The sequence below is a fragment of the Magnolia sinica genome, chromosome 6 (genome assembly GCF_029962835.1).
Source record: "Magnolia sinica isolate HGM2019 chromosome 6, MsV1, whole genome shotgun sequence".
NCBI lineage: Eukaryota > Viridiplantae > Streptophyta > Magnoliopsida > Magnoliales > Magnoliaceae > Magnolia > Magnolia sinica.
The window spans coordinates 39,008,693-39,080,781 of NC_080578.1; the positions used below are offsets into that span (position 1 = coordinate 39,008,693).

At 40.0% G+C, this 72,089-nt stretch overlaps 1 protein-coding gene and 1 pseudogene across 3 annotated transcripts; both read right to left on the reverse strand.

Moving 5' to 3' along the window:
* Positions 1-7,381: 7,381 nt before the first annotated feature.
* On the reverse strand, positions 7,382-40,174 carry LOC131248680 (metal tolerance protein 1-like). Of its 3 annotated transcripts, none has more exons than XM_058249066.1 (2): positions 40,016-40,174; positions 7,382-9,164 (listed from the first exon to the last, which is right to left on the reverse strand). In XM_058249066.1, exon 2 carries the CDS (start codon positions 9,162-9,164, stop codon positions 7,932-7,934), a length of 1,233 nt encoding a protein of 410 aa, XP_058105049.1. In that variant the 5' UTR covers positions 40,016-40,174; the 3' UTR covers positions 7,382-7,931. The 3 variants fall into 3 exon arrangements, with proteins under 3 accessions (XP_058105049.1, XP_058105048.1, XP_058105050.1); XM_058249065.1 differs by lacking the exon at positions 40,016-40,174 and adding an exon at positions 39,786-39,906; XM_058249067.1 differs by lacking the exon at positions 40,016-40,174 and adding an exon at positions 13,692-15,044.
* A 31,239-nt stretch (positions 40,175-71,413) lies between these two features.
* The window catches only part of LOC131248681 (uncharacterized), a 2,037-nt pseudogene continuing 1,361 nt past the window's right edge, over positions 71,414-72,089 (reverse strand).

The window sequence follows — 72,089 nt, forward strand, 5'->3', positions numbered from 1 at the left end:
CGAAACTTTTAGATCTCTGTTTAATTCACATCTCAGAACCTGATCTTCTAGTAGAATTTAGTATTTAAGATAATCTATGTAACGTTGACGCCAATCTTCAATAGTAATTTCTAAACAAGATATTGTTAGTGATTCAACGACTTCGTTTAAGAGCTCTACTGACAGTAGAAATCTTCATTCCTCAATTGTTATTTGGAGAGGACTCCTATCGTAATAAGAAAGAGCTGCGGGTAAACTAGCCAATGCATTTGCTCTTGCATTTTTATGTCGTGGTATGTGCATGATCTCAGCATCATGAAAACCTTCTAATAATTGTTATGCTCATCGACAATAGGGTATTAATTTTGACTTTCTTATGTTGAAATTTGTCGTCAATTGGTTTATTGCTAACTTAGAATCTCCGTAGATTCGTAAAAATTGTATTTTCATCTCGTGAGATATTTCCAATCCTATGATGAGAGCATTGTACTCAACTTCATTATTAGTACATGTCAGACTCAATGTAAAAGAATATAGCAGTAAATTACCCTGATGACTGATAAATATTACTCCAGCTCCCATTCTTGATATTCGAGAAGCACCATCAAAGTACACTTTCCATGAGTCAAGTGGTTCAACTAACAGTACCTATTCGTTTGGTAATTCATTAGAAATTTCTTCATTGTCTGGAATTGGATGTGCTACCAAAAAATATGCAACTGCTTATCCTTTTACTTCTTTCGGTGGTCCATAAGTGATCGTATATTTAAAGAGAAGCAGCATCCATTTAGCTAATCTCCCAGACAGTATTGTCTTGTCATTGAATATTTTATTGGATCTGTTCGTGAGATCAAAGTAATGTCATGGGAAATATAATAATGTTGCAATTTTGATACGGCGAATACCAAGGCTAAGCATATTTTCTCAATAGGTGAATAGGTACATTGCTCCTATCAGAGTCCTATTCAGGTAATGGAGGGTGTTTCTTTTCCCTGTTCATTACACTAAGCCAGGAGAGCTCCTAATGAGTTTTCGCATGCAGCGATATATAAAATCAAAGGTTTGCCCTTTACAGGTGTTGTCAACACCGGAAGCTGTTTCAACAGCTCTTTGATAGAATCGAATACATTTTGACATGCTTGATCCTATACGAATTCTACCCCCTTTTTCATGAGATGAGAAAATGGTTGCCATCTTCTAGCTAAGTTTGAGATGAAATGTCGAAGATACACCAACTTTTCTTATAAACTTTTGAGTTCTCTTAACATTTTATAGGGTGGCATTTTCTAAATGGCTTTGATATTTCTTGGATCGACTTCGGTTCTTCGATGCCTGACGACGAGTCTAAAATACTTACCTGATAATACACCAAATGCGCATTTTACTAGATTCATTTTTAATTATTTTTTCCTGAGTCAGCGGAAAATGGAGAATAGGTGTTCTCGATGCTTTTCATGACCAGTCGATCAAACTACTAAATTGTCAAGATAGCGTTCAACATGTTTATGCATCATGTCTTGTAAAATATTCTGTATCACTCTCTGATATGTAGCTCCGACATTCTTGAGTCTGAATGGCATAACTTTATAACAATAAATTCCTAGAGATTTTTGAATATTGTAACATCTTCATCTTTAGGTGTCATGCGTATCTGATTATAACCAGCATATCCATTCATGAAGGACATGACCGCATATTTCGTTATGCTATCTATTAGCAACTCTGTTATAGGCAATGGAAAGTTGTCTTTCAGACATGCTTCATTTAAATCTTTGAAATTGACATATACCGTAATTTGTCCACTCTTTTTCTTCACGGGGATAATGTTAGAGATCCATTTGGGGTATTTAACTTCCCTTATAAATCTCACTTTAATCAACTTATTCACCTCTTCTTCTATTAGGGGTATTAAATTGTGATGGAATTGTCTTTGTGCATGTTTAACCGACCTTTTATTCTTAAAGATATTAAGTTGATGCATTACCACTGTTGGTTCCAAACCAAGCATTTCTACATATGTCCAGGCGAATACATCTCTATTTCTTTTTCACAATTCGATGTAATGGTCAATATCTTGTTCTGATAGATCGGCACTTATGTAAGTATTTCGGGGTTCTTCTTTTGTTCCCATGTTCACTTCTCATAATGCATCAACTGTCGGTTGCCCCCCGTCCTTTATCTGTTCAGGAGATGTCTCTAGATGTTTAACTTCTTCATTACTACCTTCTACTGCCTATAAACTCGTTTCTTGACTAGATAGTACAACATTAGTCATGTTCACTTGCGCATGTACACGGGGTGCCTTTTCTTTTCTTTTCTTTTCTTTTTTTCTTTTTGAGTCCAGCACAAAACCATAACCGGAAGAGCCGAGAAATTCTCTGCAGTGAATGAAGCAGCTTTTGCTTGTCTTAGAGATAGTGAAGGTGGAGCTAATGCGGTGTTCTTTCTCGCAATAGTATGAATAACAGGCCCTTTGATCACCCATGATGGAATTAGACTTCTAGTCGGAAGAGATCGAGATTTCGCTCTCCTGGATGACACTAGTGTCCACTCTTTTTCAGTATTTTGTACAATTGGTAGCACAAAAATCACTCTAGTCGTTACTTTCATCATGTTGTTCATGGTTAGGGTGGGTTGAATTTTCTCAGAAAATGTCTCAGATGACATCTGTACATATTCAATAACAAATCCATTAGGCGTAAAGTAGAAGATCGTATCACTTAAAGAAGAAGTCATTGTAATCAGAAAAGGTCGAAGATCTTGAAAGAATGACAATGCATTAGTAATACGAATTGAGCAAAATATACTTTGTATTGGAGATGAAGGGGAGGATGTTCCTGTAGAGAGTTGCTATTTTGGCGCCATAGCAGCGCCCTTCGATGGTGATAGTTCTTTTGATAATCCTTAAATTATTAATGAATAAGGTCCTCAATGGAGTTGCCATTTTGTTTCAACAAGAAATGAATGTATTGCGATTGGGATATCTTATTCAATAATAACAAATGAATATAAGAGAACAATCATCATCAAATATTTTATTGATTCTAAGGTTCATTTGCATCTTTATATTTTCCTTGATTCCAATACAAAGTATATTTAGCAAATGTAACAACGATGTGTGTGGAAATAATTCTGATGATAATTTCAGCAGCATTCTGACCTACATTGCACCCGTCTTAATGAAGGAGTTGTGAGGATTTAGGAATCCTTTAAAAACCCTCTACTTCTCTTCTGATTCATCTAAGATGATAATCTCGAAAAGAATAATAAATTTTCATTATAAAGCACCTTTTTTACGAAGAAATGACGAAGCATATAGGCATGATAATTCTATGGCACGCGCACAAGGCCCATTGTGTGGAGCGTAGTGGGTCCCTATTACACGCCTCTGCGCAATAGGGTTTCTCCCCTGTTTCCTTCTTCTTCTTTTATATGATACCTGAAATGCTTTAGATGAATCCCAAAATATTCTTCAAAATCCTATAGAACTTTGCACTTACGAATGAATCAAATGAAGGAGGGAGGGGGTATTTATAGGCATTCACACGTGTGGACCTCGATTTCCTCACCATCATTCTCCATTGTGCGGCCATGTGGCAAGCCCTACTATGCGCCGCACTATGGGCCTCTACCTACCCCACGCAATACATGTGTTGCGTGCGCGCAATGCCTCCACACTGCATTGCATAAAGATCTCTATCTCTTTCGCACTTTCTCTTTTCTTCCTACCTTGATTTCTTTATTTCTATCACTTCTTTTTTTCTAATTTTTTGTGCTCCAACAATCTATACAAGAAATAGGGGTTCAATCGAAAGCACCTCGAATTACACAAATTGGTCTTTGAACAGCTTTGGACAATCTCGATCGATCGACAATATTTGAAAATACTTGTACACTCTCTGGACACTTTTAAGCAATTTCGAGCAATCGAACATGTGGTACTCTGAGGACTGCTTAATTGATGTCGATCAATCGACGCACGCAATTTTGCATAATTGCATGATTAGTTTCTTATTACAAGTGTTATGCTATATATATATATATATATATATATATGATTTGTATGTGAACCATTCCCTAAGATCAGCTGGAATAACTAATGCCCTTGGAAGTTTTATGATGGATGTTCAATGACGACTGTTTCTTATGATGTGGTCCACTTGAGATTTTTATTTGAATTGTTTTTTGGACCATGCCCTAACGTGAGCCGGAAAAAGTAATGTACAGCGTGGAGGGTGAGGGATTTGAGGCTAAAATGAGCGAGGGAAAGACTAAAATCCGTTGTAACTTGCGCACGTAAGGGGAAGCTAACCTCTGACACGCACCAAAGGATGGTTCAATGCTTTCAGGTCCCGTTCAAGCATGTGAACTTCCGGAAACACTTGTCAGAGGGAGACCCCACCAAAAATACCCTGTGAGGCCCGTCTCGATACCTGTGTGGCATTTAGTTGCACGTAGCAAATACATTTTGCATAGCCTACGTTACATTAGTTGTGCCAGCACATTAGATGACATAATTATAAAAATAGGCAAATTCAAAACTCAAGTGGACTGATCACATAAAGTAGTGGGAATCGGACGCCCACCAGGGAACTTTTCTAGGGCCGCCATGATGTTTATATGCAATCCAATCCATTCATAAGAGAGCCCACTAGGTGAAAACATAAATATCGTCCTGATACAAAACTCAAGTGACCACAAGAAGGTTTCAATGGCGGCCATCCCCGTCCCATCTCCTCTGTTTCTTGTGGTGTGGCCCACTTAAGTTTTTTGATCTGACAAGTTTTTAGTATCGGGTTTTAAGAAGAGTTGCCACAACTGTGTATTGAGTCGTTATCATAAGGACATCACGGTTGGCCTCACGGATTCTTGTTGCAGGGATTCCCTACAGGTGCTTGTAAGAAATTCGCGTCTCAGGTTAGCTTACGGCGCACACTTTGTTTACTTGTACCAAACGGTGCGCAAAAGGGATTTTAATCTTTTCTATTTTAACCGAAGAAGAAATGCAGATGCGGTGAAAAAGGTGGGAATATTTTTTTTATACTCAAACAAGAAGACACGCTTCATTAGTGAGCAGTGGTGTCTATCGTACGCCGCATGGCATGAAAACGAGAGGCCTTTTTGTTTTGTAACCATGTGTTTTATTAGGCATTGGACTGGTAAGCTAGGAATCGTTATCTTCTTGTGACAGCCTGTGCTGCTGTGATCCTCATCCTTTTATCTTCCCCACGTCCCTTCCTTTTCATGCATTAACGTGTTTCATTTTGTGGGGTCCACTGCCCAACGATTACAGATCTTTTGATACAATGGTGCTCAACCCATGTAAAAATATTGGGGAAAAAACAAAAACAAGACGGAAAAGATCCTAGCTACAGAGTATTTTGCCTTTATTGGTTATATGTGAACTTTGCAGGCATTTTGAGCGTTTGCGCTATGGCTGTCAATGGTACCCAGGCGACCATAACAGTTTGGTTTTTTTTTTCGACACCACGGTCCAATTTCTCAGACTCGGACAATAATTGTCAACTTGTTTTCAAAACAGGTTTAGTCCGGTTCGGGACAGGTTCATTATTTTGGACACTAAAGTCTAGCTCCCTTTTAACAGTACTAAATCCACTACAACCATTACATGTGCCATCTCATGTTAGGTACAGGGTTGAAACATCAAGCTCACTTGTGGTTCATGTGAGCCGTTAGGAGAAAGACGTGCACCATTGAATATTTACAAGGCTTGCTATGATGATCATGTAAAATCCACGTGAACCATTAGATGCCACACAAAAATATAAGCTTGAGGCCCAAAAATCAGGCCTATCCGTGACTTAGGTGGGCCACATGAAGGGAAACAGTTTGGAGAGTTGGGCATCATCCTGCACACTGTTTTCAGTCATGCGGTCCACCTGAATCATGGATAGGGCTAATTTTTTAGAACTACATCTAATATTGGGTCAAGCACCTAATGGTCGAAGTTGATTTTGGTGGGGCTACCATATACCAATCACCCCAAACAATTAACTAAGCCATTTATTTAAATTAAGAGGGACACAATTGCATCGTCACAGCCATGGTGCTCTATGGGTACCAACATGATAACCACACCACAGGAAAGTGGTTATCGAACGCCTGCCATTAAAAACTTATTATGGGCTGCAAAAGTTTTGGATCAAGTTAATATTTATGTTTTTCCTTCATTTAGTTCTGTGTGACCTAATCAACAGGATGGATGGCAAATAATATTACAGTGGCCTTTAGGAAGGTTTCAATGGTTGGTGTGATGATTTTTTAAACATGCACATTAGCTTCTTTTTTGAAAAAAAAAAAAATTCGTCTGTTAATGTGACATTCCATAATGTAAAAGCATTATCATTATGATTTTATCATACCCATCCAAACACGGAAATGATAGGTCAAATTACCTACTTTTCAAAAGACTAGTATTATATTTTGCAATCACTGCACCATTACCGATGCAGTTTGTAATCCAAGCAGCCTTTCCCTACTGCACCAAATTTCCCTAGTTATTCTACCAACGGAATGTGGTCGCTAAGCCATGCGCATGAAGGGCAGCCCAACACCTTCAGTTGCAACCCAGTAATATCAAACCATTTTACATGATCGCACTCACAATTAGGACTAAAAGATCCATCAAGTGGGCCCCACATTGCCACATCATCAGTTATCGATCGCGAGTACCCAAACAAACAAGCATCAACAGACGAGAACATATGGACCACACGTGGAGGAATGCACTGGAGATTCCAGTGTGCATACTTCTGTCACCATCCACATAAGCTAGATATGTTTTGGTATCCAATGCCTGAGAAATGCAAAACCCACCGTGCAATTGCCGTGGCCCATGAATCAGGCCAGTCTATTAGTAAAGCCACTCGATCCATGGCACATACATGGAGTGGCCCCTCTGATGAACAGCCCACACCCGGCAAATGTGAGTCATTGATTTAGATCAGGATTCCATATTTGCATCCACCCTCTTACTCATAGATACACCCATATTTCTACATTCGGTTATATGGTTGAAATATGGTTTGATATTTACACCCACCATGGTTGATAGATACACCCATGTTCCTATTTACCAAACTAGAAAGAGGAGTGTATTTGATACTCAGGCTGCGTATAATGGATGATGCTCAGGCACTCGCATTAGTACAAATGGCATATATGTTACTCACATTAAACCACCCAAATGATGGAGCCTGCTGATGATAAGTTACATACCTAAAATAATATTTATTGAATGATTTTACTATTTGATTTACAAAAAATTAAAATAATAATAATAATAATAAATAAATCGTTTATTGATCTTGAGTCATTGGTTATTTTTAAATTTGACTGCCCATCAGATATCAACTAATCCACAAGTAGATGAGTTAGAGAGTAGACCCGATATAATTTTTGTTTTCTAAAGCATCTAAAGTGGGGTCCACTATCTGGATAGTTTGATTTGAGTTACACATGCCAAGTGTGCAATTTCTAAGTGCCTGCTTATCATCCATCACTCTCTCTAGAGTAACAATTCCCCCCTTGCAAAATTGCTTGACTAGGAACAAATGCACCCAACTATCATAGCGGAGGAATTAAGGATTTTTAAAATGTGAGGCCCATGGTTGGGTGATCCAAACCACTGATCTGATAGGCTCCACCACGGACGGGGGATTCCCCAAAAATCTTTCAAATCGGAGGATGCTAACCCTTCCATACATGCCTTTCAATGTGGACCATTGCGGTATCTTCTTTCTTAAATTTCTAGTAGGCCGATGTATTTCCAGATTGGAAGATTTCTGCGGAATGATTGATCATAGGTGGGCCTCACCACATCAACGGTTTGCACCAGCATCTACAGAATCCTGTGCATACCAACTCTGATGAGGACCCCACAATTTCTCATCATGGCCCGACTCCTAATGCTGGGCCCACCAGCCATGTACTCACCCGCGTTCTATCTGTATGGTTACATGGCTGATGTTGTACTCCTTCCTAATGTACCCCACCACCTTATCCAATACAAGGTCTGCATCTGCCTCCGGTGTTATCGTGACATGGCACGCCAATAGAACCTTCCCCACCGTGATGGCCCATATGTGCAGCTCATGGACGGCCACCACCCCATCCATCTTGCAAAGGCCCTTCTCAAGCACTGTCGCGTCAATCTCCCTTGGCGTGCTCTCCATCAGCACCTCGAGTATTTTGCGTAGCATCTGGATTGTTGTGCCCAGCACAATTATGGAGAAGATGAGCGTGCATATCAGATCAATGATCTTCCACTCAGGCTTGTACCATATGATCGCACCTCCAATCATCACTCCTGTGCTCTGGATGGAGTCCCCGAGCACGTGAAGGTAGGCTCCCTGTACATTGATGTTCCACTGCTTCATCCCTTTGCTTCCCTCAGGGTCCGCCTTCAGTTCACAGCAATCATCAGAATCCTTAAGCAGAGGTGAATCCTGATCCCCATCATTCAAATGGGCCACACCATTGATGAGATGATTGTGGTCAACCTTGAGGATGGACTGACCCAAATTATGATGGTGAGTGGTAACGGTTATCCCATGGCCTTGCTCCACGCCATGAGAATGGTCATGATCATGACCAACATGGTCACCGTGCCCATGATCATGACCCAACAAGAGGGCCATCACAACATTAACAAACAACCCAAAAGCAGCGATGATGAACATTAGAAAGCCCTGGACCTCGCCTGTGTTGTGGATGATTCTGATGATGGCTTCATATACTAGAATCCCAGCCAAGAGCCATATCAGCTGAATGGAAACCAGAGCGCCAAGAATCTCAATCCGGAAGAAGCCATATGACTGGCGCGGGTTGGCTTCCCATCCCGACGCCCATACTGAGAACAAGGAGATGGCAAAAGCTGCGACGTCTGAAAGCAGATGGGCTGCATCGGTCAAGATCGCAAGGCTGTTCGCTTTAATGCCGCTGACTACTTCTATGGTCATGAAGATGAAGCAGAGTGTGACCGCAATGAAAAGCTTGCGCATGGATGCAGACCGTTCTTTCACATCTTTGGAGCTGGTTTCCAAGTCGGAGAACCCACATGTTGCTCCTTTGCAAATCTTACTCCCACCCAAGCTTGGCGCTCCCACAGGCACATCACTGCTTATTTCAACAGCCTGCCCCTGTTGGGGATTGCTTACTTCCATCTGAAAGGTCAAGATCAAAAGATGGTGAAAGAAGTCAAGTGTATTAATGAAACTTCGACGTGCTTGGATCATAATCATCCTTGCTTTTCAGATATCATTTAATTTTATGATGTAATTTATGAATTGTATATTAATATTGATACTAGTTGCATATACAAATGGATTATCATATTACAGACTAACAATCTCAAACTAGTAGCAGTTCTCTCATGTTATTCAAGTATTGATGGAACTCAAATCTGCAATTGGGTTGTAAATTTACAGAAATGCCAATGCATATGGCCACTCATATTTATGCTTGTATTGATATCCCCCAACCAACACCCCCCACCCCCCCCCCCCAACTAATTGGGGTAGGCTACACGAATCTCATTCTGCCATTCCACTCTATCAAGGCTCACATCCCAAGTTAGTAGGTCATCAAATCTATTCTTACTACTCTACCAATTCACGCCTAACCGGTGTAGTTCTTAGTCTCCACTGCACATGAGCAACCCATCCAAGTCTACTTTTGAAGCTACTCTTAAGTTCCCTCGAATGAATTCAATTCTAAATTCATCATTCCTTGCCTTGCCACTTATTCATCTCAACAATCTCATTTCATCTAAACTCCTTGTTCCTTGACTGCCGAACATTCTGTTCGTAAAGCATGGATGTTCTGTTCATGTTGATAGTGTCCTGTTCCTTGACTGGCGAACAATCTGTGCTCTCTCTCTCTCTCTCTCTCTCTCTCTCTCTCTCTCTCTCTCTCTCTCTCTGTGTGTTTGTGTGTGCGTGAAAAAGAGCCTTTTTTCCTGTCAATACATAGGGATTGCCAATTAAGTTCAAACAGAAATTCAGCAGTTGAAATGGATTAATTGGCAAAAGATAAGTCAGCAAGTGAGGAATCAATGAGATACCACCACATTTTTGCACCACAACTTGCTCGATCTTATTGAGAAGCTAGATGCACATCTTTTGGAGGTCACACTGACCATCATCCATCATTTCGCTGTCAGTTTGGTCAAGCTAATGCATGGATGGGCACCCACACATACACTTAAAAACACATATGTGCCTTGCTTTCTATCATGCACCAACACAAGCATGGATCCACTCTGTCACTTAAAAGTGCAAACTAATGCTCATAAAACACAATAGCAGGAAATAATGAAGTGTACAGCTATTTTGCTACATTCCAGCATGTTCCAACAAGTACATTCGCATCACTATATTCTGAAATGTCAAAACTGTTAGAGATATGATATTATTATACCCCTACATTGCTGCACCAGTGGTGTATCATATCTTTTATGTCAGGGGTATGTTATGTTTGTTTATGATAAGATCTCAAGCGAGAAGATAATTGAGCTCCATCTATTTTTCTCCCTATTTCCTCTACTACTTTTTTTACTTTTCTTCCACTGCCATGGATTAAAACAAGGTATCAGAGCAAGATCTGAGCTAAAAAATAAAATAAATAAATAAAGTACTCATAGACACTTCCTCCTAATTTCTTTCTTCCTTTCCCCTTCTTTCCTCTTTCTTTTTACCTCTCCTTCCTTTCCTTCAGTTCCTCTAATTGGTGCCATAGGGCCCACCCCCTGCCACCTGCAGGCCCCATCAAGACCAACCATCAGAACCTGGACATCCATAGGACTCACTGGCACTGCCAATAGGCCTTAAGGGACCCACTAGTCTCACTGGCATGCCTTGTAAGCTCCATTGATGCCATCAACAAGTCCCATAGCCCCACTGGTCACACCGGTAAACCCCATAGGCCCCACCAGCACTGTTAGGAGATTGCGCAGTACCCACCAATCACACCGGCAGGCACCATGGGCCCCACCAGCAGGTCCCACAGGACATACCAGCACAATCAGAAACCCAATGGACCAGACAAGCTGTCTATAGGTTCCTCAGTATCCTCCAGTCATACCAGCAACACTGGTCAGACTTCCAGCTTTAGCGGGATCCAAATGCAACTCCCACTAGTGTTGACAATGGAATGATGATGAGGATTTGATTGCTAGTTGAAAGGATTTCTTTTTAATGTTTTCGGTGTTGTTTAGGGAAGCGGATTGGCTGGTGTACCACACACCACCGATCTGGCTGGTGTGGGTACATGTCATGCGAAGATGAGCACTGACGCTCCTCGAGCTCCGAGTTGTACGAACGGTTCAAAGGAGATCAAAGTTACATGGGCCCCAAAATGATGTATATATCCACATTGTTCATCATTTTGGAGAGATCATTTTAGATCATGAGCCCAAAAATGAGTCATATCCAAAGCTCAAGTGGACCACACCACAAATAGCAGTGGGGACAATGATTCTCACCGTTAAAACATTTGCAAGGCCCACCATACCGTTTATTTTCCATCCAATCTGCTCATGAGGTCACACATACCTGGATGAAGAGGAAAAGCAAATATCATATTGATCCAAAACTTCTGTGACTCCAAAGGGTTTCAATTGTAGACGTTCAATCCCCCATTGCTTTTTGCAGTGTGGTCCCCTTGATCTTTGGATATGTATTATTTTTTGGCTCAAGCCTTAAGACAAGCTCGCCAAATGGAAGGACGGTCAGCATATAACACACACCTCATGATGGGACCCATGGAACTTAGTGACGTCAACACACCAGCTAGATCGGTGGTGTGGTACACCAACCAATCCGCTCCATTGTTTAGTGCCTGTGAATGACAGATGGCACCATGACTAATAATCAAAGACACATTTACCAATGGGACAGAGTCATCATGATGGCCATGGGTTAGTGATTGCTATGGTGAAACTTGATGGGAGAAATTATTAGTGGTTCCAATGTGCCGGAAGCGGATTGGCTAATGTAATACACACCGGCGACCTAGCTAGTGTGTTGAAATCACCAAGTTTTGTGGGTCCCATCATGAGGTATTTGTTGTATCCTATGTTTTAAATATCGTTATCATGTAATGTATCTCACCCATGGGATATGGATACATATTGGTTATCACATGAGATATATCGGTTGTATCGTGTAATATATCGTTGTTGTTGGGAAACATGCGAACATTGGGAAATTGGTCGAATTTTTCAATGAAACGTCAAGGATTATTGAAAAAGACATCAATAAACACTTAGAAATCAATGCATTAAAAAAATTCACATGATAGGGGTTTCCTTTGTATGGGGTTCTAATACATGCACTGTCCAACTGAACTGATACAAGTATATTCAAAGTCTATTCATATAATTTATAAACGTAAGAAGACATGTATGGAAACACAAGCAATACATTCAAAAGCAAAAGAAGAATCACTAGATCGGGTTACATACATGTTTGATTTTGTGTTTTGATACAAAGATTGCAACTGATTTGCAAGAAATTGAGAAATTTTGATTTTTCCCTATTTTTCGCAACTTGGCCCCTCCCCCAAATCTCAAAATCCAAGCTCCAAATCCATGATTTTTCATGGAAAACATGAAGAATCATATATTTGTAACCATTTGACATTGATTTAATGTAATTTACAGCACAAAAAACAAAGGATCGAAAATCGAAAATTGTACATCGGATCGAATAGGTGGGATATATCAGCACTACCTGTGCATTTTATATCACACAAGTGGAATACAAGATATATCGTGGGATATATCGGCCGATATCATCAATATTTAAAACACTGGTTATATCCAAACCGCCCGTCCATTTGGCGAGCTCGTCTTAAGTCTTGAGACAAAAAATAGGATAGATCCAAAGATCAAGTGGACCACACTGCAAAAAGCAGTGTGGGATTCAACGTCTACCATTGAAACCCTTTTGGGTGTCACAAAAGTTTTGGATCAATATGATAGTTGTTTTTCCTCTTCATCCAGGTCTATGTGACCTTATGAACGGATTGGATTGAAAATAAATGTTATGGAGGGATACATCGGCCAACATCATCGATATTTAAAACACTGGTCATATCCAAACCGCCCATCCATTTGGCGAGCTCGTCTTAAGTCTTGCGACAAAAAATAGGATAGATCCAAAGATCAAGTGGACCACACTGCAAAAAGTAGTGTGGGATTCAACGTTTACCATTGAAACCCTTTTGGGTGTCACAGAAATTTTGGATCAATATGATATTTGTTTTTCCTCTTCATCCAGGTCTGTGTGACCTTATGAATAGATTTGATTGAAAATAAACTTTATGGTGGGCCTACCGAATGTTTTAACGGTGAGAATCATTGTCCCGCTGCTATTTGTGGTGTGGTCCACTTGAGCTTTGGATATGACTCATTTTTGGGCTCATGATCTAAAATGATCTCTCCAAAATGATGAACAGTGTGGATATAATAAATACATCATTTTGGGGCCCATGTAACTTTGATCTCCTTTGAACCGTTCGTACAACTCGGAGCTCGAGGAGCGTTAACGCTCATCTTCGCACGACACGTACCCACACCAACCAGGTTGGTGGTGTGCGGTACACCAACCAATCCACTTCCCAATGTGCTAAGATTTACGTCAGAAGTAAATGAAAACTAGGATGCATAACTAGAAACAAAAAGGACCCACCAAAGATGATGCGTCCCACAATGATTGGGGAAGTGAATGCCTCTTTTATTCCATGCAGCCTGGCATTAGTTGAACCATGTTGTTTCTGTGGATCGCAAAAGAATATGGGATATCGCTGGCACAACTCATCTCAACATGATGATCTACCGCATGCAATTTATTATACCAGGAAATAACCAATATGCAATAGGGAAAACTGTTGCTAGAAGAAGATTTTTCTTTGATGAGAGGAAAATGAGAAGAGTTAAACAATTTCCAGCCTCTCGTTTCCACTCTAAAGAGATGAAGAAACAAACCGAGCAATGTAGGATAATTGAATTCTTTGCTCGAATCAGCATGTAATTATGTCTGAGGGGAGGCTAATAGTAGAGCAAAAATAGTTAGTAGGAAAAATTCAATGGTCCCTGGAGATGATCTAGTGACGAATTATATACCATCTAAGCCAGGTGCCTTAGGAAAAGGCCCAGGTTGCATTCAGGTGTTTTCTGCAAAAAGAGTTGAAATGCGCTCAGTGGAAAAAAGGCATCATGTTAAGGAATATTGTTGGGATCTACATCTACATCTGTGTCCAAAGCTGAAGAATGTCTCTGCCAATACTGTTGTAGCTGAAAAGGAGTTTCCTTCTACTTCTGGGACCAAGCTATTAGCGAGTTACAACAATAGCTACCTGCCCTCAAAGCATCCTTTTTGTCTTCTTGTACAGGTACATTGGAAACTGTCAATCATGTCCATGCTTCTCAGCCTCAACCTTCCACATCATGGATCAAAGATTCTGGAGCCTCTAATCATATAACAGGTAAGTGCAATGGTTTTGTTTCGTATCCTCCCGTCTCCAGTAGCATAATATTAGTCGATGGATCCTTCAAATGCTGCTAGGAACGGAGTGTATCAATTTACTCCCTACTTGCGTTACCATCTGCTGTTCATGTCCCATCCTTCCATATAATCCATTGTTTGTTAGTTCTCTTACAAAACAGTTGGGACAACAATGTTACTCTTTTCCCTTCTTACTGTGTCATCCAGGACCAGAGAGCAAGCAGATTGGTGTCTGGTAAAGAAAATATATTATGCATTTTGGATATTGGAAATGGATTAGTTGCCCTTTTTTTTTCTCTTTGAGTCATCTAATAAGGAACAAGAATATCTATGGCATAGTCATTTGAGTCATTTACTTTTAAAGAGTATTAAAAAAAAATGCGAATAAAATTTGTTACCGATTTGACCTTTAGGTGTGAAATGAGTCATTTACTAACCATTGCATAACATCTTTTTGTTTCGAGTAATAATAACAGCACTAATGTTTGTATTTGCAAGTGCTTTTATGTTTAGCACACATGGATTGTCAAATTTCATGAGACGAAAGTGCTTCAAGGTCAAATCAAAGTATGGAATCACAACTACTCTATATGCCTGAAGATCAGCTCAAGATCGTCTAATGATCAGCTCAAGATCGACACATCTTCTTAGGAAGTCAACGCCCAAATTCAAGACAAGATCAAGTCAAAGTTCAAGACAAGTTGTCCCATATATTTGCTAAAATACAAGTGGTATGACCCTAGAAAGACCTTAGGTTTAGGTACTTTCAAAAATTCATTAAACTTGGGTTTTACTAGTGTTTTTGCTCTAGAATTCGGCTAGCCTAACTTCCTCGGCTAACCTAACTTCAAGCTCGGGCAAAATAACAAATTGTGTTGAAAATTTGGCCAGCCTAAGTTTTGGTTCGGCTAGCCTAAGCTTGAAATTCGACTAGCCCGAGTGAGTTTGGGTCAAATTCCAGCAATGCAATCTTTTGATTTTGGCGAGAATTTGGCCAACCGAATTTGACCTCGGGCCAGCCAAATTTTGGATAAATTTTATCCCGCACGATCCGATAACCATTGGAACAAATCCGGTGGAATCTGGCCAACCGAAGCCAGCCTCAGGCAAGCCGAATTTCCAACCTCTTTGGCTATAAATAAAGGCTCTCTTATTCTAAAGTACAACGAAAATTCACTATAATCCTTCTGCATGAGAGAAAAAAGCTCGAGTTCTCGGCAAGCTAATTGTGTGGTATTTATAATTTAATTTTAACTTATTCAATTCCTTTTCTCAAGATCGTTTTTAATCTTATTCTAAAAAGAGTAAATCTATACTCTTCTTTGAGATCTAAGAGAATTGAATCAAGTAGCATTTGGCTTTTTCATTTCTAAAATAGATAGAACCCTATACTCATTCTATTTGATTGAACACTATATCATCTACGTTCAAGAAAGAAGTTCATCTACTACAAGCTTCTACCACGTCTTCGAATCTACATTTGAAGGTAAGTACATTATTTACTTTATTTCATTTTAGGTTTTTCTGAGATAGCCTGTGAAAATCTCAGTGGGTTTTTATTTGTGATAGCCTGACAAAATCACAAAATGGGTTTTTATTTGTGATAGCCCGTTAAAATCACAAAAGAAGTTTTTATTTGTGATAGCCCGTCAAAATCACAAAAGTGGTTTTTATTGTGATAGCCCGTGAAAATCACAAGGAACTGTACTAGGTTGTTAAGGTGAACCTGTAAAAACCTTATTATAGTGAAAGCCAAAATTACGAGGGTAATAATCTTAGGAGTGGAGTAGGTGTGGTTGTTTTAAGCACCGAACCACTATAACTCCTTGTGCCTTGTGGTGAATGCTTTATTTTTTTGTGGTGGATGTTATTTATTTTCATTCTTGTGGTGAATGTTGTAATCATTTTATATTCTCTTGCTAGTTTGAAAGATTGATTTTAAAGACATTCGTGAAATAATGTTGTCCTGCCTAATATTTTAAGTAAAGGTTGTCCTATGAATCATTTAGAATCAAGGTTTTAATATTCAGGCGATTGAGATTTTTGTATTCTTTATATATTCCGTATTTATTTCAATTATTTGGTATTGTCCTATTCACCCCCCCTCTAGGACATCGCTAGCTCTCCTTTTCAATATTACTCATTCTAACCCATGCCTGTGATTTCAGTATTTGGCAATAGATATTTTATATCTTTCATTGATGATTTCTCTTGATTTTTCTGGATATATCTTATGAAAAGTAGAGATGAGTCACTCCATGGGTTTTTAAAAAAAAGTTCCACAAAATGGTTCAGATCTAAACTTGATGCAAAGATAAAAAAATATTCCAGGATTGACAATGCCTGCATCTACCAAGTCATCTATACTTTGTAGAAAATGGAATCAAATCCCAAACTCAACAAAAAGGCATGGAGGAAAGAAAAAATCGCCATCTCTTAGTACTAACTAGGTCCATCATGGTGGAGATGGATGTTCCTAAAAAAGTTGTTAAAATCTATAGCGACAAAGCTATGCTCACCCAAGGTGCTTGGGTGCCTGGTCGTGTGTGTTTTGTTCATGTTCATAGTCAAAATTTGCAACCACGGTCCACAAGCAATCAAATTTGTCTAAGTAATGCAAACTCAAAAAAAGGGTATGGGTGCCTGGGTGTGTGTGCTTTGTGCATGTTCATAGCCCAAAATTGTAACTAGGGTCCAAAAGCAACCAAATTCGTTTTAGTAATGTAAACTCTAAAAAAGAGTGCAAGTGTTATTGCCTTTTTTTTCTTGAATAGCAACAGAAATCTATTAAGAAGTCACCAAAGGCAGAAAAGAAAACAAGCAAAGCCTGCTACAACCCAAAAAAGCAAAACAAAATACCAGAATCATTAATTAGGAGGCAAGAGGACCAATCTGCCACCTCCCTTTTAATTGAACTGACTACCCTAGAAATCAGGTTAGAGTTCCTAAAGCAACGGTTATTCCTTTCTTTCTAAATAGCCCAAAGGGTTGCCATTATGGCCAATTGCCAATTAGCTTAGATTTCCTTCCTAGCTCCTCCCCCTTGCCAAGCGAAGACATCTTCAATGGTGAACGCCATTACCAATGTTGTCATATGCGATCGCATAATCACATAGAACCATGCATATGCAATATGCGATAGTATACGGTCGCATAATGGCATATGCGATGGTATGCGATTGCATAATGGCATATGCGATCGCATACATTCCAACGGTCAGAAATCTGATTGTTCGAACTTTTTTTTCTAGAAGTTTTGCCTATAAAAAGGCACTTCCCCCTCCATTTGCAACATATACTCACTAAAACTCTAAATACACACTTTCTTGCTCTCATAAATCATTCTAAAACCCTTATTCTCTCTTAATCTTTTTCATAATTTCTCTTATCTTTATTTTTTACTATTTATTTTCACTTGAAGTTGAAGGCAAGAATCAAGGATTCAAGATCCAGAAGCGAGAAGAGGAATCACTCTATACTCTTCACTCTATCTCTTTCTCTCTTCTATTATCTTTATTCTAATCTCTTATTCTAATTTTTTAAATTTCTAATCTCTATTCTAACTTGTGTTGTGTGATCTATTCTTGATTTCTTTCATTAGAAGTATCATTTATCAAGAGTCAAGATTCAACTCAAGAGTCAAGTCAAGTCTCAACTCTCTAGCGGCAAGCACACACACTCAAGATTCAAGTCAACCAACAACCAAGTCTTTTATTTTGTTTCATTGGAATTTCTAAATTGTAAATTTGTAATTGTAGACTTGTAGTTTCTAGTTTTTAGTTGGTACTTTGTAGTTTCTAGTTTCTAGATTCTAATTTATTTCTAATTTTCTAGTTTCTAGTTTATTTCAAGTTTCTAGTATACTTTTAGTTTCTAGTTTATTTCTAGTTTCTAGTTTGTATTTTCTAGGATTCAAGATTCAAGAGTGTGATCATTTACATCCAGATTCTAGAATCTAGATTCAAGAGAATCAAGACTTCAAGACTTTCAAGTTTCAAATTCAACTTTCAAGTTCAAGACTTGCAAGTTGAAGAGAAGAAAGGTTTTCAACTTTCAAAACTCACTTTCAAGACTTTCGAGTTTTAAGTTTCAACTTCCAACTTCCAAGGACTTAAGAAGAGTCAAGAGACTCTCTCTCTCTCTCTCTCTCTCTCTCTCTCTCTCTCTCTCACACACACACACACGATTGTAACTCCTCAACCATACTAGTGACACTCTCTCCCCCTCTCTCTCTCTCTAAGTATTTTTACTATTTACTTTATTTAGTAACATTTACTTACTACTTAGTAGTTAGTAGTTAGTACTTGCTTACTCTCTCTCTCTCTCTCTCTCTCTCTCTCTCTCTCTCTCACACACACACACACACACGATTGTAACTCCTCAACCATGCTAGTGACACTCTCTCCCCCTCTCTCTCTCTCTCTAAGTATTTTTACTATTTACTTTATTTAGTAACATTTAGTTACTACTTAGTAGTTAGTACTTGCTTACTACACTAAATAATACTTAGTAGTAGTTACTACTTAGTTTGTTTAGTACTTAGACTCTAATACACACTTATAGTCCCATACACACATTATGGTCAACTACTCTACCCTACTAGGCTACTACATAGTGTCATCATGTTTTCTTCCCAATCTTCTACTTTGAGGCCAAAGTTAAATGACCCGGGTTGGAAGTTCAGACACTATCAAAGTGCGGTGATAAGTCCCATGTAGTGTGTGACCTATGTGGATACGAAAGTTCCGGTGGTATTGGCCGGCATAAACAACACCTTGTGCATACATCGGGGGCAAATACAAGAGAATGTACCAATGTTACTCCAGAAATCCTTAGGGAAATCATGGAGTATATGGACAAGCATGCCAAAAAAAAAAAGACATGACACATCGGCCATACAAGAATTTATGGAGAGATAAAGCTTATAAGGACATAAAAATTTTAAACCTTAATCCGGCTGTATTCTTTACATCAGCCGATTGGACTGCGACAGTCGCATTCCATATGGTCATATTTCTAGACACTTTAGAAAGAATGGTTCCAGACAAAGAAGAACAAAATAAAATTTCTCGGGAGCTGGACTTCTACTTGAAGAATGCATGGATTTGGTCAAGAGAGATTGTTATCATGCATAGAAGTATAAAATTGCCAAGTATGCAATTCTATGAAGTTCTACAACTTACAATGTAAGAAGTCTAACTGAGAAAATGTCTAACTTAAACTTATTTGCACAACTGACTGGTGGTCTATGTATGGAGTTGACCCGACTAGGAGGGATTTGGCACTAAAGAAGTTAACCATGAGAATTCTTTACCTTATGTGTTATTCGAAAGGTGGCGAGTGCAACTGAGAGTATATTCGAGTTTGTGAGTTTTGCAACTTAAAGTTCTATAATTCACTTTCAGTTTCAAATTTCAATGCTAAATTGCTAATATTACACATTCTAAATGTTAATGCAGATTCACATGAAAAAAGAAAAATAAAAAAGAAATCGCCTCAAATAAAAGAAACTCAATGATCTGGTCTTTGTCCAGTATAATCAGAAGCTGCGGGAAAGATTCCAGGCTAGGCGAGAAAAGCCTGGATTCTATGATCCTATTAGCCTAGATGATTTGGAGGCAGATAGTGAGTAGTTTGTGGAGACAGAGGATCTAGTCTTTGCCAATGAGTCCCTTACATGAGCCCAAGTTGAAGACGCGGCTTATTGATCGGCACCTGGCGAAGGTTCTCAATGGCGGAGAAAAAGAGTTGGAAAGGCGAGTAGTAGCACGAGGCTTGCGCCTAGTAGTCAAGGAGAAGACAATAATATTGAAATTGAAGAAGTATAAGAAGAATATGCTCGACCATTAGACGTGGATGAGCAACCTGTGGGGACAGATGATGAAGTGTACATTGAAAGAGATCACTCTGACGATGATGGTGGCGGTGGTGGTGTGCCACAATGGGAGAGGGTACAATGTATATAGTAAATCTATAGTTGCCATAATGGGAGAGGGAACAATGCGTACAATAAATCTATAGTTTGCAATTGGTAGATTTTGTTTATCACTAAAAGTATTAAGTTTTTATTAATAAGTTGTTGATTTGTTATTAATTTTTAGTTATTAATAACTTAGTATAGGTAATATTACACAAATTAGTTTGAAAATTAATAGGAGTAGTTAAGTCTTTATGGGAAAAAAACAGATTTTTTCCCAAATTTTTCGATTTTCTTCTTCTTTTTTTAAATTTTAAAAAAAAAAAGAAAAAAAAAAAAGACCATTGTGCAATCGCATAAGTGATCACACAGGTTGGATGGCATATAGTCACTTATGCGATTTAACAACATTAGCCATTACCCAAGGGGTTTGAAAGAGAACAAGGAGGCTAGACGACACCCCATTAGGGTAGGGGCAATGAATAAAGAGGAGGTTTATCAATTCAGCATTTTCCATGCACATTAAGCAAATGTTGGTGAGTCTCCGATCTTTATTACAACTTGTTAATGATGAGTATCATCTGCCTTTCTAGAAGCCAAACAAAGGTATCAACTTTTGGTGGGGCTCTATAGGACCACGTGAAGCAAAGAGAACAGCATAAATTGCATTTGCAGGAGGGGGGTGATGCGAACATCAGTAATGCACCCTTTAGAGTGTACCAAAGGAGGCGTCCCCGACGGAGTACCAAAGCGGAGGAGTTGATGTGGATGGACGCCGGGTCCATAGAACCCATTTTCTGACGTGCTACAAGTGCAGGAACGGCATGACCGCACCCTGACCGCAGGCCCATTGGGCAGATTTCACACCCTGTCGCGCATGTGTTTTAGTTTTAGACGTCTTTTTGTTCTTTTCCTTGTTTTCAGGGGCTTTAGTGCACTCTTCTTTTTTTTGTCTTTTTGTTATTTTTCTTATTTCCAAGGACTTTAGTGCACTTTTTTTTTTCCATAGCTTATATATACACTGTGAGAAACCCAATTTTATTTAGTGAATAAATGAAAATTTGTATGTTTTCTTCCTCTTTTACCAAAGATATCAGGGTTTCAAGATTGACCATTGGGTGTTAAGGATTCCACCCTGGTTTCAGATTTTCCTTCTTTATAGATCTTCAAGGTGCAGGAAAAGGTAAGAATCAATCGTTTTCTTTTCTTTGATGCCTTAGAATTCGTGCTCTCTTTCATCTCAAACCCATCTCTTCTTCATCTCTTTCGTTCCTCTCTGTATATTCCTTTTTTGGTTTGAACGGAAAAGAGGGATGACTAGTTAGGAGAATCGATCCAAACTTGATTGTGGACTGGTTTATGCTAGATCAGGGATATCCTCATATCCCTAGGTCCTACCTTTTTACTGTTTATGTGATTTTATACTAAGGGGCATGATTCTGACGAAATGATTTCATTTCTGTGTTGACATTTGCTTAATCGACGTAATTGATAATAGTTAGTTGATTAATTTTATTATTTGAATCTCTTCAACCTGATTATACATGCATCTATGGTTAGGCCATCACATGTCCCCACATCAGGGGAGGTGGATGAGCGGATAGTGAATAATCGAGAAGTGTTATTGCCTTGTGACAAGAATATAACACTTTTCTAAAGATATTAAATTCTTTTACGACGCACTGTATTTCTCTTCAGAAGACAATATTCCATGTGCTGAGCCATTTGAAAATTTATATTCTCTTCTAATGATTGTGGAACCGGTCTCAAGTTGTTACTAGATCAATCTGACACTATTAAAAGTAACTTAAAGTTTACGATCGAAGAAAGAACAAAGAAGCATCACCTATGGCTATCGAGCACCATCTATCTCCTCCTACTTCAGGGTTAGTTATGCCTTTGTGCTGATCACTCAGAGGCGGTATATCTCATTCTTCGATATTTAAAGGCCAAACAAGGGAAAGAACTATTATTCTAAATCACAGTCATCTGAATTAAGTGGTTACAGTGAAGCAAATTTGGTAGATTATCTAATTGTTGCTTAGTCATCTGCAAAAGTAGAATATCAGGTGATGGCTAATGCTACTTGTGAGCTTATGTGGTTAAAGTTCCTTCCACTTGAGCTGGGTTTTGAAGCTGGTGCCCCTATTTCTCTTCAGCAAGATAATAAAGCTACAACTCACATTGCTAATAATCTGATCTTCATAAGAGGGCCAAACATATTAAAGTCAATTGTCGCTTTGTTAGAGAGAATGATGGCAAAAGTGTTCAAAGTGTCATTTGTTCAAAATGTCATTTATTCAATCTAACAATCAATTGGCCGACATCTTCACAAAGGCTTCAATTCAGATAAGAGATATTGTGGGCAAGCAAGGCAAGTATGATATTTATGCTCCAGCTCAAGGTCAAGTAGATTGTGGGTTGTTCCAGTACATGGTACATGTCAGAGGAGGCAAAATCCTACTTCATCCAACGCATGGTACGCTAGGGGTAGGGTCACTCTAGGACATGCATTAGGTGAATAGAGTACAATTTTACATGCAAATTGATATTGTAATTTTGAGAAATACTCACATACTAGTTGTATGTCCAAATAGTTGGTGTGTGGGGCCCACCACAGTGTTTCTATGACATCTTGACCATCCAGCAAGGTTGTCCCACCATTAAAATGGGATCCCCAAAAATCAAGTCGATCCAACCACTAGACGTGCCCCACATGAATGTGGAGTTTTTTGGGTGGTTGGTCATTGTGTTTTCTATGGTGTGCCCCACCTGATAGTTGGATTGACATGATTTTTGGGGTATCCCATTTTTATGGAGGAACAACCTTGTTGGATGGGTGGTATGTCATAGAAACACCGTGGTGAGCCCCATACACCAATTATTTGGATGTACAAGTACTTGTGTGTGAGCATTTCTCCATGATTTATGTATGAAATGATGAATAGTATTTTTATAGGTCCCGTATGCATGATAATATATATGAATATTGGTGCATAAATCAAAGTATAAATATCTATGTTATGAACATAAACTGACATTACTAGTTAATCTACACTAGGATATAGAACTATAACTTTGGACCGGTATGAACAATGATCTGGATCACAAATGACCAAATCCAAGTCATGGGATTTGGAACAGAAAATGTAGGGTGATTGGCGGTGAGTGTTAGAGATGTGCTACTGTAAATGTACATTGGTGCACTTGTAGTGTACTATATCTTTTGTTTTAGTGTTTCATTATGAATCTATAACGGAGAAGAGAACTAATCTCCCTCCATTGCTCCCCTCCCTTGAGCCCAAGGTAAAATCTGGCAAGGTAATCTAGCAAGTTGATCCAAATGTATCAGCTAAAACAAGGATTAGATGTGTCGTATCAGTACCATATCATTTATGGTGGACCCATCACGCAATATATGGTCATAATGGGGCGGATTGGAAAAACGTGACCATAACGGCCATTACAGTGACCGTAACGGTCGAAAAATGGTCTTTTTTTCTTTAAATCTTGGATTTTCTCCTTTTTCCACTACTTTTAATTTCTACTTCTTCCTAAACCCTTTCTGTGTCAATTTTGACCACTATTGACTAGTTATTTTAGATTAAAACACTTCGATCAAGCAATTTTTTGGCGAATCGAAGCTTTGTGGGCCATTTTTGAGAATGTATGCATTTTTTTTCCTTTTATTGTTGGAATTGAATTGAGTGTACGTTCAATCATAAAATCGACCACAACTTGGTAGATTTGCAGTTGATTTTGAAATTGCGGTAAACCGCTATAGTAGAAGTATGGAGATATGTCCAAGTGTCCAAGGGGAGGGGGGGGGTGAATAGGACTTTTCAAAAGTATTTACTTATTAAAAGCAAACAATGCCTAACTTTAAATTGATTTATCAATTAAACCAAGGCAAAGTAACTCTAAGGCTTCTAAGCCAATAGAGGGTCCAAGCACATAGGCTAGTCATGATTTGCAAGTTAAGCAGTTAGCCTAGAGAGATAGTGTATATGAGTGTGTGGGATGTGATTCCTATCAATCCTAAACATTCGTTCAATCATGCATTATAATTAAGCATTTGAATCATACAAGCATAATTAAATAGATGCGCAAAGACAATCCCAAACACGGCGATATATAGTGGTTCGGTTACGTGCCTACTCCACTCCCGGCGAACGCGCTCTCCTAAAGTATACCGGATTTCACCATCCAATGGTTTTAAATGAGGTTAACCATGAACCTTCACAACCTACACAAGGTTAACCAAGGAGCCTACTCAAGACATCCTTGGGTGCCTACACAAGGCAACAAGTCCTACGCAAGGACACTGACGCAGGACAATTAACCACTTGCTCTAAAAGCTCGAACTGTTAGATTATGGCGAATTAATCCCTTTATCTCATAGCCCAGGCCCCACATCTCATGGGTTAGGACTTCGGCTGAACCCCCCTCGTGGGCTTGTGGGCCCCAAATCACATGGGCCGCCCACCCCGAGTGTGTCCCCGCATCCCACGAGCTACACCACTCGAGCCCGGTGTGAAATGCCCATGCATTAGACACTACTTAGGAGCCTACACAAGACATCCTAACAATTTAGGCCACACAGGCCAAGGTCCTACACAAGAACCTTTAAGTCCTACACAAGGACAAGCAACGTATTCTCCCGTTGGAGGCCTAAAAAGGACTTTGCGAGTTTGTCAACTCAAACTCTAAAACCCTGTCCTACACAAGGAAGGGGTTTCAGAATCAATGGACTCATTTTTTTACAAATAAGTGAGTGAGCCCCTTTTTAGCACAATCTAAAGATGGTCTTCTTTATTGAGGAAGAACCTTCAATTCCCTTGAACTGCAACCATTTTGTAGATGCTCCAATCGTCGGTGCAAGGTTGTTGGGTTTAGGGCTTAGTTATCTTCTCTAATGAATGATATGCATTAAAGATTTAGAGAAGACTCCCATGAGCTTAGCATTCAAAGATCTCAGCACAATGATTTGCCTATAAATAGTGCTACTGAAAGATCAATGAATGCTAGAGTTTATAGTTCAATCCAAGCTATTGAATATATCAATGAATGCTTGAGCAATGGATTGAATGATAAACTCCTATGGGAAAGAGAGCTTGAGGATGAGGGTATTAACTATGGCAATTAGTCTCTCAAAACTCTCTTCAATCTAAGCTCAAAAGTCCAAGAAGCAACCTAAAAGGTATATAAAGACAAATCCCAATGGTAAAAAAACAGGCTGAAATTCTGGCATTGTCAATGTCATTGAAGCGTATTCGATGCCATCGAAGTTTCTTTCAATGTCATCAAACCTTCTTCGATTGCATCGACTTTCTGCACCAAGATATTCAGTTGGGTGCAAGACAAATTTTGTCTGATCTCATCGAGCAACCTACGATGTCATCGATGTGCACTTCGATGTCATCGAGAAATGGTTCGATGTCATCGGGATTCCCTTGAAAAATACCCTTTGGTTGCTGGACTGTTTGAGGCCTTTTTCGATGTCATCGATCACTGTTTCGATGTCATTGATCATGTTTCGATGCCATCGAGAGAAATATGATTTTCCTATAAAAACTCTTTGGACAGTTTGTCCCCTATTTCGATGTCATCGATCAGACCTTCGATGCTATCGGAATTTGAATTTCAATTGCATCGAATGGTCGTCTATGTAATCAAAGATAAAAGATTTTCCTTGAAAGCTCACTGGACAAACTGGTCCTTATATCGATGTAATCGAACGAACTTCAATGCCATCGATAACTTACTCTTGATGCTATTGAAGGAGGTTCGATTACATCGAGGAACACTTAGAGTATTTCAATCGAAGTGGGTTCGATGCCACCGAAACATAAGTTTCGATGTCATCGAACTTCATTCGATGTAATCGACAATACCCAGCATATGTTCAGTTCGTTGCTGGACTATTTGGCCTTGATTTCGATGCAATCGAATCATGTTCGATTCATCGAAATTGTCCTTGATTGCATATCGATGCAATCGTCAGGACATTACGTTTTACCTGTATAGTTCATATTCCCTCCAATACTCAAAATATTCTAAACTAAGCTTACCATGGGATTTTCGAAAACAGTTGTGGGTAAGTTTAGGTTCTTATGTATAGGGTCATATATCTCAAGGGTTTGGTTAGGGAAGTGAGGCTTTGTTTACTTATGTGGAGCACTCGATCTTCTTCAATTGACGAGTCTTTGATCTTATGATCTTCAATTTAGGGCTCACTTGATAGACTGACTCAATACTCACGTACATTGACAAATCAGGGCACTTTCAGATTTGGTGATTTTTTATTTTTTATTTTTTTTAGAAATTGCAGTTTTTATTTAAAAATACCTAAAAATCGCTTTTTTTATATGTTAGTGTGGATGAATCCAATAAAAAAAATCACCACAGAAATTTCAACCACTATTGACTAGTTATTTTAGATTAAAACACTTCAATCAAGTGATTTTTGGCAAATAGAAGCTCTGCGGGCCATTTTTGGGAATGTATGCATTTTTTGTTAATTTCTTGTTGGAATTGAATTGAGTGTACGTTCAATCATTAAATTGACCACATCTTGGTAGATTTGCGGTTGATTTGGTTTTTTTTTTTTCCTCAAAATTGCAATTTTTATTTAAAAATACTTAAAAATCGTTTTTTTTTTTTTTTTTTTTAATGTTAGTGTGGATGGATCCAATAAATGTAGGATGAGTAGATTTACATAACCATGTGTTGATTTTGGATTATTCATAGCATTTCCTCTTTTTTTTTCTTCTTATTTTCAATTGAATGGTGCCTTTTTTTGTGAAAAAAAAATGATAAAATAATTTATTTTTAATTGATATTGAGTGTGAATAGTTCCAATTAATATAGGATGAGAAGATATACATAACCAAATGTTGATTTTGGATTATTTATCGCATTTCCTATTTTAAAATTTTTCGAATTAATATTAACTTTTTCGGTAAAATGGTTTAAAAAAATTATTTTTTCAATTAATGTTAGATGTGGATGGTTCCTATTGATATACAATGAGTAGATGTACATAACCATGTGTTAATTTTGGATTATTGATAGCATTTCCTATCTTTTTATTTTTCTTATTTTCATATGATATGATAGTGCCTTTTTCTCAAAAATGGTAAAAATATTTTTTTTTAAATTGATATTGGATGTTGATGGTTCCAATTGATGCAGGATGGTAAATGTATTGATTTTGGACTATTGATAGCATTTCCTTTTTCTACTTTCGGATGAATTTTGATCTTTCAGAAAAATGATTAAAAAAAAAAAACAAAATATTTTTTAATTAATGCTGTGTGTGAATGGTTCCAATTGATGTAGGATGAGTAAATGTACAGAGCCATGTATTGATAGCATTTCCTATTTTTCTTATTTTCATATGAATAGTGCCTTTTTTTCTAAAAAAATAGTAAAATAAATATTTTTTTAATTAATGTTGGGTGTGAATGGTTCCAATTGATGTAGGATGAGCAGATGTACGTAACAATGTATTGATTTTGGACTATTGATCACATTTCCTTGTTTTATAAGATGAATATTGATTTTGTATGAAAAATGGTTAAAAAAAAAAAAAAAAATCTTTAAATTAATGATGGGCATGGATGGTTCCACCTACTGTAAGATGAGTAAGATGTACATACACGTGTAGATGTTGGATTATTAATATCAAATGAATATTGACTTTTTCACAGAAATGGTTAAAGAATTATTATTTTTAACTAATGTTGGATTTGGATGGTTCCAATTGATGTAGGATGAGTAGGTTTACATATCTGTGTTGATTATAGATTATTAATAGCATTTCATAATAATAATAATCAATTTCAGATAAATAATGACTTTTTTTAGAAAAGAGGGTAAATTTTTATTTTTTTAATTGATGTTGGGTGTGGATGGTTTCAATTGATGGAGGATGAATGGATCTGCATATCCGCATGTTGATTTTGGATTATTCATAGCATTTCTTCTTCTTCGTTTTCTTATTTTCAAATGAATTTTGGGTGAATAGTGATTATTTGTTTTATATTTTGGGCAAGCATGGAGCATGATTCGCTCTCATTTAGGGTTGACTTTAGACTTGAGCACTTTAGACTTTCATTTAGACTTGACTTTACACTTTAGTTGTAAAAAATTGGTTTACACTTTAGTAGTAAGAAAATAACTAGCCAACTAGGAAGTAGGGGTATAGATTGCAATATTATGAGAGAGTGGGTGGTACTAGGCACCAAATGAAGTGCAACTAGTTTGGTAAAGTGATAACAAGTGGAATCGGGCGATTTAACCAACATTTGGCATATCAAAACGGCCAAGTCACGGAATGCAACAACATGTCAAGAAAGATTATGAGCATGATGCAACAAAATTTGGTAGAGTCGAATGGAAAAAGAGTTGTCATGTAGAAAAAGAAGCAAGATGCTCTTTATACAGCGTGACAGGAGGTATTTGGTCCTGATTATATGGGCGTTGGTGATGAGGTAAATGTTGACTCTGATGAACATTCAAAGTGGGAGGGAGGTGATGATGGATAGGGGAGAGAAAGAGAGAGATAGAGAGAGAGAGAGAGAGAGAGAGAGAGCATGTGAACTGCTCATGAAGGAGAAGACCGTTGGCCCATGTTTGGGGGATACGTGAAGCAGGGAGGACAGCAGAAGAATGGCAATATAAGTGTAGCAACAACTAAGCTATTCATAAATGGCAATATACACCCAAAATTTGCCAACTACCCATACTGGCAAGTGGTAAATGATGCAACAGCAGAAGAATGTGAAGGAGTTAGGACACCCACAACTAAGGATATTAAGAAAAATGGATAAAAGAATAGTATGAAGATATGAAGGCATACAAGGCTACCTTTAGACCAGTATGGCAGACCAAATGATGCACGATTATGTGTGATAGCTGGACGGGCCTAGCCAAATTAGCATGATCAACTTCATGATATACTACCACTAGAGAATGGTGTTCCACAAATCAATCAATGCATTAGATGCAAGAAAACATGTTGACCATATTTCACTCCAATGGATTCAATGATGGATGAGATTGGAAAGGAGAATGCGGTGCAAATTATGACTGACAACGAAGCAACATACAAGTCTGTGAGAAGAATGTTAACAGTGAAGAGACCACATATGTTTTGGTTACCGCATGTTGCATATTGCATCAATCTCATATTAGAAGATATTGGAAAGAAGAAGAGTGTCGCAATATTGGTCAAAAGGAGAAGACAAGTGATGACATTCATCTATAACCATAATCAACCAATCGTCATAATGAGGAAGTTCACGAACAAGAGAGAGCTACTTAGGACTGCAGCAACTAGATTTGCAATGAACTTTGGCACTTGAGAGTTTGTATTAGTATTGACGAGAGTTGAGAAGATGTTTGCATCCCAAGCATGACTCGATACAAAACATAGTCGGAGACATCAGGGACACAAATTGACGTTGTGGTGACCATCAGAGATAACAAATATTCAAATAAGGTCACAAATGTCCTCAAGATGATGGAATCGCTAATGAGGGCACTCCATCTTGTTGAATCCGACGAGACATCTACGATGGCATGATTACAAAAATTGCACCAATTTTTAGTAGATGATCAATAAGCACTAGATGAAACACCTTCACCACAATCTTCATATAGTAGGTTCTATCTAAATCCGAGATTCAAATATGCCCAATCATTTGTCGAGTATAATGAGGTTCGTGTCAGGCTGAAGAACGTGATAAAGACATTAGATCCTGACTTAAATAAGTAGATAAGGGTGTTGAACGAATTGGAAATACATGTGCTTCGCCAAGGCAGCTTCGAAGATGTTCTTGCATAACGAGCAGTTAATGAGACACCTTCTGCCAATTGGTGGGTGCATTTTGGAGAAAGTGCGAGGGCTCTCAAAACAATTGCGATGAAAGTTTTAAGCCAAACAACCTCTTCCTCTACTTGCAAGAGGAACTGGAGTTGTTTTAAACTCATCTATTTAAAGAATATGAATAGATTGGAGATTAGGACATTGAACTAACGTGTCTAGATGCACTAAAATATGAAGCTAAGATTATGGAATGGAAGATGTGTTGTGAATATGCTCGACAAAGACGACTTATGGCCAATAAATTTAAACAACGTTTACGATGAGGAAGACCACTACTGCCTTGGTTGGAGCAAAGGGATAAACTAGTAGAAGAGTATAGTGAATGAAGTTGAGGCAGATGACCAAGTGATACGCGCACTGTAGAAAGAGAGTCATTCATCTATCTTGGACCTAAAGGGGTAGATTTGAACTAGAGCTAGTAGAAGAGTGCAAGCAACAGTAGAAAAACCGAGGGCGATGGTAATAATGACGCACCTACTGATCCCACTTCTAGTGCTGCTCAATACACTATACAATCATCCCTAAATAGTGCAATTAATGAGCATCAAAGGGTACATGAGGCCGGACTTTTGAGGGTATTGAGTCACCATACAACCAAGGGGAGGGGCATCATAGGGAGACTGGCACCAATGGCACTAGAGGAGATGGAGCACCAAGAGGTCCAAGATTACATCAAACAACTTACGAACAGTATGGATATGAATATAAATATGACCATGGACAGTATACGGAACCTATTGGGCCACTTTCATTTTGGACTAGTCCTAGTCGAAATGTTCCATATGGATATAGATATCCAGATCCAAATACAAGTTATTCGTCACCACAATCTCACACTTAGCAATATAAGTATGAGTAGCAGTACGTCTATGTTGGGCCTAGTCATGATGGTTATGACAACAAGTGTAGGGCTTCGTTTGGCACCGGTGGATATTCTTACTCAGGGTCGGGGTCGGGGTCAACCCAACAGATGCCTGGTGAGGATCAATCATCCTCGGGTTCTGTTGACCTGCTCTTTCCCTCCGACTTTGGTTATTATGAATATGTAGCACCTGTTTAACAACCTCATCCGGATGATGACGAGGACATGGAAGTCAAGCAACCACAAGCAAACAAAATTTCATTCTGGTGGTTGATTGATTAGTGGTGATTGACTGATTGGTGAGGTTTTTAGTAAGATAAGTATTTCTATACACATTCTGATGGGGACATCACGCGCACGCACGCCGCCCCCTACGCATGTACACATGAAGGAGGGCCCCAACGTCGATCTGGATCGATGACGATGTCCAGGGAGGGCCCCCATGTTAAAAGACGGAGTTTTTGTTCAAAAAAATGGGCCCGATAATCAAGAAAAGCCCATCATGGGATCTCATGATCATGGCCCGCTAGTCGGATTGCTTTCATATTTTAGGTTTTGCTTATTGTTATTATTTAGAACATCGTGAATGCTTTAGATTTCTTTATTTGGTTTTTATTTTAGTTTACTTCATCGCCAAGTAATAGGTTGTGCACATGATGCGAGTTTTGGGGTATAGGGTTTTCCTATAAATAGGCACCCCTTGTAGTTCTTTTCATTCATTGAAGTTAATAAAAAAATTCCTGCTTTATTTTTCTGCTCTCTTCGTGAGTTGTGGAAGAATTCAAAAGTGGGTGTGAAGCCCTCCCTTTTCGAAGGGCTAACTACCGTGGTGCGAAGCCACATCGATCCCAATTCACCCCCATCTTCCATCATCTTTTTTTTCCATCTTCCCCCACCATCCATACTTCGAATTTGTCCTTTTGTTGCATCAGATTTCTTCATTGAAGCAGGTTTCCAGATTTCGGCCCACAGGCGAGCTGAAACTTCGGCGGAGCACCACGCACAAACCGTACGTCGGATCGAGCTGAAATTTGGAGGTTTTGGAGTCCATCCCTGGCCGACCAGGGCCAAGGTGGCCTTTTTCTGAATAGTGGGCCCCACACACTTGCGGCCGGGATCACACACACGTCCATCTGGACCATTGTTGCTGTCCACACGCGGGATCATCTTTTGGTTCAGGTTTTTATCTTCTTTTATCCTCTCATAGCCGTTTTTTTCATGAATCCTAACCCTATATTACATGATCCTTAATTGATTTGCCCCTTTTTATCACCTTAGGGTTCCTTGAATTGAAATTAGGGAATCCCTTGGATTAGGGACTGATTTTTATGCATGAGTAGTTGATTTTATTTCCCTTTGACATTGTTTGGTTTATAATTTTATTGGTCCAGTCCTTAGCCTGTGTCGGCTTGGACCCGCATAGATTCTCCTTTAATTGAATGTTTGGATTTTCATGTGGGATGTGGAATTTGTGTGATTGTTTCTGACTTGGTGTGATCTAAGCCTGCAATCTTGCATATCATATTTAATTTTCCATGTCCTGCATCACATTCACACGAGTCAATTCTTCTTCACCCACAGACACCGTTCCCCAAGCAGGAAAGCACACACTATCAAACTTGTGTTTAAAATAAATCTCCTGACTAACCATCAAGGTAGGTACATATTGCAGAAGAGTTAATCAAATAATACTATTTTTTTTCTTACAGATAACAAGACAGAAATCACAAGACGGGATGAAAATCTATGGAGCAATTCAGCCTGACGTGTGCATGGTAGCCAAGTTGGTAATACACTAATACTATAAATAATAGTAATGCTCTGCAGATATGAGATGTTTTGGTATTATATTCATGCTAATATATTTATAATTAATATTAAATACTAAGGAAATTAAATATAGGAGTTTTGAAATCAATCCAAGGTTTTCAGGTTCATAAATTCATCAAATAGGCCAAAGACAATATTCTCACCAATGAGTGGACTGTTACACCATTATAAATATGTTTTTTTTTTAATGAATACATATTTGGAATCCTCTAAACTATTTGGAACGAAGGATTGTGTGGTATTGAATAGCATTAAGTGGAATTAACACCATTAGTACAAAATGATTATACTTCTGGAAATACCATCGTATTTTAACCATCCAATCCCACGTTTGGGATCAAATTCTTCCTTTGGGAAAAACATTGTATTAAGTGAAACATGTGTTTGGTGGACCATGGAATTATAATCAATGGACCAAATTTCGCAACCGATGTCGGGCACTTGTATGCATATGCAACTCAATTGTCATGTGTAAAGGGTGCATGTGGATGGACAACATGGATAAAACACATGATTAATGTGGGGCCCACAGATGTAGTGGATTTCAAAATCCTCCAGAAATCCCACCATATCTCCTGCTAGGACTGGATGATATGATACTTAGATTAATCCAATCCTCCCCATCATTTCCAAACATTGGATGGAATTTATAACCCACCAAATGCAATTCAATACCACGCAATTCAGCATACCAAACAGTCCCTACATATTTGGGATTTCCGCACATTTTTCTGAATTTTTTTTAGTAAAACAAAAAATGACCGTTATGAGAGATGTATTGGCTGCCAATATGTGTATAGATTTCAGTGGGCACCGATATGCCCACCAAAACAGATATGGCACACCTTGTTCTGACTAAGCACTCTTAAAATACCAGGAAAACTGACCCTTTAAATGAATTTATGTGAGTTAAAAGCTGAATGCCACAATGTTTTACTCAAAGAAGATGTGTTTGATATCAATTATTCAATTCCTAGAAATGTTACAAAGACCCCATCAAAGTACACGCATAACTCAAGATTTCTTATAATTAATCTACATAGTTGCCAAAGCATTCTCAAATCAAGGCTTAGCATGTCACAGATGGATAAAAATCATCATTAAATCCACAATTCAAATCATGAACTAGATTTCACTGAAAAAACTTCAATGGAAAAAGATGACACTGTTGCAAACTGTGCAACACAACTGTTTAAAAAGCAACATAAAGGGACGGTTTTAGCCAAGAGTTCAAATTTTTGGTGGCTTTGAGTGATAATTCTGTGTCCTTAAAAGGTCATTATCAATCAATTTCTGTTGAGATAGTTATATAAGCTGCGCATGCATTCAACAGGTCATCTATAACCTTTCTACGAACTTTTGTTTCTTACTCAGCATATATAATATGATGCAGGACATGAAATTCGAGTATGATGTGCAAGAATTCAAGCTTAAATCATACCAATTCAGAAACAATTACACACATTCCACATGATAGTCCAAACATTCAATGAAAGGGGAATCTATGCAGGTCCAGGCCGACAAAGGTTAGGGCTAGACCAATAAAAATTATAAGCCAAACGATGTCAAAGGGAAATAGAAATCAACCACACATGCATAAGAATCAGTTCCTAACCTAAGGGATTCCCCAATTTCAATTCAAGGAACTCTATGGTGAAAAAAAATGGGCAAATAATTTAGGGCTAATGCAAACTAAGGCTAAGGTTTAGGAAATAGGAATGAAAAGAGGAAAACCTGACCCAGAGAAAGCTCCTGCGTGCAGATGGTGACCTGGAACTAACGCACGTGCGCGGGTGGGCTGGCTGCACGTGTGATGGAAGCCCACCTCCATAAAGTTATACCTAGGCCTTGGTCGGCTGGGGGAGACCTCAAATCCCTCCAAGTTCGACGACGATCCAACATAAGATCGAAGCGTAGTGCTCCGCCGAAGTTTCGTCCCTCCTACAGGTCCAGATTATGGAAACTAGTTGTAGGGGGATGAATAGCTGCAAAGGCTTGGAATTTCAAAGCAATAATGGATGGGAGAGGGTAGGGACAGATGGGGATAGATGTGGCTTCACACCACGTAGTTAGCCCTTCGAAAAGGAAGGGTTTCGCACCCACTTTTGAATTCTTCCACAACTCACAAAAAGAGCAGAAAAATAAAGCAGGAATTTTTTTATTAAGCTTGAATGAATGGAAAAAACTACAATAGGTGCCTATTTATAGGGAAAATCTTATACCCCAAAACTCGCATCATGTGCGCAACCTATTACTTGGCGGTGAAGTAAACTAAAATAAAAACCAAATAAAGAAATTCAAAGCGTTCACGATGTTCTAAATAATAACAATAAGCAAAACCTAACATATGACATCAATCCGACGGGTGGGCCACGATCATGAGGTCTCATAATGGGCTTTTCTTGATTATTGAGCCCACCCTTTTGAACCAAAACTTCGTTTTCTAGCTAGGAGGCCCTCCTTGGACGTCGTCATCGAACCAGATCAATGGTGGGGCCCTCCTTCTGAGTACGTACGTGTGTAGGGGGGGTGTCGTGCATGCGCGTGTAGGCGGCGTGCGCACAATGTCCTCATCATAATACCTTAAGGTCATCTTAGTAACTTTGCATATATCGATGTATCAGCCTCATCTTTTCAGCCCTAAATACATGAAATATCAGATATACGAAGGGTCCAATCATGATTCATGTTTATCATGCGAATTTGTCAATAGCATCTACCATAGCATGAGTTCCTTCAAATTTCTAGCAACTCTTTTAACAAGCTTTCTTCCTCACTTGTTTCTTTTTCTTTTCTCTTTTTTTTTTTTTTTAATCAACATCCTCCCTTGCTATTTCTTGTAGCCTTGAATTTTAGACATGCCACGACAAGATCATGATCCAGTTATTAGCTAATCAGACCGATTTAAGTTCATGAATTTGAAAGGAATTCTTGTGGCCCACAAACTTCTTTAAGCTATGATTTTTACAGAAAAATCTCCAACCACTTATCCCAATCCCAAAAAAAATGGTACTTATCAGTCTGCTTGAATGCCTACTGTGATCTATTTCCCTTTATTGTGATTTGCATGTCCTGGTAAATACAAAAAACTCTCTTAAGCAAGAAATTCAGTACTATTGTCGCGCCATATTTACAGATAATACATACTAGGGGTGTGGCGGCCTGGATGAAAGACGTAGTGCCAGGGAACCCATCTCTCTTTGGCGGCCTGGATGAAACACGTAGTGCCAGGGAACCCATCTCTCTCTCTCTCTCTCTCTCTCTCTCTCTCTCTCTCTCTCTCTCTCTCTCTCTATATATATATATATATATATATATAGAGAGAGAGAGAGAGAGAGAGAGAGATACTAGAAGTGGTTAGTGTTTCGTGTCTCCTTTTTCAATTTTCAGTTTGAAGTCCTGTTTTCAAATCATTTTCACATGGAGTTGAGTCACTTCGAATTCTATATTTTGAATGCCAGTTCAAGGACCATCACTCCATGATTTTATAAAACATGATGCAGCTGCTTTCGGATGTCTCAAGCCTTCTTATTTGGTGCATGTAGATGCCACTGACCCATTGCGTTCCCTCTCTAGTAAACATTAGTATGCGAAATTTAAAAGTTTTCCAAATGATATCAGAACTATTTCATGCATGAAAATATAAAGACGTGTAGTATCATAAAGACTCCACATGCCTGTAGATGAGGCCGGTATTCAAAACTTCCCTTGGCTTCAAGAGGTATGTCTTCCTACTCACTATTAGGAGTATCTTTGGCTTCTAGTACTATGATGCTTGGTTCCTTCCAAACACTAGTGTGATTGAATCTGATACCTGGATAAGGATTCCCCCTTCCCACTACAGATTTTACTGGCCTTTTGAATTCAAGACCTACTAGCATTTAGGACTGGGAGTAAAAACCACACCAATTGAGCTACAACAACTTTTATATTACAAGAAAAGCATTTTTTGCATAGTTGTAATTATGATTTTTAACCAATCCTAGCTGTTCGCATATCCTGAGAGTTTCAGATTTAGAGGATCCTTGTCATGCTCAACGTGTACTTTAGTTAATGTAGTGTACTACATTAGTAGTCATGCCCATACCAAAAGTTACTCAACAAGACACTATAATGGAACAGGAGATGCAATCTGAAGATTGCGACACCCTTATTTCACCACCGAATGCTTTCTAAGCATAAAGATCCTCATACTCGTTTGATTGATGATATCCTATTCTTGCATGTATTAGTCCCTTGTTGCAAATCCATTATTAGGAACACCTTGGGCCTCTAGTACTGTGACGGTTGGCTCCTTCCAAACATTAGTGCGATTGAATCTAATACCAAGATATAGTTGGCGAACTGTGAAGCGAAGCAGCAACAAATTTGGGTATGGGAAAAAGGAAGCATCTGTTTCAAAATGTAAACAAGTATAAATAGGTAAGAAGAGGGAGCGGGAGCAAGAATCTGAACCGCAACTCGAAGCAAGAGCTGCGCCTAGTTAGAAGGATCTTGCAACAAAGTGCCTGGATAAGGATTCACCCTTCCCCAATACTTAGAACTCAGATTTTCTGGGTTTTGAATTCAAAAATTACTAGCATTTAGGATTCGTAGTAAAACCACAGCAATGGGGCTACAAACCCAACTTTTCGTTTTACGTGGAAAACATTTAGAATGGTTGTAATTGTGTTTAACCAATCCTATTTGTTCCTGTATCCTGAGAGTTTCAGATTTAAAGAATCCATGCCATGCTAGATATCTGTACCTTAGTCAGTTAATGTATTGCAATAACCTTATTTCACCCCACGTGTTCTCTGTATAAGGATCCTCGCACTTCAATTAATGATGTCCTATTTTTGCAAATGTTAGTCCCTTGTCGCAAATCCAAAGGCTTGTAACAAAAGGAGGTCCATAAAAATCCAAGGCTCAAATGCAAAGTCATTCTTTGAGACATGGATAGTAACTTTTTTACAAAGTACTAAGTGGTCTACATTGACCCTTGAAACAATGAAACACCTTGATAGTTTGATATCATTAGAATGGAACACTAAGACATTCCAGAGTCCATCAACACTGCCTGCTCCTCTGTTCATCGTGTTTTCCATGAAATGGTAACCTGAATTTCTGTCTCTCTGGTTACAAAAATGCCATTATCTACTCTGTTAGATCATTGGCATTCTGACTGTAACCATCCTTATCAATGGTGCACATCCATCTACAAGGTCAGTTACAATCCTCCTAAACGTACGTCTTTCCCAAAAAGAGAGGTCAAAAGATGATTGGACATGGCGGAGACCATTCTAAAGTCTCTAGGCAACACATCATCTCTCCTGATCTCTTCAAAATCTCCCTAAAACAAATGAATTCCTTCTAGATTATGATTCCTGGTTAGAAATATGACAAACGATTGATTGCTTATTGGAAGATCCCAGTGCCACACCTATACAAGAACCATGAACAAATTTGAGACGAGTATTCAAATCAAGATTAATCTCCAATGCGAAACAGGCCTCGTGGTTTCTGTCGCCTTCGATCCTCTTTCTACCTCTGGTGGAAACACTTCTCATGGGCCTCTCCATCCACAATTTTATATTATCCCTCTCATCAGAATGGATGGCATTGTGGTGATTCTCTGACGCAATGCTGGTTTGAACCTAGAAATGGTCTTTTTGAGTATTCTGAACATTACGCCTCTCTAGAGACATGTGACTCTTCCATCTTTTTAACGACTACATAAACAGATAGTATGACTACAATCTCAACATGTCTATTTTGGGATAGACACAGATCTATTATCAATAACATTCACCTCTTCCTTTTAGGTTCTCCATGCCTGTTGCAATTACAACAACTATCGCAACAGATTTTTGCCTACGTGATGAGAGCTCTTCCATTTGATTCCCTGGCCCACCTAATCATACTTAATTGAAACAGCCCATCTACCACATCAGAATCATAACTCATTTATCATGTTGTTTCCACAAGATTTTCATACCATGTGACTACCCCAATGTGGTAAATAGCCCATATAGGCAATGTAGCCTCAATTGCATCAATGTTTGTCATAAGCTCTGTAGCGATGTCTCTATGGCCATAGATGGAATACAAAAGGTGCCACAGAAATTCCATTTCTACAGTTACGACACAACCCAAGGTAGAAAAAGATTGCAATTCCTTCTCTTTCAATTCATTTATCAAACCTATGCAAGACTCATCCAAAGAGAAATGCTAGGTGGAAGTGCCTTCATCTAATACCAAATGCTTGCATGCCAAATGCAGCCACACGGCATGTGAGAGAGACCCAGGACGTCCTAATGGATGGACCCACGGTGAATCTACCATGTGCCAGAAATCAGGCCAGCCTAATTCCATTCTCCATATGAGCCACACATGTATGAACAAGTTAGATAATCAACAACTCACATTCAATGTAAACATGTGGCCCCTCCAACAAGTGAATTGACTGTATATTTGTGCAAGTTCACAATCACAGTCCAGCCCATCTGATGAACAGACCAGATCTCCCACGCATGTCCCAACTTGGCACAAGTGGGACACTTATGTCCGATGCATGTGATTTGTATCCCTCTCATTAAACACCCAAATATCAATTAGTGCAATCACAAAGGAATCATTGTGAAATTTCCAAACAACTCTAACAGAACGGAATTGATTTCAAGCGTAAACCAACAAGATGCTAACAAATAACAACAGAATTTTAAACAATAAGAAATGCTGTGTTCATGGAAACCGCTTGAATTCAAGATAGTAAAACTGAAACATCGATTCGTTTACCTTGATCTTGATTCGACCGACCAGCGACAAATGCTAACAGGAATTCTCCAAATTCATTCAACATTATAACAAATGCCCAAATGGCGTATCAATCTCAGTCATGAGAAAGAACCAAATACCCTGAGTTCCAGGAAGAAAACGGAAAGATGAGATTGCAATAGAAAAAGAGAGGGTTAGTTGAAAAGGCAAGAGAAAACAAAACAAAAGATAACGAGAGCAGAAACACCTACCTTCGAACGTTGGTGAGGCCCACAGCCGCATGTAGGGCAGGCAGATGAATGTGAAGAACCCCACCTAAAAAGGGACCAGATTAGGTGCGGCCCCGGCCTCACCCAAGGCGGTGCGGCCCTTACCGTGGGGCCTACCTTGATATATGTACTCTATATCCGCTCCGTCCATCTGTTTGGACAGATAATTTTAGTACCTGAAACCAAAACTGAAGGATATCCAAATCTCAGGTGGACCATACTATAGGAAACAGTGTTGATTGAACGTCCTGCTATTAAAAGCTTCCTACGGACCACGGTAAGTTTTACTTAATGTTTATTTTCCATCCAACCTATTGATAAGGTCGCATAATCCTGGATGAAGGGATAAAACAAACATCAGCTTGATCCAAGACTTTGGTAGCCCATTATGGTCAATTATCAATGTTTCCTATAGTATGGTCCGCATGAGAATTGAATATACTTCATTTTTGGGTTCATGGTCTAAAATTCTCTTAAGAAACGGATGGACGGCATAGATATAGCATACATACATCAATGTGGGGCCCACGGTAAGGACCGCACCGTCTTTGGTGAGGCCGGAGCCGCACCTAAACGGCCCCACTAAAAAGCGGGCCGGGAAGCTAAAAACAGAAGGGCTGAATCGTCCAACTGGTTACAGGTGATGCATATGATAGGTTTTCAAAATCCTTCTGCGGTATACACGTGTTTTCAGTTCTGGGAAGTGGGGCCGTGGCTTGGTAATCCAAATGGTTGGTCTGTCGAATCCCACTGTGTATACGGAGGATGACCCAAAAGTGGACAGATTTATTTATAATTTTTCAATTTACGTGGACCATTGTTGTGCTTTAAAATAGCATCGTCGATCTTCTACATTAGTGAGTGTGCGCCCACGTTGGAGTAGAGTGTGACACGGGAACAATGGGAGCGGATTAGGAGTGGCCCCAGCCTCACCTAACATGATGGGGCTCTGACCATGGGGCGCACCTTTACGTATGTGCAGTATATCAACACCGTCCATCCCTTTTGTCCGGGCATGAGACCAAAAATAAGCAATCTAGACCTCATGTGGACCACACTATAGGAAATAGTGGTGATGGACTATTAAAATCTTTTTTCTGGGCCATAAAAGTGAATCTGATATTTTATTTTTTATTTTTCTATCATCCGTGTCTTTAAAATGTTTTGTGGGCCATAAAAGTCACGAATCAAGCTGATATTTGTTTGTTTGTTTTTTTTTCCATCATCCATGTCTTTAATACCTTACCAAGGATGACAAATAAGCTTTACGGTTGAACCAGGAAGCTTATGATGAGCAGCGTTCAATCACCACTATTTCTTTGTGGTGTGGTCCACTAAGATTTTTATCTACTTTATTTTTGGATTCATGCCATAAAATGAGCTGATAAAGTAGATGAACAAAGTGGATATCGTAAGACCCGCATTCCTATAAGGCCGACTGTACACTTTATTTTCGATGTCGCCCTATTTTGAACGGACGAAATCAGCGATGTCGCCGTATTTCGAACGGACGAAATCAACGAGCTTTAATCGTGAACATGTTTTAGTTATGCAACAACTTGAAAATTATACCTAGGGACCACATAGGCGCTTCGATTCCAACAGCGCGTGGCATGCCCCATTGATACCCGGGTTAGAAGTTGTAATAGTTGGTGCAATCTGAGATCCCAAGGCTATCTAATCCATCAATCAATCCATCACACCCCCTCTCTCTTTCTTCATTAGTCAAATAAGCTCATGCCTCTCCCATGCCTACCCATGCTAAGTCACTCCTCTCATGATTATCCAGCCTCTTCTATTTCTACCCCTCTCCCTTTCTAAATCCCCCTCTATCCTAAAATCTTTACCTTATCATAAGCCTCAAACCCCTTACATTTTCCCAAATCCCTAGCAAGAGAGTGAGAAGAAAAGAGATTAAAGAGAAAGAAAGAAAAGATTAAAGAAAGCTTTAGGGAGATTAGAGAAAGAGATGGGAAAGAAAGATTGAAGGATTAGAGATATTTAGGAGAGATTAGAAGAATGAAAAGAGAGATTGAAAAAGGTTAGGGAAAGAGTTGTGAGAAGTTTAGAGTTAGATTAGGAAGAGTCATCCAAGCCATCCGATTGAAAATCCGGCTCAATCCAACCATGCATTCGTTATAGTGAGTGCAAGGGAGGATGAAATTCCCAATTTTTTTCTTTGTATTATTTTATTTTGCGGGTCCACAAGGGTAAGACCCACCATGATGTGGTTAGATTTGTATGATAGACCCCATAGTGACGGGGCCCACCCAATGGTTGGGTCTCATCTCTATTTCTTCACTCATTTCCTTCTTCTCTTTTCCTTTATATTTATAGCTTTTTGTGAGGCCCATAAGTGGGCCACATTATGAGACAGTGTGGGCCACCCTGTGTGGCCCACCGTGATACTTATTTGCTATTCAACTTATTCATAAGATCATATAGATCTAGATGGAGGAAATATAAAGATCATCTTGATCCAAATCTCTTGAGCCCACTATGAGAAGGCTAAACTAATGGATGGAGTGGATTTCCCATACGTGGACCGCACACACACACACACACACACACACACACACACACACACACACACACAACGTCCAGTCGTTGGACGGTTCCAACATCAGAAACCTTGTAAATGTCCAACATCAAAGACGTTGCTTTAGATGTGGGCATGAAGTGAGGTGTAAGACTTTGTCCCTTCCGTACCCTTCTGCACGTGTGTGCACGATGTCTGTCGCCCCTAGTTAGCTCTGGACTAGCCATGCGAAGTGCACACCCGACTGACTGTAACCTGAAACCCTAGCCATTTTGACTGCCTTGTCGTCACAATAGTACCACCCGCATGTCCATGTGACTCTCCATTGGTGCGTTAGCCGCAAAGAACCTCTCATCATTCATGTGCGCACGACATCACACAGAACACACTTACACATGCCTCCCCAGCCCCACATGTGAGGGAAAATCTACCATGCCATTGTTCACAACCCCATACTTGTTCGGTCGCGATGTAGTAATATCTTGGTGAGACCGAGGTCAAATCCACAGGGATTGAACTCGTATGTCTTTTGAATTTAACTATAATTAGAGCTAGATGAAGAACTAAAACTAAATTTGAATAATTGAAGAGAGCAATTATGAATAAGGTTAAACAATCAATTTAAAGGTGGTATCTAGGGTGCCAAGGATCCACTTATAGCAATCAGGATGCTACCTTGCTTAATTAAGAAAATCCAATTGGAATTAGAGTCTTATCCTATCCAATTGGAAAAAGAGAGAGATGATTGAATCTCTGAACTTCTCATGGATCTAATCATCAATAGATGAGAATTATGGGAGGAATTCTATCACCCTACCATGCCCAAGGGATAATGGTAAACAACAGGATTAACTAATCCCACAATCTCAAAGAGGAAAAGAAGATATTCAAAGCTGTCGCAAATTTATTGTAATTTGTTACAACAAACCATTAAAAACTAAAAATATTCCTTATAATTAAACTAGAATCCAAGAGAGTTCAACAAAATATGAATCAAAGCAAAGCAAACATTCTAATCACGCTACAAGCTTTACCACTTAGCCCTAGCTAAGAGGTTTGGCCAACCATAAATATGATTGAACTAAAGTCTTTCAAACAAAGCATAAAAACAACTAAAGAAGAAGAAGAAGAAGAATAACTCTTGGACGGCAGCTCCACTCCTTGAACCCTAAAAGATGCCTAGGAATGTCCTAGGGACTCCTATTTATAGTTGTGAAGCTCCACCTTTCGCACTGACTTGGAATTTCTGCAAACCGCCTCAAATCACGCAATCTGCGTCGGTCCCACGTTATGATTTTACGTGATTTCGGTGGCACTGATATCATATCTGAAATTTATCGCATCTGAAATTGTATGTGCAGAGTACCTAGGTGGCACTGAAATTGGCTTAGGTGGCATCGAAGCTGGCTTCGGTGACACCGAATTAAGTTGTTTTCTTGTTGGATTATCTTGTGCACTTTCGGTGGCACCGAAATTGGCTTAGGTGGGAGCGAACTGTCCTGTTTCTGCTGATTAACTTGTCCTTTTACTAATCTTTTCTCCATCCTTTGTACTTGGTTTCCTTACATTTTTGCCATGAGAATTCTCCATTCTTGGTTTCCTAAGATCCCTCCTTTGCTTTGGTGAATCTTGATCACTAAATCCATGCTTTTAGCATTCTTTTCAATCTAAGCTCTTAGATTCACCTTGCAACACAAACATGCATAAAATATAACATTAAGTAGTATATATTCATAAAACCAAGATATAAACGGGGGAAAATATGCAATATTTGAGTCTTAACAGCCATGTGACATCATCCCCCCATACCACCCTTCTCTCATGTGTTGTTGAGACTTAAATATTGCTTATTTACCTCTCATTTGTATTCACTTCCATGAATTTGAGTGTTAATTTGATATGTTTATGTGTGTTTCATACATACAAGGTGATTCGGAACCAAATGATGAAAATATGCTTAAAGTGATGGAATTAAAGTTTTTTTTTTTTAAAAAAAAAATACATAATAAAGAATTGAAGATTTAAAGGTCATGAAAAAGGATTTGAAGTATAAAAGGATAAAAGGAACCAAGTGCAAAATTGAAGAAAATTGAAGATTCAAAGTGAAGTTGCAAATAGGAGAAATTCAGAAACCTTTGATTCCATCGAGTGATCTTTGATACCATTGAATGGACTTCGATAGGAGATCGATGCCATCAAGCATAAATTGAGAAATTATGGACACTAGACAAAAATTTGTGTTCCTACTCGATGTCATTAACAGACTTCTAAAATTTGAAAAACCATTGCTAGACAGTTTTCATGTTCTTACTTGATCCTCCAAAGAGATCTTTAATGTCATCAACATGTGTTCCAGGGGAGTTTGATGTCATCGAAGACTCATCGACAGTGCATGCAACTGCGTAAATTCAAAGCCGGTTTGAAGTTGGTGGGAATCAATTCTATTTTAGGGGGTAATCTAGGCTCTTCTCAGTACAATTTAGGGTTTGGGAGAGAGAGAGCAAGGAGTAGTGAAGTGTCTACAGAACCGTTCTTCTTCGCCAATCTTTCATTTTTAAGTTGGTTTTCATATTTTTCTTAGAGTTTAGTTCAATCATGTTTATGGTTGGCTAAATCTCTTAGTTAGGGCCAAGAGGTGAAGCTTGTAGTAGTTTTTAATGTTTTTGTTTATTTTAATTGAAGTTATTTAGTTTGAATGTTAAACAATTCAATTAGTTTGGTTTGAATAAAGTTTCAGTTTTAGTTTACTTTGATCCATTGTCGACTCTGAATACTTTGGATGCTTAGAAAGACTAAAATTGATTGCTTATTTATTTTGCAAGGGATTTATCTGTAAAATATATTGATCTATTGTAGACTAAAGGCATGATAGATTTTTTTTAATTTCCTATGATGATTGATCATCACATAACCTTAGGAGTAAAACTGAAAAATAATAAGTCATGCTAAAAGAGGTGTAAAGCTGATGTAAAAATTCTAGTCCAAAACATCAATTTTTGAGTGAAGCTCAATCTCATCAACAGACCATCGATGCCTCTTGAGCAAACCTTCAATCAATCGAACATCAGGGTTCAATCAATTGAACTTAAGGCTTAAACGATCAAAGGTGCCTTGAAACGTCCAATAACTAAATGCCCATTTTCTGGATTTTCTCGATGTCATCGAATTGGTCTTCAATCCCATTAAAGGGGAGTTTGATCGATTGAAGGTATCGCTTAATCAATCAAGAGAGCTTTTTTTTTCCATATTTTTATAGTTGAAACTCTTATATATGGCATTCGGTTCTTGGGTATTTTGATGATTTTTTGTGCAAATAAATGATGGTGTTTTCTCACTCAAATCACACATCCTAGACCCTATATCAAAGAGTTTTAGGTCAATCTTCTTGTAATTATTCACTATAATTGTAAGTGCTTACATGTTTAACACACAAAAGGTTGTTAAATTTCGTAAGACAAAGATACACAGTGATACTAGTCAAATCGTAAGCATGGTCAGATCGTAACTACATGCAAGTCAGCTCAAGATCAGCTTATCATCTCAAGACGTCACTTGATTTTAAGATTATCAAGATTAAAAGATCTTTGTATTTTCCAACCAACAGGTGATATAACCCTTGAAAGACCTTAGGTTAGGTGCTTTCAAAAATTGTATACTTTGGGTTATCTATTGTATAATTGTTCTGAAGTTTGGCCAGCCTAACTTCTTCGGCTAACCCAACTTTAGGTTCAGGCTAAAATTCAAAAATCTATTGCAAATTTGACTAGCCTAACTTTAGGTTTGGCTAGCCTAACTTGAAGTTTGACCAACCTGAGTGAAGTTCGGGTCAAATTCCAGGAATGTAATTCTTGGATTTTTGAGAGAATTTAGCCAGCCAAATTTCACCTTAGGCTAGCCGAATTTTGGATAAAACTTATCCCACACAATCTGATAGCTGTTAGAACGAATTCGGTGGAATTCGGCTAACTGAACCTATTCTTAAGCTAGCTGAATTTCCATATCTTTTAACTATAAATAGGGACCTTCTCTCATTCTAAGCTACAACGAAAAATCACTCTAAACCTTCTGCAAGTGAGAGAGAAGCTCAGATCCTCATCAAGCTAATTGTGTGGTATTTATAAATTTATTTTAAGCTTATTCTAATCTCACTTACATTCTGGAGAGTAGTCAATACTCCACTTGAGAATTAAGATAATTAAATCTATAGCATTAGGGTTTTTCATTTTTTGAAATACTTTAGAACCCTATACTCTTTTTAGTTGAGCAAATACTGCCTCATATATATTCAAGAAAGAAGATCTTTCCTACAAGCTTGACTACATCTTCGAATCTACATTTGAAGATAAGTACAATGTCATTTACTTTATTTTATTTAGGTTTTTCTGAGATACCCTGTGAAAATCTCAGTGGGTTGATTTATGATAGCCCGAAAAATCACAAAGTGGGTTTTTGTTTGCGATAGCCCATGAAAATCACAAAAGGAGTTTTTTTTTGTGGTGAGCCCATGAAAATCACATGCTGGGAAAGATTCAAGGATCTTCTAAATTCTCACCCACATCATGGCTATGAAACTTAGTAGGCAATAAGCTTTTTTTTACGATGGACTAACTTCATCCATGTGCTAATTCATAGAGATGATGTGTAACAGAGAATTCATGAATAAGGATCCTGATAATGCATGAGATTATTTCAATATGCTTACTGAAAATGCGCAGTCATGGGATACTTCAACTAAGTCCACTAATCCCAGACCAACTCAGTCTATAGATAAGGGATAAATGTACATATTAAATTATGAGGACGATGTGAATTCTAGGGTGACTAATCTCATAAGAAAGGTTAAAGCCATGGAACTGAAGAAAGTAGAAATGGTCAAACCCGATGAGACCGTCGAAGTTGTTTGTGGTATTTGTGCTATTAACGTACACTTGACGCAAGATTGTCCTACAATTCCTACATTACAAGGGTTGTTACACGAGCATTTTAATGCCATGAACAATTATCAAATGACATTCAACATCCTCATCTTAAACATGTATAATTCTAGCTGGAGGAACCATCTAAACTTCAGTTGGAGAAATGGGCAAATGACTAATACAAAGAGAAATCCTCAAAGGGCTTTTCATTTAAGCTTCAATTAAATCATAAAAGACCCCAAGAGGATACACTTTAAAATTTCATTCAAAATCAAGAGCAATTTAAGTAAAATACGGCACAAGCATTCCAGAATATCAAAATATCCTTTGTAGTGTTGTATCATTTATCCAAAGAATAAAGTCAAAACTAGCTGTTAGGGAGAAAGGGACTCTTCCAGCCCAACCTCTACCTAACCCAAAACAACAATGTGAATTTAGTACCCAAGCTCTTCGAACCACCATGTGGAGCAAGCTAAGTCTATTACTACTCTTAGAAGTGGAAAAGTAATTGACAATAACATCCCGACGAGGGCTGAGAAGCGTAAGACTCGGAAAAATATAAGAGGAATGATGGGCCTAGTAACACTACACATGAGAAAGAACCAGAAAAACAGTATAAGCCGGTTGCACCGTTCCCTCAAAGGTTGATTTCATCAAAACCATTGTCAAACACTCAAGATATTTTGGAAGTTCTTAAATAGGTGAAAATTAATATCCCTTTGTTGGACGCCATCAAGCAAATCCTATCACATGCTAAGTTCTTAAAAGACTTACGCACAACCGATAGATGACAAAACATTTAAAAGAAAATATTTTTGATAGAGAAAGTGAGAGTTATCCTCAAACAAGATGTGCTCCAGAAATACAAAGATCTCAGTAGCCCAACCATCTCATATGTGATTGAAATTTATCAGATTAAACATGCACTGCTTGATTTGGGGGTGAGTGTGAATCTGATTCCATACTCGGTCTACGAATAGCTTGGTTTTGGTGAATTAAAACCCACAAGGACCACACTTCAATTAGCTGATCGTTCAGTTCGTATACTAAGAGGAATGATAGAGGATGTGCTTGTCGAAGTTGATAAATTCTATTACCCAATGGATTTTATTATCATGGATACACATGCCATCATTGATACGAGCACTCAAATTCCTATCATCCTTGTCTGACCATTCTTAGCTACATCAAATGTCATAATCAATTGCAAGAATGTGATTATGAAACTAACTTTTAGGAATAAGACATTGGAGCTTAATATATTCAACATGTGCAGACAATCAGAGGATGTTGATGATGCCCACGAAGTAAAATTAAATGATTCATTCGTGGAAGATAGGACACATTTGACCCTATACTCTGACAACTTGGAGACATGTTTGGCTCATTCCCTTAATTTAGATGATGATATGATTATGGAGATGGATGCTTTACTTGATGCTACATAGGTACCTGAAACTAACCGATGAAGGCTGGAATTTAAAAGATTGCCCCAAACTGAGATAAAACCTCTACCGTATAACATTAAGGCACCGAAGCTTGACCTAAAATAATTGCTCACTATTATTAAATATGCCTATTTGGGTCAAGATAAAACATATCTATTAGTGATTTCTTCTCACTTGGATGTGGAACAGGAGAGTATGCTTGTCTCCACTAACAAGAAACATAAAGGAGCCCTTAGATGGATGATTGCAAACCTCAAGGGAATCGATCCTTTGATTTATACTCATCGCATTCACCTTGATGATAATGCAAAAACATCTAAAGAACCACAACATCCGTTAAATCCAAATACAAAAGAAGTGGTTAAAGCCGAAGTGTTAAAGTTGTTGGATGTGGGTATCATATACCTTATATCTAATAAACCAATGAATGAGTCCAACTTAGGTGGTACCTAAAAAGTCCGGAATCACCATTATAGCCAATGCGGATAATGAACTCATGCCAACCAGAGTCACTACTAGGTGGAGAATGTACATTGACTACAGGAAATTGAATACCAACATAAGGAAAGACCACTTCCCTTTACCTTATATTGATAAGATTTTAGAAAGGTTAGCCAGTCATTCCTATCACTGTTTTCTTGACAAGTATTCGAGCTACAAACAAATAGATATAGCCTGTGAAGACCATGAGAAGACCACATTTACATGTCCTTTTGGCACTTTCACATACCGAAGGATGCCATTCGGACTATGTAATGCTCGTCTCACTTTTCAGCGATGTATGTTGAGTGTTTTCTCTGACATGGTGGGGCTATTCTTAGAGGTTTTCATGGATGATTTCTTTATTTTTGGTACATCTTTTAACAAATACCTTGATAATTTTAAACTTATGTTGAAAAGATGCGAACAAAAGAACATTGTTCTGAATTGGGAAAGTATCATTTCATGGTTCAGAAGGGAATAGTCCTTTGACATATTATCTCGTCCAATGGAATTGAGGTAAACAAAGCCAAAATTGATTTAATATCAAACCTACCTCCACCCACAAGCATACGTGATATGCAATCCTTCTAAGGACATGTCAAATTTTATCGAAGGTTCATAAATGTAACACCCCGGATTTTTGCCAACTTGGAGTTAGACGTACTTAGGCAATGGGTCGATCCTAACACCTTAATTACTTCTCAAAAACTCAATCTCAAAGTATCAAATCCCCTTTCAACCCATTTCTTTCAAAATCTCCCATTTCCTTCAAAAATCTCACCTTTCACCACCTTATTATTCAAAATTTTGTAAGTACTTTCATATTAGATACTAATGCTAAAGTTTAAATGATGAAGAACAATACTTAAACTAAAACTTACTGTAAATGGTAAATACGTAAATAAAATGGGCTTTTAACTATTAAACTTTTGGAATATTACAAAATAAATAGATTATTTAGATAGATTAGCTTCTCTTACCCCAAAATCATATATTGCATGTCAAATAACTCATTCTAGTTTACAAATGAGACCCGATAATGCCTCGACGGACTCGGGGGCCCAAACAACACAATTCGGGAGGACCCGAGGTGGGTCCCGCATGTATCCGGCACCCCGGGGGGGGAGGACATCGCCCTTGGGGTGAGCCCTCACCCCAAAGTCCAGCGACCGGTGAGGGGCTCACCGGTTTGGCGAGGCCTCGCCGCTAAGCGGGCCGACGACCCGTTTTCGGCAAAAAAATTCTGTAATATACGTCCAACTTTGAAAAATCATATCTCCCTCGTTATAACTCCGATTTAGGTGATTCAAAAGTATGATTGAAGATTGATAAGTATAATTTTATATAAAAATAAGTAAAAAATATAATAAAATATTTAAGATAGCTAAATATAGGTTGTTAGGAAAACTATTCAAAAATCATTAGTTTGGACATCTGCTGCTTCTCGAATTTTTAGAATTTTTGTACAATACAAAATTTAATGAAATTTAGTATGGATGAAGTAGACTTAATGAAAAACTATTTAAAAAATAATTAAAATAATATACCAACTAAAATTTCCAGAAAGGGGCGTAGAACTGCCCTAGGACCTTATTCTATTATAATTAGTGCACGATTTAGTTAAGTGCTAAACTGAACAATCAATAGAAGTAGCTCGAACTACTTTTAAATATGAACCACAAGACTCAAAATATATAGAATCATTAATTCTACATTATCTTGAAACTTAGGATCCATCTCAAAATCCAGTTGCTCTCGGGAGCACACCGAAACTCCGTATCGGACCTGGACTGCACGTCGAAAGTCTGATTACCCCGAAACTATACGGATATAATTGCATTATTGAACTTGACAACTCCCTCAGAAATCAAGTCTTGATTGTATCTAGAAATGCACAACTTGAGCCCGGAGCAAAGTGTGTGAGAAACATGAAAAATATTTAGAAATAAAAATCAGAATTTAAGTAATCTGAGTCGTGTTGCTTGCGGGCAAAATATAAGGATTTAGACCGTCAGAATCTGACCCAAATATATCCTCAGATCAGGAGAAATGTCCCACACATGTCGATGTGCTTATGGCCTTGATCGAGTGACCGTGACCGTTAAACTGAAATTGGTCCGCCACGGTCGATCTGCAAACCCGATCGGGACGAAAACTCAGCCTGACCTAGATCCATGGTCAGGGAGCTTAAGTCCGACCGCACGTGGAAAAGGGTCCGCCAAAAGTGCTCCGTTGGACTGGAGCAGTCCGTATTTGGATATAACCTAAGTATACCTTGGCCCTAGGGCCATTCCCATCAAACCTGGGCCTATATAAGGACATTAAACACTCTCTCTCATATGTCATACAAATTTTGCAAACCCTAAGGGAAAGAAGAGAGAAAAGAGAAGAAGAAAGTGAGGAAGAGAGAGAGAGTGAGAGATAGATGTTGGGATCTTTCCCTAACACTCCACGTGCTTAGCCACCACTCTTGTGTCGCTATACGGGCGATACTAATCCCGTTCTTAGGTAAGAAAACCTAACCCTAATCTATTTTAGGGTTTCAAATAGTGTAAGTGATAAAATAGCTAACCTAATTTATGCTATAGGTTGCCAATCTGCCGTAGACAAAGACGTAGCTTTAAAACTGAGTTCGTTACAAGTCTACCGGTGAAAGGTGCGGACTATAAACGTATAGGTTATGGTTTTCAAGGCTTTTAATGTCGGTTAATGGTTTATTACTAATGTGGGTGCAATTTCACGTGCCAAATGCGATGTTTGTATCGCGTTTCTGATATATATGAACTATATTGAGTTTAGTGTATTCCATGTATATGTAGAAAGTATCGTATGCGTATAAAATTTGAACGTGTGCTTGCCATGATTAATTGTCGTGTGTTTATGCTAGTTGTATGTGTAACAACTCCTTGGCGAAAGGATTTGCCCTAAGACGTGCTATCACCAACATACGTCATGTATGTTGGGATGTGTAGTCTAAGTGTTTGTAGAAATGTCTGAATGAACAAGTGTGTAATAAATTATATGTTATATGGGCATTGAGAAGAGATTCTCGACTACCTTAATGATGTGTATGATTTTCTCCATATAACTTATATTCTTTGTCTGTTTTACTTAGACACTACTTATGTGTGAATTCATGTTTAAGTTGAAATCCATCAAATGCTTACATGCTTGTATGATTGGAATTGTTGATCCATTACTGTTCTGATTAGCTTGGATGATTATCTGTTATAATTGAATGTGTTTGGGACTACGGAATAGTCCAGGCAATCGGTAACAGGCTTTGAATAGGTGGCTGAGGTTGTCTCGCCACATAAGACGTGATCGATGAATCCGATCCGTACTTGGGATGTTAGCAGTGGTTAGGCTATGCGGAGTGCTTACGCACTTCATGTCGATTAACTCAATGTATGCTCATACTAATCGAGCTCATCAAGTAACCCGATTGACCCGATGTATGTTCACCATGTATGGACGCTACTGCTTGAATCTAAGGTACCTAACTCACCAGTGAAAACCCTTTTAAACCTTGGTACCTCGATCTGCTAAGACTCATGAGCTGGGCATGATGGTATGGGACACCGTGGTCGAGCAGTCGACCTATGCTGGGGTGACAAGCCTCCCCGTAGTGACCAGTGAGCAACCCAGACTCGTGAGCCGAATATGGTGGTATGGGACACTGTATTCGAGCTGTTGGCCTACACTGATAAGGTGACGAGCCCTTTGTAGTGACCTCGAGCGTACGCTAAGACTGCATAGAGGAGACGAGCCCTTACGTAGCAACAGGAGTACACTAGGCCTGCACTGATAAGGTGATGAGCCCTTTGCAGCGACCTAGAATCGTATCATCGTATGAGATTTACTAGGACTAACGACCCGAGAATGGATCATTGTTTGGGAATTGATATAAGGGAGGTACCTTAGCTTCCCAATCCTACTGTATGAAAGGGACTAATAATAACCTGGTAATCACGCTCATTTTATCGCATTGCATGTGCCCCGGGTTGAAGAGCATAGAGGGAAGAAAGCATGTCGCGACCGTAAGATGGTGTCGCACGAAGGAGTGTAGGCGAGGGCATGCATCATGCTTATATTTCATCCTTGCATTAATAAGAGTATCTAGGAATGTCTGATATGTCTGCTTTATCATTACTGCTTGACTGAATTGATAACATGTTAACCTTTGCTTTATTGTTCCACTGATTTGATCACTCACTCCCACGTTATGAGACGGTATTATACACGCCAACCAGACCCTGTTGTAGGTTCAGATGATGGCGTAGCCTGCGAGGCGGAGCCGGACTGTGAGGATGATGAGGAGGGTTTCTCCTATATGCAACTATCAGGCGTGTCTATGTGACCATGTTCCGATCGATGGGGCTTACAGGGATGCTGACTAGATATCATTACACTCGTTATGATTGTATTTGGGAGCACACATGTATATTTTTTTTGTACATTTTGGGAGTATACATGTACATGTTTAACCTAGTAACCTGATCATACTTCGGAGACTTACTACAGTTCATATATTTTATACATCTAATACAATCTTTCGCTTGAAAAATTCACTTGTCTCTGGAGTATGATATACTGTTTTGGTATATTCTCATTCATGTTTAATGCACTAATATGGACAACATTTAATCATCATTATCTATGTTGCATAAGTGATGCGTTGGAACTCGGGAGTCGAGTTTGTGCTCAACCCCCGATTTTCAGGGCGTTACAATAAAGGACTTTAGTCTCATTTCTTGTCTTTTGTGCAATCTTCTTCAAAAGAATTGTCATGCCCTAAACTCGGAAACCGGGCTCACAAAATTTTCGATCGCCAAATCTGGCGCCGACAGCCTCCATAGTACCCCATTCTCTGCTCCCAGCGCCCATTCGCCAGATTCCGATCCTGGGATCCTACAAGGAGGATTTTTCAGCATAAATTTGTTTCATAAAAGCATCACCATAAGCATAACCCGCAACAATAACAAGAAACGTTACCACATATCCACTATGATAAAAAAACTTTGAGTACAATGCATAAAGGGAAATACAATATAGATAATAAGTCTCCAGAAATATTGCCACAAGCTCAGCCGCACGCTCCTACCTCAGCTCGGCTGCATCCTATCGACACCTGCATGCATCTATCGTGCATAAGCTTATAAAAAGCTTAGAGGGTAGTGTAAGTGTGTGTGCAATATAAGTGTGCTCAGGATGTAATATCAAAGTAATACGGAAGCATACTGGTAAGTCCATAAATACCATGTAATGTAGAATCATAGCAACCCCAATGTCATATACAAGATGTAATCACAAGTCATGCCAGTCTTTATCTGAATCCACATATCAGTACAGTTCCTCTTTGAACAATCACCGGGGTCTAGTACGCTCCAAATGGCACTGCCCCTCCCCTAGGTGCGCAGTCCAAGTGAGCATAAGAGACCTTACTATCCGCTTGGCCAATAGTCAGCCAATATCTATCTAGCACGTTGATAGTGGACCTATCTACGAGCTGGTCATACTCAGCCTAGCAATTGCTCCCTCCCCTCGGGTGGGTAAGGCCACACCTCCTTCCAACCGATCATGACATAGTGGGAGATGCGACCTCCTAGTATTCGGCCCTCATGCACTCATACATCTACTCGGTCTAAACATTGGAGCATCTTCCGGTACCGTCAGGTTTAGGGACTTTCACCCAGGGACATTTATCGCGTCCCGTATATAACCAAAACATTTTCGGTGTCCAATCCTGCCATCCATGATATACCTGTGGAGGCCTCAGCCTTGATGTCACTAGGGCAAACAGAAATCATATCACACAAATGTAAGATCCATGAGTCATACAATCCAGTCATGTAACAGTCCTCCGCGTACCATGCGCTCATGTGGGGCAACTCCGTCTCTTAGGGAGCCTGAAAACAACTAGCCTAATGGCATATGTTATGGTCAATCACTCCTCATAATAATCATGCAAATGATGCGTATGGCATGTGTCATAATACATGTTATGCATGATTATCAAACATAACAATGATCGACCTTACACATCAGAATAGGCCTCATATAATCACAATGGGCCTCACACCATCACAATGGCCTCATACAATTGCAATGGGCCTCATACAATCATAATGGGCCTCACACCATCACAATGGGCCTTATACAATCATAATGCGCCTCATACAATCACAATGAGCCTCACACCATCACAATAGGACTTATACAATCACAATGGGCCTCACACCATCACAATGGGCCTTATGCAATCACGATGTGCCTCATATGGTCACGATGGGCCTCACACCATCACAATGGGCCTTATGCAATCACGATGTGCCTTATACGGTCACGATGGGCCTCACACCATCACAATGGGCCTCATACAATCACAATGGACCTCATACAATCATAATGGGCCTTGCACAATGGGTCTCGTACAATCATGATGGGTCTCATACCATCACGATGGGCTTCATATAACTAGCACATACTCAATGCATACACTAACATAGTCGTAATCGATAATCGGCATATATATATATATATGTATGGTGGGGTCCATAGAAGGACAACAGATCTAATCCATAACATGAGGATCAGTCCTCAACAGTGGATATACCAAATCTGATACCATTGATCTTTCCATCTACGGTGATGATGTATCCTCCTCATATCAAGGATGGGCCTAGATGGCCTTCTCGTATCAAGAATGGGCCTAGATAAATAGATGGCCTACTCATATCAAGAATGGGCCCAAGATCAAGGAATGGGCTTCCTTGCCCGTCCCATCACGTAGCAATTTAGGTTGCCTAAGGATTCAATGAACACTAAGTGGGCCCTATAAGGCATGGCGGAAGCATAATCCATAATGGGGGCCTAACATTTTAGGTTAGCCTAATAAAGTGAGGTGGGTCATACTAATAACAATGGGGGCCCAACAATTTGGGTTAGCCCACTAAGAGGAGATAAGAATGGGCTTAACAATGTGTCATGCTCCAAACTCAAAAATCGGGCTCAGAAAATTTTCGATCGCCGAATCCGGCGCTGACAGCCTCCATAGTACCCCATTTTCGGCTCCCGCATCCATACACCAGGTTCCGATCCTAGGATTCTACGAGGAGAATTTTTAACATCAATTTGATTCATAATGAGCATAACGATAAGCATAACCCATGAACAATAACCATAAGAAAACCATTACAAAATCTACTATGATAAAAAAACTTTGAGTAGAAAGCGTATGAAAGGGAAATATAAGATAATGATAATAATAGAAACTCTAGAAGCTCAGCTGCACACTCCAACTGCGGCGAGGCTATGGCTGCGTCCTGATGTCACCTGCACGCATCGATTGTGCATAAGCTTATAAAAAGCTTAGAGGTGGTGTAAGTGTGTGTGCAATATGAGCGTGCTCAGAATGTAAGGTCAGATTAATGTGGAATCATGCTGATGGATACATGAATGCAATCAGCCGTACCAAGACTATGCGGTGCAGGATATGAATGCTATCGCCCATATCAAGACCATGCAATGTGAGATGCAAATCAAGCATGCCAATCCTCATCCAAATCTATATATCAACACAGCTCATCAAATATCAGTACAGTTCTCATTCTGGATAATCACCGGGGTTTAGCACACCCCGAATGGCACTGTCCCTTTCCCAGGTGCACAGTCCAAGTAAGCGTTAGAAACCTCGCTATCCACCTGGCCAATTGTCTGTCAATATCTATCTAGCATGTCGATAACAGACCCATTCACAAGCTAGTTAAACTCAGCCTACCAATGCGCCCTACCCTCGGGCGAGTAAGGCCACATTCCTTTCCAACTGACCATGACATAGTAGGAGACGCGGCCTCCTGGTATTCGACCCCTCATGCGCTCATATATCCACTCGGTCTCAACGTTAGAGTCATCCTCTGGTACCATCGGGTTTAGAGATTTCACCCAGGGACATCTATGGCGCCCCGATGCTTAGTAACAATATTTTCAGTGTCCGATCCTATCATCCACGATGTGCCTGTGAAGGTCATAACCCTGATGTCGTTAGGGCGTATAGTAATCATGTCATATAAATGCGAAGTGTATGAATCACACATCAGTCATGCAACAATCCTACGCGTACCACGCTAATGAAGGTCAACTCCACCGATCAGGGGGCCCATAGACAATATGCCCGAAGACATATGCTATTGTAATGCCCTGAAATTTGGGGGTCGAGCATAACTAAGCTCCCAAGTTCCAAAACATCACTTATGTAATATATTTAATAATGGATGTATGTTGTCTGTATTAGTGCATAAAACATGGAATAGATTAAGCCAAATAGCAAATATAATTCAGGGATAAGTGAAGAAAGCAAGCGGAAGACTTAAAGAAATATATGTGTACATGTGCAAATCCCTGAAATACATATACATACCAAGTCATATGACAAGTGTTACTATCAAAATTACAAGTATCAAATTACATCATTTAAACCCAAAAGTAATCCTAGAATCCCGCGCATCAGAACAAGGCTCACTAGAACCCGTCTGAAAACTGCATAAAAGAGAAAACAGCCTCATCATCATCGATCTCCGGCTCTGCCTCAAAGGTTGCATCAACATCTGCAACATCAGCAACTAAGACAGAGTCTGGTGGGTGTTTAACACCGCCCTAGAATGTGGGAGTGAGTGATCAACTCAATGGAACAATAAAGCAAAGGTTAACATGTTATCAGTTCAATCAAGCAGTAATGATAAAACAGAACATTCAAACATGTCCTAAGTACTCTTGTTAATGTAAAGATGTATGAAGAATGATGCATGCCCTCGCGCGTACACCCTCAGTGTCTTCATCTTACGTTATGCATGACATCGCCTCAAAGTGCGCCACGTCTACAAAGCACATACAAATGCGGTGCATGAACATGATTACCAAGTTGTTATTAGTCCTTTTCATACAGCAGGATTGGAAAGCTAAGGTACCTTCCTCATATCACCATCCAGACAGTGATCCATTCTAGGGTCGTCAGTCCTAGATCATCTCATACGATCATAGGATTTCAGGTCGTTGTAAAGGGCTCGTCACCAATCAATGCACGCCTATCATACCTTCGTTACCACAATAAGGCTTGTCGCCTCAATGCGGTATCCAGGCATGCTCGAGGTCACTACAAAGGGCTCGTCACCAATTAATGTAGGCTGACAGCACGAATATAGTGTCCCATACCACCATGTCCGGCTCATGAGTCTTAGCGGATCAAGGTACCATGGTTAACAGGATTTCATTGGTAAGTTCGGTACCCTAGATTCAAACAGTAGCGTCCATACATGGTGAACATACATCGGACAATTGGGTTACTTGACGAACTCGACTAGCACGAGCGCACGTTGGGTTGAACGACATAGAGTGCGCAAACACTCCGCGTGGCCAAACCACTGCCGACAACTCTAATACGACTCGGGTTCGTCTAATCACGTCCTACATGGCGAAAGCAACCTCAGCCACGAACTTAAGACCGATTACCGATTTCCTGGACTATTCATAGTCCCGAACACATTCCACTACAACAGATATTCATATCTACAATTTAGGATAGTAAGGGAACAACAACTCAAATCACGTGGTACATGAGCATTTAAAGAATATCAACTTAACATGGATTTTCACATAAGTAATACTTGAAATTAAACAACAAGGAATGTAACTTGCATGAAGGAAATCATACACACTAGTGGGAGAGTTGAGAATCGCTTCTCAACACCCATACTAGGTTGATATATCACACTTTAGATCATTCAGACATTTCTACAAACACTTAGAATACATAGTTCAACATACATGACGTATGTTGAATTACACACATTTGGACAATTCCTTTTACCAAGGAGTTGCCACACATACAATTAGCATAAGTACAGGACAAATAATCATGGCAATCACATGTTCATATTTTATATGCATACGGTACTTTATACATACACATAGAATACACAAATCTCAATGTAACACAAGCATATCAGGAATGCAAAATAAACATAACATTTGGCATGTGAAATCTCATCTATAGCAAGAATAAACCATTCACTGGCATTGAAAGCCTTGAAAACCATAACCTATACGATTAAAGTCCGCACCTTAAACCAGAAATAGAACACCGAATTGATTCAAACGATATGTCTTCGTCAACGGCGACAGGATAACCTAAAGCAAGAATAGAAATGAGATACAACATCACAAAGACTCTTCTAAGCTCCAACACAGATTAGGGTTAGGTTAACTTACCTAAAGATGAACTCAGAATCGCCGGAATAACGATTCTAAAGTGAAGGTTTAAGGATGAAGAAGAACAGGAAAGAATCTAAGATGATTCACCAACTTCTCTCTCACTTTCTCTCTCTGTTCCTCTCTCTTTCTTAGCTAGGGTTAGGAAATTCGTATGGAAAAGAGAGCTAGGGTTTTAAGGTCTAAATATTGGCCTAACATTGATGAAAATAACCCCAGGGCCAAGGTATACTTAGGGTATAACCAAAACAGGCCTCTCTCGATCCAACGGAGCACTTCCGGTGGGCTTATTACCACAAAAGGTCGGACTTAAGCTCACTGACCATGGATCTAGGTCAAGTTGAGTTTTCGTACCGACCGGATCTTCAGATCAGCCGTGGCGGACCACACTCAATTCAACGGTCACCGAATCTCGATCAGGTCCACAAGCACAAGGACATGCCTGGGCCACCTTTCCTGATCAGAGGGTGAAATTGGGTCAGAATCCAACGGTCAGATTGCTTAAAATCATCGCGCAAGCGACACGACTCAGATTTCATAAAATCTTAATTAATTTCCAATTGTTCTCACACTCTTCACTCCGGACTCAATCAAATCGACCCAGAACATCATCTGAACTTGATTTTTGAGGTGATGGCCAAGTCCAACATGATGACCGCAACAGCCTAAGATCATCGCTATCGGACTTTCGACGCGCGGTCCAGGTCCGATCCAGAACTTCCAAAAATTTCCAAGAGCAACTGGATTTAGCGATGAATCCCAGATTTCAGAGTAACCTAGCGCTAACCATTCTACAGATTTTGAGTCATGCAGATCAAATTTAAAGTGATTGATGCAAATTTCACAAGCAGTCGAGTTTAGCGCTAATTACCCCAAAAAGCTTCTAAGGAAAAAAGAGGTAGTACTCGGGTCTTGGTATAAAATTTTTCGGGTCATTACAATCTACCCCCCTTAAAGAAAAATTTCGTCCTCGAAATTCATACCTTCTCATATTCCTCAAGGATCTGAGGGTAGCTCTTCCTGATCTCAGCTTCAGATTCCCAAGTAGCCTCTTCCTCACTATGATGCGTCCATAGCACCTTCACAAGAGGGATAATCTTGCTACGCAATACCTGCTCCTTCCTGTCCAGAATACGCATCGGTCGCAGTACATATGTGGCATGCTCGCTCAACTGCACCTACTCCCAACTGATAATATGCAAAGGATCAGGAACATACTTCTTCAGCATAGAAACATTAAATACGTTATGCACACTCGCAAGAGGTATGGGCAAAGCAAGGCGGTATGCTACCGCTCCCACGCGATCCAGAACTTGAAATGGACCAATAAATCTCGGCGTAAGCTTCCCCTTCTTACCGAACTGCAGAACTCCCTTCATAAGAGAGACCTTCAGAAAAACATGGTCTCCAACCTCAAACTCAAGCGGTCGCCGCCTCGTATCAGCATAACTCTTCTGCCTACTCTGGGCTGTCAGAAGTCGACGTCGAATGATGTCAACTTTCTCTGAAGTCGCTTGCACCAACTCTGGGCCAATCAAACTACGCTCGCTAACTTCTGCCCAGCAATGCGGTGCTCTACACGGGCGACCATACAACGCCTCATAGGGAGCCATGCCAATACTCGCCTGAAAACTGTTATTATACGCGAAATCTGCATACTGAAGACAATCATCCCAACTGTCCTTGAAATCCAAAACACAAGCTCGCAACATGTCTTCCAGGATCTGATTCACGCGTTCCGTCTGCCCATCTGTCTGCAGATGAAACGCGGTGCTGAACTTCAATTTCACACCCATCGCTTCCTGGATATGAGTCCAGAAGATAGATGTGAAACACGTGTCTCTATTAGACACAATCTCCAAGGGAACTCCATGCAGACGTACAATCTCCTTGATATACAACCTAGCCAACTCGTTTATAGAGTTTGTGACTCTGATAGGTAAGAAATGAGCCGACTTCGTCAATCGGTCGACGATCACCCAAATAGAATCATAACCCTTCCTCGTTCTCGGCAACCCAAAAATAAAATCCATAGAGATGAAGTCCCATTTCCATTCTGCTATGGGCATGGGCTGCAGCAGCCCAGGAGGTCGGTGATGCTCTGCCTTGACCTGCTGGCACCTGAGACAACGAGAGACAAACTCAGTAATATGAACCTTCATGTTGTCCCACTAATAAGATCTTCTCATATCCTGATACATTTTCGTGCTACCTGGATGCATCGCAAGCTTAGAACTATGGGCTAACTCGAGAACCTCCCGTCTCAAGTCAGGGATGTCAGGAACACATAACCGGCCACGAAACCGTAGGCCACCATCAGAACTAACACTCCAATCAGAGTTCTCATCTGTACCAACCCGCTTCCTCATCTTCGCCAAAAGCTCATCATCTACCTGAGCTGCAACGATCTTCTCGTCGATAAGGGGCTGTACATGAATGTGTGCGAAAACCTCATGCAGCTCTTCCACCGTAAGCTTCTGCTCAAAGTCCTGCACAAACTCCAACATATCCCACTCTTCTATCATCAGCGGAGCCACAAACTCAATAGCCTTCTTGCGACTCAACTCATCTGCCACAAGGTTCACCTTACCCGGATGGTAAGAAACATCGAACTTAAAGTCTTTCAATGTTTCCATCAATCGGCGTTGCCTCATATTCAAGTCACGCTGTGTGAAAATATACTTAAGGCTCTTGTGGTCGCAAAAGAGCTCGAACTCCTCACCATAGAGGTAATGTCTCTAGAGCTTTAATGCGAAAATGACAGCTGCTAACTCCAGGTCGTGCGTAGGGTAATTCTCTTCGTGTTTCCTCAACTGACGCGAAGCATAAGCAATCACCCTATCCTTCTACATAAGGACATAACCTATGCCAACGCGAGAGGCGTCAGTATATATAATATACTTAACCCCTTGCTCTGGCAATACTAGCACAAGGGCGGACGTCAACTTGTCCTTCAGCTCTTAAAAATCTTCCTCCGCCCTCTCATTTCAAGCAAACTTCAAATCTTTCCGTGTCAACTGCGACAACGGCCTGGCAATCTTCAAGAAGTCTTGAATGAAGTGTCAATAATAGCCTGCAAGACCCAGAAAGCTCCTTACCTCAGTAACTGAACCAGACTGCTTCCAGTCCTGCACCGCAGCTACCTTGGCAAGATTGACAGCTATCCCTTCCTTGAACACCACATGCCCCAGGAACTTGACTTCCTCTTTCCAGAAATCACACTTCTTGAACTGCGCAAAAAGCTAATTCTTCTTGAGAGTATCCAAAACCGCTCTTAAGTGCTCCTCATATTCTTCCCGACTCGCAAAATAAATCAAAATGTCATCGATAAAAATAATGACGAATCGGAACAAGAATGGCCGAAACACCCTGTTCATCAGATCCATGAACATGGCCGGTGCGTTCGTAAGACCGAACGACATCACAAAGAACTCATAGTGACCGAAGCTAGTCCTGAAAGCGGTCTTCTGCACGTCCTCATTCTTGACACGTAACTGGTGATACCCTGACTGCAGATCAACCTTCAAAAAGTACCGTGCCCCCTTCAATTGATCAAACAGATCATCAATCCTAGGCAAATGGTACTTATTCTTCACAGTTACCAGATTCAACCTGCGATAATCAATACATAATCGCAAGGAACCATCATTCTTCTTCACAAACAAGACAGGTGCTCCCCAAGGAGACACACTAGGCCGAATAAAGCCCAAATTCAACAAACCATCTATCTGCTTCCTCAACTCCTCCATTTCACTCGGAGGCATACGATAGGTAGGCAAAGAAATGGACGCTGCACCAGGCATGAGATCGATAATAAAATCAATTTCGCGCTGAGGAGGTAATCCAGGAATCGACTCAAACACATCTTCAAACTCCCGAACTACCGGCGTGCTATCAAACGCCGATTCAGCCATACTCTCCAATAGAGAAGTATAATAATAAAGACAAAGAGGGTAACTGACATGAACTGGGAAAGTAACTGTCTCGCCCTCAGGTCCATGGATTGTCACCGACCTTGCTTCACAATCAATCTCAGCTCGCATCCTCGTGAGCCAATCCATACCCATAATAACATCGTAATGATAAAGAGGTGCGACAAAGAAATCAACATGAATCGATCCACTTCCTAGATCGACCAAACAATCCATACAACGCTTGTTCATAGCTGAGGAAATCCCCGTAGGGGTAGTAAGCGTCACTCCTTGCATAGAAACAGTGCTCAAACCCAAACGCCTAACTGCCGCATATGATATAAGAGAGGTAGTGGACCCTGTATCCACCAACATAGAAACGGGAATACCTTCAATGTGCGATGTAATCTCAAAGGATCTCGGCACCAAGTCAGACATAGGCGCTTCAGCTGAGAGCGCATGAACTCGAGCCTGCTGCTGACGATTCGGTGGAGGAACCATGGGTCGCTGAGGTGGCTTGAAGCTAGGTACTGCAGGTCTGAAGGATGGATGAGCTGGCGCTGAATGAAGAGGTGGAGGAGAAATAACCTGAGGCATCGGACGACTAATCCTCTGCGGTGGAGTAAAACCACTGGCCCACATACGCGAAAAGCAAAAATGATCCAAATGCCCCATCTTCCCACAATATGAACAGCGAAGATCAGCTCGCATCTGCTGAGTGGGCGGCGCTAAACGCCTGGGAGGAGAATCTGCCCTCGGCCTCTTGCCGAGAAAAGGTGCACCCTGAAAGTCAGGTCGCGGCCTAGGAACCAAAGGTGCTCGCATACGGGACGACCTGTCCCCGTCCTGCTCTGCTCGTAAGGACATGCTCACCAACTCCGCATAGGAAGAAATGCTAGCATAGCATATCTTTGATCGGATTTCAGGCCTCAATCCCTCAGAAAAGCACAGCATCCTCATCGGCTGATTGCCCAGAATCAAAGGAACATACTGACCTAGCTCAATGAACCGGTTCTCATACTCCGTCACTGACAGCCCTCCCTGGCGGAGGCAAAGGAACTCACTCTCCTTCTCATGTCGGTACGTAACCGGAAAATACTTCTCATGGAAGCGTGCCTCAAACGCCTGCCACGACCACTCAAATCCTTCCTCGACAGTGCGAAGAACACTGTCCCACCATAGACTGGCCTCCTTCTCAAACATGAAGGAGGCAAGCTCGACCTGCTCAACCTCAGAGCAGTGCAGCAGTCTCAGCATCTTAGAGATGCGATCAATCCAGTACTTGACCTCCTTGGGTCTAAGAGAACCCACAAATGTGGGAGGTCATAAGCGCTGGAATCGCTCAAAAGTGCCGCTCGCACTGGCGATCCCAGATGGGGGCATAGGTGAAGCAGGTGGAGTCACCCCAACTGACTGAGCAAAGATGCCAGCCATGGAAGACAGGAACTGCTGCTGCTGGTGGTGAATCTACTGCTGCTGCATCAACAGCATCATCTGCTCAAACCTATCAAACGGTGGAGCAGACGAAGATGCACGGCTCGGCTCAGGAACCGAAGGCGTGACTGGAGGAGCCATAGGTGTCGGCTCAACACCGGCATGAGACGGGCCCATCTGTGGATCCGTCTGGCTATCGCTCAGGGGAGGAACCCCAGCAAGTGACTCAACCAAGGAGAGATGGGCCGAAGTCTTCGAACCCTTAGTAGGCATACCCTATATTCAACAGAGGATGCAACCTGTAAGATTTTACGTCCACATAATCCATCCACACAGCATTCACAGCACAACTTCAAAGATAAACAACATGCATTCCATTTAACAAAATTTGTCGCAATATAAGTAGTGCAGCATTACATGATTCATGACAGGGAAAGCATGTGAACTACAACATCTAACACTTCAAACAACAACAAACAACTACAAACAACTCCAACTACAAAGCCAACAACGACTACACACAGAAAGAAACAACAAATAAAGCCAAAGACGACTATAACAACAACTACTCGTCGGAATCAGGAGATGGAGGTGGGGCACCCTTATCCTGCAAGCAACACAGGATAGACTTCAGAGTTCGAGTCACCTTCTTAAACTTATGCTTCACAAGGCCTCGAAGATCTATGATATCCTGGCGTAGAACAGCCTGCCCTTCCTCAAGTCGAGTAATACGGGCATCCCTGACAGCCTGATCTGCGCTCTGCTCTGGTGCCACAGGAGGAGAGCTCTCACTCGTATCCTGTGCCTCAACCTCTTCCTCGTCCTGCTCTGTTTCTTCTTCAATCTTAGCACCACCTTCAGCATAACTCTCATCCTCATCACTCTCTGACTCATCCTCACTCTCTGAGGCCTGTCGACGAGGACCAATCTCCATCTGCTTAAGGGTCATCAGATTAAGATGACGAACAAGAACCGGCTTCTCTGCTCCAAGCCTATAGCCAAACTCATATGCAAGCTTACAGATGAGTCGGCAAAAGGAAGTGATTCAGTCCTCCTAGTCGAACGAGCGATAAGGATAATCTGACGCAAGATGTACGTCGGCACACATAACTTCGTTCCTTGCCCCACCTGATACAGAAAATCTATCATCAGGCGCGTACACTCGCTGCGATTACTCCACCTTGGATATACATTGAACGTACACATGTGGTGAAGCAAGCGGAAGTCGTCCGTCATGTTGGTAGCTAGAAGACTTCTATTCGGCTGCCATTCGACCAGACGACCACACAAGAATCGGGTGCGATGATCCCTCTCGCGTATACTGTTCAAATTCTTCTCACTGGCATGCACCTCACCAAGTGGCACATTCAGGAGTTGGGATATCAAAGCGACGTTGACCGTGGCCTCCCGACCGCTACCACAAGGAATCTTGAACTGCAGAGGCTCCAGCGAAGGATCATGAATGTTGGCATAAAAAGCTCGAACAGTACTTGCATTTGCGCGATACTCGCCCTCAAATAAGGGACACCAACCAGCTTCTTCCAGGCGCTCCAACAACAGAAACTCGCCATATAGCCTCGGATCAACATGAGCCTTAAAAAGGACCCTACGGCCATCATAGACTTTATGCGATAACTCCGCCAACAGGGTTCTACCAATGGGAGCTCAAGGATCAAGGTCTCGCTTGGTCTGGAATTCACGAGCGGCGGTCGTGCTTTCGGTGGCACCTCTCGACCTCCATGCACAAGTTGGGCGGCTAGGCCCAGCTTCATCCACGGGCGCTCTCTTCTTCCCCATCAAAGAAAGAAGGGTGGAGATGGAAAAGATGGCCGTGATAAACTCAAAGAGGGCCATAGAAAATGAGAGAAAGAGAGAAATAGGAAGAAAAGGGGAAGCTCCCACACACTAGAGATCCCAAAGGAGGATGTGAGAGCTCAAATGAGAAGGAAATGGAGTGAAATCAGCAATGGGGGTGAGGGTTTTGAGATGGGTCAGATGGGTGTGCACGAAAATGGAAGAAGAAGAAGATTTGGAGGAGTTTTGAGAGAAGCTTGAAGGAAAGGAGAGCTAGGGAAGGAGGATTGTGAAGCAAGTAGGGTATAGAAAGGGTTTTAATCAACAAACCATGGAAGTGTGGGCCACACTAGGCCAGAAACTCTTCGGCCCGAGCCGCCTGGCCCGCTGATCTGTGAGCCCTCGCCGAACCGGCGAGGACATCGCCGGTCTCTGGACCGTCCGGCGATGCCTGGCCATTTGGGCGAGGTCCTCCAAATCCCTTATGCTCTAAAAGATGTGGGTCCCCCCCTGGGCCTGTTCACTCCCCAAGTATAGAGTTATGATGTAGTAATAAACTCGGTGAGACCGAGGTTGAATCCCAAGGGACTGATACCTGTACGTTACCTGAAACTAGGTAGAAATAAAACTACCCTAAGATGAAACCTGATTCAAATATAAATTGATGAATGATGGTGAGAGATTAATGTAAAAATCAAGAAATTTAGAGGTAGAAAACTAGGGATTCAGAGGATCTACTTATAGAGATCAGAGAGATCTTATACCTGTATCAAGAATCATGGAAATCAAACTGAACTTACTTGATCTAGTCTTCACGAGATGAAAGGTATATGAATTAGAATGGATTCCATCATCAAACCATGCCCAGGAGACAAAGCAAACAATAGAATTAAACTAATTACCAACCAATCAACAATGCATGAAAGTTAGGAAGGATACCATCATCCAACCATGCCCATGAGACGATGGTGAACAACAGAGCTTCCTGACGTCATAAACATCAAAAGGAGGAAGAAATACTCAAAGCCATCGCAGATCTATTGTAATTTCAGTCACAACAAACCATTAAATAAAACTGAAAGTATTCCTTTTAATTGAACTAAAATCAACATCAGTCAGTCTAGCATAAATCAAAGGCATAGAGTCAGTCCCATCACGTCACAAGCTTCACCTCTTAGCCCTAGCTAAGAGGTTTAGCCTAACATAATCAGATTAAATCTCAACATAATTCATAGGGAAAAGAAGAAAAATAAAGAAAATATATATAAAAATTCCAAACACTTCTCTCTTCGCCTCTCTTTCTTTATTTGACGTCTCCGGTTTAAGCACACCCCCTTCTCCACGTTTGGAACTCTCTTTATAGCTGCTGGAGTGGTGGAAATCGGATTTGGGAAGCTATCGCACGTGCAACGAAAGCCTTTTCGCAGCCAAGTTCGGGGCTTCATAACTCTCGCGTTCCTTGTATTATTTTTGTAAAATCAACGTCTCTTGGAAGTATTTTGGCTGGCCTACACGATGGACGGTTCAGATCTGCCATATGATCAAAGATAGTGGGCCACAACTGCGTGGAAAATCAGATTTCGCGGACATGCGTAGCCTTTCGCACGTCCGGCGCTGACATGATCGGTGGGCTCCACAAAGGTGTTTTCAAGGAAATCCACCCTGTCCATTAGATTGCCCTTGAAATTTCGGTCAGAAACGGATGGTTTTTAATGTCCATTGACTCAGAATCAGAGAAGAAATCATTTAAAAATCAATTTGAACGTTGCATGGCAGTCCACTTATGGCCTCTGTATCGCGCACGTGTGCTTGCATAGGTCCAAAAATTCAGCATAAGTTTGAAGTATTCATGGCCCTCTACAGGATGGACGGTTTAAATTATACATATGTACTCTCTGTGGGGCCCACTAGCGTCCGCAAAATGGACGCCGTCTGTCCGTTATACAGCTCCAAACGGCAACTGCCGTTTTGGGAAGAAGACGCGGGTCAGCGCCTGCTGACCCGCGTTAGTCGGTTCAGTGCACGGCGGTACGTGTACATGTGCAATTTATACAGCTCACATATGAGCCCCACTGTGATGTGTTTCAAAAATCTGATCCATCCATTCATTTTCTCATCTTATTTAAATTGTCGAGACCAAAGTTGAGACAGTTCCAGATATTAGGTGGGCCCAGAATCAACGGTTTATGGGTTGATCTGTCAGTTGGGGTACTTTCATAGTGATCTGAGGGCTGAAATTTGATATGTACGGTTAATTTATGGCCCTCAGGCCATCTATGAAGTCTTGAGCCAATCAGATGGCAGGAACTATGTGATCTTGCATTCTTCACCAATTTCAGGCCTCTTTAACGTAAATGACTTGATTTCCTCGGATCCCTGGCATGTAAATTCTTCAATCTTGGTTGTCTGGAGTGCGTCCCTTGCTCTGGTAACTTCGGAGTGTCAAATCCACGCTTTCAGTGCTATTTTTCAGTCCACGCTCCTGATTGCATCCTGCAATAAAAACATAATTAAAATATGACATTAAGCATTATCATATACGTAAAATCAGGCAATAACTGGGGTCTGATATGTAATATTTGACCCTCAACACAACCCTCAACCAGCATTTTGCTAGTCCCAAGCAAAGTATGCGAAAAATAAATTGAGAATTACAGGACAATTTATATGAACTCAAGTGATTTTTTAAAAAAACAAATCAAATACTAGAATTTTAAGATTCATGAATGCTGGGAATTACTCTCTCCTGGCCTCACGCGCATGGTAAATTTCATAGTTAAGATCAAAGTAGTAATCCATCAATTAGAAAAATTCTAAACATTGAGTTCCATGGGTGTACAGTGTAATCTCAGCTTATCATCATTAAAATTCACTTCTCTATTTCAGGATATCATTGGTAACCAATAAGAAGATTCATGATAACCAAAACTTGCCTCACAAATCATGTTTTCATTCCTTCAGCTTTTGATTTTTCCATTAAAAGTAACGCTAAGAAGGGGAATCAAATCTTCACCTACAGGGAGCAAACCTATGATGAAGACTGTACACCCAATTTTTTTTTCTTTCACATATCATTCATAGGGAATTAAATCTACACCTATAGGGAGCAAACCTATGGTGTAGACCATTCGCCCAATCCTTTCAATTTCTCGGGTTGATTCCTTTTAAGCTAGTGATCGCCAAATTAATCCTTCAATATCGAATGGAACCTTAATGTGAAAGCGAGATGTGACATGTGAAATTATAACTTAATCAATGTTTAAAACTTCTAATCATAAATTAACACTTCAAACTTAACTGTGAAATCCAATATAATAGATAACTGAATCTAAGAGTCATAAATTACCAACATCACTTATCTTGTAATTCTAAATCCAAGATGGTTGTTTAAATCACTTCGAATTCACAAAAATGTCAGAAAAATTTTTGAAAAATTTCACAATTTTTGCTTAAGACCAAGAAAACACTGATTAGATAACCTAATCTCCCACCCCCAACCTAAAATCTACATTATCCTCAATGTAAAAGATAAGCATGCAATGCACATGGGACAATGAAAGTAAATGAGAAGTGATGGAAAGATAATACCTGAACGAAAGAATCAAGAGGTTTTCCATAGATATCTACGTAAGAGCGGGTCAGCACAAGAGAGAAATCAACAGAAGTAAACTAAAAATAACAAAAATAAAATCCTACCTACACCACTTTCGCAGGTGCTCTCGATTGCATTTAGCATATACAACAAGCCTTTAAACCCCTAGGTTGCCCCTAGTGGATGAGTTATAGTCTCGTGAGGGTTTGCAGCAATGTTACCCACAAACATTGAATTAACTAACTAGGAAAAATGAAACGGAATGAAAAGCTAGGTTGGCTCCCAGGAGCACTAAGTTTACTGTCTATCCTAAAACAGCATAAAGGAAACTATCCTAGTCCTATGAAAATAGGAAACCTACCTATACCTCCATCAGACTAGGAGATCAATCCTGGTAAACAAGATCAGTCAGAGGTATGGACATGTCTTCTGAATCAAATTTCTCGACAAATAACTTTAAGCGATGTCCATTTACTTTAAACTCCTTGCCATTGTCAGGATCTCTTATCTCGACGGCCCCATGAGAATACGCAGTAACCACAATGTAAGGGCCGGTCTAACGAGATCGAAGCTTACCTGGAAAGAGATGTAATCGAGAATTATACAAAAGGACTTTCTGACCAGGTGTGAATGATTTCCGAAGAATACGTTGGTCATGAAATGCCTTCATTCTATCTTTGTAAATTCTTGAGTTCTCGTACGCATCGTTCCGGATTTCTTCAAGTTCATTTAATTGAAGTTTATGTAGCGAGCCAGCATTGTCCAGATTGAAATTCAGATTTTTGATCGCCTAGTATGCTTTATGTTCCAACTCCACAGGCAAGTGACAAGCTTTCCCATAGACAAGTCTAAAGGGAGACGTTCCAATAGGGGTTTTAAAAGTAGTATGGTATGCCCATAAGACATCGGTTAATCGGATTGACCAATCCTTACGATTAGGGTTAACCGTTTTCTCTAGTATATGTTTGATCTCCCTATTGGAAATCTCAGCTTGTCCACTTGTCTGTGGATGGTATGGGGTGCTCACCTTATGAGAGATATCGTATTTCTTCATTAAACTCTCGAATGATCTATTACAAAAGTGTGAGCCCCCATCACTAATGATGGCTCGAGGCGTCCCGAACCGCGAAAGGATGTTCTCTTTTAAGAATTTAATGACCGTGCGATGGTCATTATTTCGGCACGGAATTGCTTCGACCCATTTAGTGACATAATCTACGGCGATCAAAATATACAAATTTCCAAATGATTGGAGGAATGGTCCCATGAAATCGATGCCCCAGCAGTCAAATGCTTTTATGATAAGGATGGGATTCAAAGGCATCATATTTCGATGGGATAATACTCCCAATTTTTGACAACGCTCACAAGCTTTGCAAAACTCATAAGTGTCCCTGAACATAGTGGGCCAATAAAAGCTACACTGCAAAATCTTGGTCGTGGTCTTTTTAGCAGAAAAGTGACCACCACAGGCCTGTGAGTGACAAAAGGAGATGATACTTTGATGCTCATCGTCTGGCACACATCTCCTCAAGATTTGGTCTGGGCAATATTTAAACAAATAAGGATCATCCTAGAAAAAGTTACGTACCTTGGTGAAAAATTTCTTCTTATCTTGCGCAGTCCAATGTGTCAGTATGGAACCTGTGGCAAGATAATTAGCAATATCAGCG

Excerpts from the sequence above, each read along its gene's own strand:
- LOC131248680 (XM_058249066.1), bottom strand. The coding sequence starts at position 9,164 with ATGGAAGTAAGCAATCCCCAACAGGGGCAGGCTGTTGAAATAAGCAGT.